Source organism: Neopsephotus bourkii, unplaced genomic scaffold (genome assembly GCF_033783945.1).
Source record: "Neopsephotus bourkii isolate Nb327-2 ecotype Australia unplaced genomic scaffold, CSIRO-AGI_Nbou_v1 NB_998, whole genome shotgun sequence".
In the NCBI taxonomy this organism is placed as follows: Eukaryota; Metazoa; Chordata; class Aves; order Psittaciformes; family Psittacidae; genus Neopsephotus; species Neopsephotus bourkii.
The window spans coordinates 2579387-2644096 of NW_026901490.1; the positions used below are offsets into that span (position 1 = coordinate 2579387).

Sequence of the window (64710 nt, forward strand, 5' to 3'; positions counted from 1 at the left end):
ACCCCAAAAAACAACAAACAAGTCAGACTGCATTTCTCAGCAAAGTTAGGCTTTGGAAGCCAATTCAGATTTTACATGGATGAAAATGTGAAGGGGTACTATTAGAGGTATTCCATTGCTGGACAGCTGAGTTGATATTAGAATCTGGACTAATGGCTTCAGCTCGAAGGTGTCCTTCTAACTAATGACAGCAGCATTTGACTTTTAATTAGGACAATTTAGCTGTAATATGTCAAAACAGCTTGCAATTCTTTTCAATAGTTAAGTACATTTGTTTAATATCTGTTTTTTCTTTACAATATAAAAGGATTCCAAGACGTTTGGTTTTGTTTTCAAATCCAAATATTGCTTAAAATAAGTATTAAAATGTTTTTCTACAGTATTATGAACCTAAATAAAATAACAATTGGCCAGGATAAAGAAAAAGGATATTATATGAATTCCTAATCAAATTAAAACGAAGAGGCTACCTGCATTGTTCCATATGAGACAAATTAAAAACTGTGCAATTGTATTTTAAATTCCCCAGAATTACAGTATTCTTCAAGGCTTTCTAGCTTTGAGAAAACAGTTAGTCCTGATGCATGTACTGTTCTTTTCGGGGGAATTGGATGAGGTCCTTTGTGACCAGTTCTCCTTATTTACACTCTCATACATGGTTTAGCTTTAGTGCACTTCATGGTTAAAGGAGAATCAGAAATTCAGCCCAGGCTTCCTTAAATTCTTGCTAGATTTTATGGTGACTTTATACCTTATTTTTTGTTCAGTTACCTAATACAAAGGATAATTTCACTGTCATTAAAGATCACGTCTTTTCTTCCTGTTTTTATATTGTTCTCACTGTTACTTTTCTTCTCATTGAAGTCTTCTTTCAAGTCGTAATAAACACTCAGAACACTTCATTGAGAAAAATGAGGAGTTAAACATTTTCTATTTCCCTAATCAAGACCCTGTCATTATCATCACCAAAAGGCAGAAAAACAGGTGAAGAATGGCAGAATTACATGAAAAGTAAAAAGGACACTGCTGAATTGATTTTGTGATCAGAGTCACTTATAGCAATACATTGAATGTTGGCATGGCAATCTAATTGCACATTACATAATGCTGATGCTCAATTGCTTCAGTCACAATTGAGCAGAATATGAGCAGAAATTTGGAAAAGTCTCTGTTATTGTGGAATAATTGATACAACTCATCAGTATGGCAGCTTTCAAATTAATTTGGTAATTCTGAAATAGAAAGTCACAACGATCCAATTCTAGAAGCAAAAGTAGCTTAGAAAAAAAAACATGTTTTGCAAATGGAGAAAACAAAAGCAGGCTGAATTTTTATTCTATCACTTTTGACAGTATCCTTTTAAGGGGAAGACTAAATTAAATTATAAAGGCCAATTCTCTTCTCATTCACATCGCAATAGATCCACAATAGTCCCAGGAACTTTCGTATTAATTTCCATTAAATTGGATCTGCAATATCATAGAGAAAGACTGATTCCTCTTTGGGTCTCCGATAAGCTACTTTCAGAAAACAGTTATGACAAGAGTAAGACATACTTAAGAGCTCAGAACAGTATTTGAATTAAGAATGTGTTCAGTAGACACACTTGATTTCTTCCCATATCACAGATTTCTTATTCTGAAATCTGTATTTCACATAAATGGAGGAGAAAATTGATCTGAAGACTAAGTCAAATTTCTCATGCAGTGACCTGCTTGAGGAACAGAAGGAAGGGGAAGAAGGAAGGCTGAGACTGGTGCAATTCAAAGAGCAAAGACATTAAATGACAGGCCCCAAAAAGTGTCAAAGGTCTTCCAACAGAAGGTATGCCCTTCACATCCGTCCCACCCTCTGGTGACACCATCTCCCTAGCTGTTTCTGCGTGGTTCACGTTGTATCTGTACTTGCTGAAATGGTTCCCACTGTCCACTGTTACTACTGTTACTATTTTACCTATCCACACTTGTCTCTGCCAGTCTGTTATTCATAATTGCTAGGGCTCCAACCCCACCAGAGAATCCATTTTGCTTTGAATTAGAGCTCATTTGCCTCGGATACCCATTAGCAGTTTCTGACAGCTGTTTCTGCATGATGGCCAGTGAGACTTTATTGGAGGCCAGGAAGTCTTTCATGGAGATCATCTCGCCTGACAGCCGGCGTCCGTCTGTGTCGCTCTCGTTGACAACATCAGTCTCGATGGAGATGTTTCGCCGGCTGCGCACATTTCCTGGCATTACCACATTCCTCCGTGAACGGAATAATTTTCTTTGGCATTTGTGGCAGCACCTGCAGTCCAACTTCTTTAATATCCAGTTTATGGACTGTTTGATAACAATAGAGATCACATTAAATAAGGAATAGATGCAGCACACCCCCATGAGTATGAAGACAAAATTGCCAAAGCGGTAAAGGCCTTGGCTCTCATACTTGATGTTCTGGCTACTGACCAGATCACCAAAACCAATGGTACTGAAGGCCACGAAGCAGAAGTAAAGTGAGTCAAAGTAACTCCACCCTTCAATCGGTGTGTACATTGCAGAGGCACAGCAGGAAATGATGAGTGATGCTACACATAAAATCAGCATGACGTAGTACACAGAGGGCTTCCAGCCTGCCAGGCTGTCTACCTCAGAGGTCCCTGAGCCCCACCGGCCATTGTGAGGGAGAACCCCTTTCCTCCTCAGCTGTCTTTCATGGCAGGACTTCATGATGTAGGCTATGACGGTGATCAAGCGCTCCAGGAACAGGTTAAAGAACAAAATGGTCCCTGCACATCCTATAAGGCCGTAAAATATCAGAAAAATTTTGCCTCCAACGGTGGCTGGGGTGGTCATGCCAAACCCTGGAAGACAAAACAAACAGTTGAAAAGAACAAACCTGTAGTTACCATGTTGGCAGTTTTGTCACGTGCAAGACTGATGAACTGGCAGCTCAGGTGTGGGAAAAAAACGACGCTCTCCCCAGCTGCTGCCCCTTGTGCTTGGCCATGTCTCAGCAGTAAGGGGAAGGAAACTAATGCCAACATTTCCTCCAGAATCAGAATGAAGCAAAAAGCAGAAGAAAACACACTGGAAAGAAGAGTTTAGTGTAGGTCTGAATTTTGGCCTAGTTGCTAGGCTCACTCCATCCCTCTTTGTGCCTTGGATCTCTTCCAGGCTTCACGGTTATTGCACCCCCTTCCTTCTCTCTGATGCTGCTCTGTCACTGTGGGTCTGACCCAAGGGTGGCTCTTGCCTTGCAGGGGTCTGTTCCCACCAAATCTTTGTAACACTAGGTGAAATATTCCTGAGCCTCATTTAGCTCCCTGCTGTAAGTGCAGGTGGCAGAGCACCCCGCACCCAACATCTGACCCTGGTGTCTGTCACCCATTATTAGCCCTTTTAAAAATCAGCAGTACTGAAGCTGTACTATTTCTCTGTGTCCCACTACACAGCTTAAGTCTGTACTAAACTAAACAGCCTAGGCTAAAGCCTACAACAGTAAATCTGTTTTGGTTAAAACTTTTGGTAAGACAATCTTGCTTTAATAAGATATTACTAAAAAGCATATCCACAGCATCACTGAGCAACTTGGAGCAATACTCATGATAAATAACTTTCCTGCTGTTTTATTAGGATTAATAAGGGATTACATAACTGATCAATTAAGCCAAAACAATATTGCTGGGAGAAAAGAAAAACCATGTTGGACAAGAGACACAGTTATTTGCTTCCCTCTCTTTGTAATTGTGAGATGCAAATTATGAAATAAAGCCATGAAGTGCTAGGAAATAAAGGAAATCTTATTTGGTGTGATAAGCTTGTGCTTGGAAGACAGACAACTCTAGTGTGAAGATACCATGTTTCCAACAGTGCTGAACCGCATTCATCTTCCCTTCACTGGCAACCTGCTATCAGCACAAATTCCTCCCTAACACTGGTGCTGCCTCACATGGTTAAGTGGCAGCCCTTGCCTTCAGCCCTGGGCACAACCCTCTCTGATCAACAGCCCCAGACAGCCTCAGACACGGGCTCTTGAGAACTGCTGCATCTCTGCCTGCATCCGCGGCTAAATCTCAGCGTTCAGAGGACCTGCGTGACGCCAGCCTCCTCATCAAATTTCTGTGCTGGAGAGAGCTGGACTGCAGCTCTGTGCTGTGAGGAACAGCATGGTAACACACAAACCACACAGACAAAATGTTCTTTGTGACAAGAACCTTTTGCCATCGTTCCCCTTGGCACACAAGTATTTCCATTCATTTTCTTTCTACCTTCCCCTTCTGCTCCATGACCTGATCCCAGTTTTGATGCTTATTTTCTGTGCAGGATGGCTTACATGCAAGCCATGACCTCCACCCCGTGGACAGAAACATAAAGACCAGTGGACAAGAGGAACCACTCTGCAGCTGGTGGGATCTGCCCAAAGCAGCTGGCAGGGAGGAGGTGGGGGCTGCCCCATCCCTGGACCACTCTGTTCATTGGAGAAGTGGGTGCTGGGCAGAAATGGACAGTGGGGAGCCTCTGGCATAGGGTGAACAGTTCCAGGGACTGGCATGTATCTCTCACAGCACAGGGAAATGCCCTGGCAAGAGAAATGCAGTTAAGGGTCACACCTCCCATACGACATTACGCCTTGGAGTTGCTTCTTACAGGCCCCTCTGGGGATCCGGCTGCTGATTTAATGGCCAGAGCCTGCGCTCCTCAGATTCATTTGTTTAGCCACTTAGATTCTGTCTCTGAGCTCAGTTGTGTGGGTAAAAACCCACTTTACAAAGGCATCCAAATAGGCATGATGGGAACTATAAACCCAAAAGATGCAGAACACTGACAGAGAGGCAGCGAGCCTCTAAGTGTGACTGTCCCTTGTGAGCTCCTCCTCTTCAGGAGGGTCACTCTTTTTACTTCCTAGAGTAAATGTAATTTTGCATTCATTTTTCTATTTACAAATCTCAGCATGTAGCAATCAATACTAACATTTCCACAGAAGCACTGAAAGAAGTATAAAGATATTAATTCAACAAATATTTTCTTTTAAAGACAATTTGTCAAAATTGAGCTATAAGCTTTTAGTCCCAGAAATAATTTCAGTTCTGAAAGTTCCTCTTATTTCCAGGTACCGGGCCACACTATGCCTGGTTAACTTTAGCCATCACTGTTTTACACCTGGGATTATTCTGAGATACTGTATTATAGACTAAGACTTGTTTGACAGTAAGTACATATTTTTCCAGATGGAATCCTGAGGTGTTTGACATATTCATAAATCCAAATAAATTTGGTGAATTGTTTCAGCCAAGAGATGAAGGAGGGCAAAACTGTAAAAGGCTGAAACAACCGAAATGAAATTAAATCTTTTCTTTTGGCATTTTTATGACAAAACTTCTAATTTCAAAATATCAATCACCTTTTGCTAAAAAAAATCAGTTTGAAATAAAAAGAATGGAAAAAATAATTGAAAACTCAAGAGTTTTAAAAGCTTCATTATCTTGAAGTAGAATGCAATATTTCACTAATAGTCAAATTATTTCTTCAGTTTGAAATAAAAAGAATGGAAAAAATAATTGAAAACTCAGAGTTTTAAAAGCTCCATTATCTTGAAGTAGAATGCAATATTTCACTAATAGTCAAATTATTTCTTTAGAGGCTTTGATGAATAGGTTTGTGAAGAAGCTTTTTGTATGTCCAGGTACACTGCTGGTTTTGTGAGAGTTGACTTCCCTCTGCAAAGGCTGTACCACATTTTTTATGCTCCTCATTAATTATATTCTTGTTTACATACCCCTATGTGCCTCTATGGAAGGCAGACTTACTCGCCTGTGGTTCCCAGGAACATCTTTGCAGCTTTTTCTACAAATTGTTGCCATACTTCCTATCTTTTCTTCTCCCTGCACCAAAACTGTCTTAAGGTTATAAACCACACTTGGTTAAGCAGCAGTTTCATTTTGAGTTCTTTTATAAGTCCTGCGTGAAAAAACTCAGTCCTGACAGTTTGAAAGAGATTACTGAAATATGAGAAATAGAGGTGAAACCAACAGTCAAGTATATAGAAGGCAAATGACAGTGCGCAACTAGAACATCAGTCTGATCCATACAGCGTAACAGTGCAAGAGCAAGAAGTTAAGCTGCAGACTGGGAAGCAAATATAAAATGAAATTATGAAATCATATAAAAGAGGAAATAAAAGTAGAGGCTGACAGGTGGAGATTAATACAAAATTACTTCTTGTGTGAAGAAACAAAACCAGGAAACAATGGCAGGGAAAATGCTACCGAGTTTATTTAGGATATGAGAGAATGCTGATGAAATCTAGTGAACTTTGCAAGTTGGGTGACATTTCTAGAAAAGAATTATTTCAAGTAGAAACTGAGGTTATAGTTAATCAAGTGGGAACAGATCTTTCTGAGTCAGCAAAATTGAATGTTTTTAAGGTACCGAAAAGTGTTTCAGTTGATTTTTTGGATACGTCTGCAGATATGACACTATATTAGCACCATTGATAGATATGCACGACAAATCCTAACTTTACCAGGCCAGAAATGAAGAACACCTTCTTAGTAAAAATTTCAGATTTCTACTCCAAAATCAGTAAGATACTGATTTGCCTGTGCCCCATGATCTACTGACTACTATAAACTGGTCCTGTCTTTCCTAATACTCAGGTGAACTGAGCAACCACATTCCTTGTAACTTCAATTCTCCTTTAACTATCATGGTCTGATTTTTTTCATATACTGCATATGCAAGAATTCATATTTGTTTGCTGAGTATTCCTACTAATTCTGAATTTCTCTGTAGCAGAGCTACATTTCCAGAAGTTGGAAGGAATTTAAACTCTAGAGTCACTGGAAGTTTTCTATAGCACTGCATACCTCCTACACAAAACAATTTTGTAGATTTTGTCTTGGCAGCAAAACTTACATTGTGAAGGTTGTTACTGCAAAGTGCTCTAAAATCCACCTCTGGATCCACATCCCAGGAGCATACAGGTTATTACTTATACAAAAGAGAAATTAAAAAGTGCAAACACATCAATAGGATAACATGATTCCCAAAGCAAGTCCTGGGTATAACCAAAGAAAAGCAAGCAGCTGTAATTCTTATCAATAGTCAGTTTGATAAGAATGACTGAGGTCCAACAGGATGTTCTAAAGCAGAAGGTAAATATTAAACAACATTAAGTGAATAATTTATCTCAATCTAATAGGAACATGGTTATACTGAAATCTAACAAGAGGAAACAGTCATCAATTTTCTATGATTAATCTACTCTACATGAAACCCTAGGTTCTCTGTTTTCTCTCCTCAATACTTTTATTTATCAACCTCTGAAAATCTGGAAAAGCTGAATTAAAACAAGACTTCCAGGACCACAAGGCTGTACAGCAGTCCCGCAGCGACATTCTTGCTCTGCCTGTGTCCTCTAACCCCATCACAACCCGTTCCCCAGACACAACCAAGGAGAACAGCCCGGGGGACTCGGGCCACCCACTCCCTGTCATGTCACACACAACACATGCATTCAGGGAATCCAGGTCAATATTAGGTCATTTCATCTTTTCTTTTGTAAACTATTCCAGTGCTCCCAACTGCAATGTTCCAAATAATATAGATCCATGCTGGATCACTACTCTCACTCATCTCCCTCTGCCTGTTGACACATGGTTTGGCATGTTCTTCTGGATTCTGGATGTCCTGACGGTCACAGGTTACATTAATTAAACCTTCAGTTTTCATTTCCTGGTATGCTTTACACCATGAAAGAGTTGAGAAACAATTCATCAATCCTAATTCCTCACGAATGAAGCCTGGAGCACCAAATATAACGTGTGTAGGAAGACTAGGACAGACATACAGATTTTACAGTTAATTTTTCATCATGATACCGGGTCTTTCTATTGTTCTGCAAAATACATCTGTCTTCTGAGAGGTTTCATTTCCTTTTCAATGTGTGCAGCTCACTGCTCCTGCCCTTCCCACAAAGAGGAAGTGGGCAAAATGAGGGGGGAACACTGTAGCAACAATAATGAATCATATGTTAGAAATACAAATATCATCATGAAAGAGCTCTCCAGTTTAGCCTACGGTCAGAGCTCTTTATCTGTGATGTTGTGTATGTATTCCTAACGCATTTTCTATTTACTTGATTACTCTTTTCCTTGTTTTTCTCTGTCAATCAGCTCTACTTCAGTTATGACTCCCTGGGGAAATGATGAATTTCACTAGTGGAACAGTCACCAGCAAATGATTGAAGATCATGCCAGGTGTGAACCAAGCTACATAAGACCAAGACTTTGAACTACAGTGAAAGATTATCAAGAAAATGCTCATTAGGAAAAAGAAATATAGACAGTTTTAGGTACCTGCAAAGATGCTGACCTGCCTTCCCTGAGACATTCTGCACTGAACTATCAATGTAAGGATATTTTGTGCTTCTAAGGAGAGGCAGAAGAAACAACTCTAAGAGGCTTCAAAGAACTCTGAGTAGTTGAAAGACTTTACTGAGAAAATGTCTTGTACTGCACACTGTTCCTCAGTTTGCAGACACTAATAATTTGTCAAAATCGACTTCTGCCGTAATAGCCTACTCAGGTGCTGTCTGAGCAGAATAAGTAGTCCTAGCAAAACTCTTAGTTCTGCTGGAGTAATTGTCAACCATATGAACTCTTCTAGGAGTAGCTAAAGTGCTCTCACATGATGCTACATCACTCGCCTTATGACACTCCTGTGTCAGCAAGCTTGTAATTGAGTTCTGCTCTGGAAAGGAACGAAGACATTAAGTCCTTTTTCCCAGGAAGAGAAGAAAAAGACATATTTCTGTGGAACTCTGTGTGAGAAGACACATCCATGGAAGCAGGCATGATATTGTCTCAGGTACCTGACAGCAGTAAACTTGGACTTAGGTCTGATTTCTGGTATGAAAAATAGTATCTAGTGGGGTTCATTTTGCTAAGTGTATGCAGAAAATCACACACAAACACACATGCATGTACACATCTCTGAGTTCCCATCAGGGGAAACTGAGCATTTGAGTATTTGCGTGTTTGCCTGGTGAGACACACGTCCATACGTGTTGTCACAACCATTCAACATCTTGACCTTATCTCTGAAAAGGAGGGGAGAATGAGCTAGCCATGTACTGAAACTCTCCTTTACTGCAACAATTATTTGACACAATAATATTTTATTTGAGACAGCCTGATGTGTTGTAGCATTTATTTCATTGGTAACGCTATTTTCTTGTGCAGATGGCTATGTGGTGGAGAAACTTCGTGGAGTACACTCAGCCTGCCCAGGAAGGGAGGGATGAATGGCTGTTACAGAGCTCCCTTGTGCTACATGCTCTTCTGTTCCCAGATGTGCTTGCCTGAATGAGATCTGTATCTCCTGCCCAGGCATCCCAAGCACTCTGGAAAGAAAAAAAAACAAAGCTGGAAATGCCTCCAGGGCTATTAAAGCCGAGTTGTATCAGCAGATACACAGCTATGCTGAGTGACTGGCTGCTTGGTGATCTGGGACCCTGCCGAGTGATGCTGCTACTTGCTTCCTTCTGCGCATATCTGCACCTGCAATGTCATGCTCAGGGTGAGAAAGATGTAACCTCCTGCAGAGCTCCTGGCATGGTTAAGTCCATTCCTAAAGGGCAATACTGATGTTGAAACTAATGAATTAATGATACCAGATGTTTTGATGCACCAATATAGTTACCCAGGTACAACCTACACTTTCTCATGTATATTGAGATTTCTTTTCCCTCTCTAATTTGTCTGGGGAGTCATCAAACCTGGCAGACAGGACTCTTCCTGCTGTTTCAATAAAGCCAAAGGACAAGAGGGACATACTGCTTCAAGGACTACACAAGTCCTGTGCTCATTCTGTGCCATCAGAGAGATGTAAGACTTGTGTAAAAGGTTGTACATAACATTTCTTTGCCTCTGTCAAGAGCCTTCTGTAAACCCAGTCTTGCAATATGGATGTATGCTAGTGTCATGCTGAGCGTGTGAATGGGAATTTGAGAGTGGAAAAAACGAAATCTTAGGCTTTGGTTTGGTTTGGAGAGTGTAAGAAAAGCTGGTTTTGTGTTGGTGTATGTGAGGCTATGTCTGTATTTAACACAGCGAAGTGCAGCTCTCAGTAAATAACTGTTAAAACCTGTCTGGAGAGCTGGGTACCTGTCACTGCCTTTCTCTCATTTCACATATACAAACTGCATGTTCTGCCTTGAACAGAAACCTACCTTTAAAAAAGTTTCCAGTGTTAAGAAATCTAAAAGATTTTAAAAACTTTGGATGAAAAATAGAACAAAAATTCAATTTTAATGGACATCTTTATAGCTTTGTTGATACCTCTGTTACAATGTCTGTGTAGTCCTTAAATAATACATGACCCTTTGGGGGAGAAAATCTCTGTAATTTTCATTACTGTAAGTTTTCACATAGTATAATTTATGGAAACCTTGCTATTCTGCTTTATGTAGTTCAGGTTATATTTTATTTAAGGTTCATTCCAGGTCTTGTGTAAGAAACGCATGCAGCCTTGTTACAGCTCCCGTGCTATCATAAGTCCCATGTATAAATATTTTACACCTACCTTCTGCTTTCCCTTTATAATTTTTTTGTAGTTTTTGAAGCCTGAGGTGCTATGCTCAGTGTCTTTCCACCACCCCTAGATGAATTTGTAAGTCTGTACACCTTTTGTGTTACTATAGGGAAGAACAGGGCTCAAACACTCAGTTTCGAAAAGACATTATTATTTTCAAACCTTTTTGCGACTTGAACAGTCATTTAAAGGCTTGTGGAGGTTTTATTTAGTCTTAAAAGACAGAAACATTTATCTAATGAAATAATTTGAATGTTATTAAAGCATTTGCATTTAATATTAAATATGGATTTTAATATGTCATATGAAGAGGTACTTGAGCCCTATCTATGGGTGCAACACCACATCTGATCCAGCCTGAACACCCATCAAAGACATCCATCAATAGTTTGGCTGGCTCTAAAAGGCAGACTAACATCAGTAGCTCTGCTGGAGCCGCAGGAGTAGTTGAGTGCTCGATTACATCTATACTACCATTTCCCAGCCCCATGGAAGTCAGTAAGGGTTCGGTCCCTGTGGCCATTTGCAAGTGTGCTGCTTTCACCTCTCTCTTCCACAGAAACACTCAGATGGTGACACCAAGCCCAGCTTTGATGGGTGTAAACTTGGCCCAGAGACAATCTGAAACCCTGTGCCAAAGTGTACTTAGCAGCTGATACCTTGGTATGGCTAACAATGACAACGGTTGGTTCTGTGGACAAGTAGCATCAACTACAATTGAACAAGTGAAGATGTCAGTGCTCCTGTTCCCTTGTTTCAGGTCTCTGGCAGAGGCTACAGCCCCAGAGGCCACTGTCTGAGTATATTTGGAACCAGCTTTTTGCTATTTCTTTTGGGACAAATGGAAGCCCTACATTTTACAATAAAATAATAAAGGTCTATTAGATGCCTATGTAAAAGAAGGATGCTAAAGCAGTAGCATTTTTCTTGTTCAAACTAAGTTAAAAATAGTAAGATTGGGAGGGATGCCCAGCCTGTGTCTTGAAGGGAGGGTGTACCTATCCATCCAGCCCAACTGCAGCAAAACCCGAAGACTCATCTGACCCTGCCACTAACCCAACACATCACCCCTTTCCCCAGGGTGGGCACCATATGCTTCCCAGGGCTTGGCAAAACTGCTATAAATAGGTGCGACACAAGTTCAACCACAGCAAAGTGTCAGACCACCCCCTGTGTGTCAGCAGATTGCTAAACACTGGCTGGTTTTCCCTATATTATAATCACTGCAATATCATAAACTCCAAGATATAGGCAAATTTATCACAGGAACAATGGTAGAATGAACTGATCCTTTCCACAGTTAAAAAAAATGCTATGGCTGAGGAGGCATTCTATGCAATACAGTAAAAAAAATGAGTAGCATCACCAGCTCCATTCCTGTTAAAACAACCACCATAAAAATAAATCAAAATTTTAATCACAAAAGAAATCTTTTAAGCTTAAAGCCAAAGGCATATACTGTTAAATTTAAGGTGACTGAGAAGCACAGTAACAGTCTAAGTTGCACTGTATGTTTGGATAATGTTTAGCACCAAAAAAAGAGTCTCTGTAAAGACATATTTATAGGAAAAAAGTGCTTTAAAATACTGGCCTTCTTTTACTGATCCCAGAAAAGTATGTTCAGAAGACAGGTATATACTGCATATACTCTCTATATATGGTATTTGTGATGTGTGAAGAATCAAAACCAGACCTAAAGATCTTGAAGTATCACTGAAACAAGTGATTTAAAAATATTTGTCTCAGTTCCTTACAGCAGAAGGCACTTAAGAGAACATACATGTATTCATATACATGCAAAACTGAAAAATGTATCTAAATTATATCTGTGTCGTATAAGCATGTGTGTATATGATGAATACACACACATACATGTATATAAACTTTTCTTTCTGTTGAATAGTCTACCTTACTAACAATAAGCAGTAACTTCAAGCCACAAATCATCTTGGCAGTATAATACCTTGTCTGAATTGTGAATGTAATTAACACTGTTTAAGGGTTTGCTTTCAGTCAGTCAGTCAGTGTAAACGTAATAACTTCAGCCATTAAGGAACAGGAATATAATGTTGTGTACTGATTAAGCTATAGGCTCATCTACACTAAAATTTTCCTTTTGGGCAGTATAAATCTGCCTCTGTTTTAAGAGTTGTCAAAGGTTGGTTTAGACTTGCTTATTGTGAATTTAATTCTTGGCATATACGGCCTCCCTCTGGAGCAAAACTTTAGGGTTCTTCTCATTAGGGGTAAATCTATGGGAAGCAAGGCAGGTTTTTTCATTCCTCCCAGTGGAAAAAGGTGAGAAAATGTCGTGTCTGTCTGAATCCTCTTGGTATCATGAGCCTGGGGAAATGCTGTTAGTGGCATTTTCGTGAAGGGGTTTCTTTACAATGAAAGCTCCTCCCTGGCTTTAAATACCAACACAATCAGAGCAATTTTATGCAAGTGTCACTTACGGTTCAACTAAAGCAGAAAGATCTCAGCTGTGTTAAGCTCAAGGAAGCCCAGCATTATGGGCTGTAAGGAAGCTAGACACAGATGAGGAAAACTGGGTTTTGGTACCATGATGGAACATATAATGTGTGCATGTGTGTAACACCTGCATGTGTGCAACATGTTCATGTGTGCAATGTGTGGTTACCTTTTCCAAACCAATTTCATGCCTTATCTTGATGGCAGAGAGGAAGGTTGGAAGCCATCACTACCAGAACTACCACGTGGCAAGGGCCTCAGCACTCCTACCTCACTGCTGAGGGAAACCTCACCAGAAAATTAGGTTAGCCTGATGCTTGGGTACATCAAACTGAAGGACAGACCAAAGGAGTACAGCATAAAAGGCAGCACAAACACAGCTTTAGTTCCTTGGAGGCTAACAGACAGCCCTAAAATGCTAAGAATAAAGACAGAAATTTCAAGTTCCCAAGCAGGTGCTGCAGGGACTGCAAATGTAAAGCAAGGGCCATGAGCATACACTGGATTGAGAATGCTGTTGGTATGGTATGTAGCAAGGTTTTTGAAATAGTCTTTATAAAAGCAGAAGCAAATATTAACACTGTGATTAAAATGATAAAACCTGGCAGACAATGTTTACAGCAAACATCAGAGATGTCAGTAAGTATCACTGCAGAAGTGGTGATGGAGAACTGACAGTTCTGTGAGTGCTTGCAGTAATGGACTTGAACACCTGTTTTATCACCTTCAAATTTCCTATCCATTAATCTGTGTCTCAAAAGCTGGGAGTTATGAAGGGGGCAAAGGAGACTTCTCACACTTTTTGACAGTTCGAAAGCAAAAGCTTATGCTGGGAGGGCTGACAGATGGACACTTGGAAATAAAACCTGAATTTGTGAAGTAATCATAGAATCATGGAATAGTTTGGGTTGGAAGGGACCTTTAAAGATCATCTTGTCCAGTCCCCTCGATATGAGCAGGGTCCTATTTCACTAGATCATGTTGCTCAATCTGAATAATGCCAGGCTACTACAAAGAACATGCCACCAACAAAAGTGTTACTGCCATTTGCGTTACAGATGCAAAAATGTCAAGACAAACTTAGGACACCATAGAGAAGAAAGGAAAACAACAACAACAAAATCAAGTAAATTTGACAGAAATAGCACAATGAATTTTGGCTTAGAGAAAAGAGCAAACCGTTGTCAAAACAACATGCTGGCTTCTATCCACATGATGAAAAGGTGTGTAGCTTTGTTTATGAAATGTCTGGCTTTTTAAAAAAGCAAGGACTTGCTAAGTCCCCAGCTCATGGATGTCTTAACTGTAATGCACATGTCTCTTTCTGTGAAGTCAGAGATGCTCTTTTAATGACAGGTCTAGTGGCATACGTCTAAGACAAGCCCATGTTCGGTGACTAAGCCTACTCATGCGATTTCACAAATCCAAACAGTTATGTAAAAAAGGATCAATATGTAAAACAGGACAGGGAGGTTCACACTCCACTACTTCAAATCTTCAAATCCTCCACAGCAACTTTGGCTTGCTGGCAAAGTATTGTGCCATTACAAATGTTAAAAAAATCACAACACAATACCTACTGCAAGGATTTATTCTCTTCTTACCTATCTGGATGATGACCAATCCTGCTCTCTTTTGCATCAGGCATACTCAAAATCTCTGTATCAGCTGCCTTAACCTTACAGAGGAGGTTAGGATTGAACAACATGATAACAAATTGTTACAGAGTGGTCAAAAGCTACAATGCCAGTCATTTTCTAATATAACCAGACAAGTGATGTGCTGAGCACATCCCAAAATCAGACAATGGCTGAGGTGAGACTGGTCAGTTCACCTGCCCTGCTTGGAGCAGGGCCTGCCATGCAGAGCAGATGTCCAGTAGGACAGGAAATCATCTAGAGGATAGATGGGATGACAGTTTTTTCAGGCAGATATTTATTATACTTCCATGATGTCTAGAAAGGAGACGTTTGTACATGCAAAGATAAAAATGAAGTGAATCCTTTCAGAAGATACAGGGTGAAACTGTTTCTGCTGAAACACTTTTGATTAAAAGTTAAATGCCCAAATGCCTTTGAGACCCACAGAAACTCTTTTATTTGCTTTCTCTCTACTTTCTGAGGTTTCTCTCTGCAAGTTCTTTAAATGAATTAACGGCTTCTGTTTGTGAGCAAGTACTGCACTGCTGTTGGAAAAATAAGCCATTTCAGTGGGGCTCTCACCTCTGCCCACAGGTATCTGGCCCAACAAAGGAGATGCCTCCCGGAATTCAGAAATGAGTTCTTCTCCAAGAGATTACTTGAAGAGATGACAATCACTGAGTTGAAATCATATGGCTGAAAAATATAAGAGTAAAAACTTTTGGGAGAAATGCCTGGCTGAACTTTAAAGAGATTGCATGGACTCTGGAGGGCAACGTATGGACTCTAGTGAAGACTGAAAGATCTAACCTTGGGCTATGTCCTGGCCTGTGCCAAGACATAGTCACTGAAGAAAGGCCCATCATTTCAAACATTGGTGTTAAACAAAGGAAAGACATTTTTAAAAGCACAGAAATTTATCACCAGAATACTGCTAGAGATTTCAGATTATTTGGAAGACAGCTTTTCCCAGTCTTCTCGAAGCTGTTAAGCCTGGAAACAGAGGGGTTTGGCTGTTGGCAGCCTGTGTACAACACCCTGCTTTGTAAATACCTTTTTCACAGATGTCTCACTGTTTACTTGATACTGTTACTGCTGATCAGTTAAATAACTACATTTAAAGAAAATTATTTTTCATATTCTGCTTATGAAAATGGTGAAGCTGAGGATGTTTTTACTACATATGTTTACCTCCGGAACTGAAGCATCACCAATTTAAATATATTCATAATGTATTCTGCCAGGGGAAGAAGAAATGCATGGATAACTTCAAAGACAATATACTTGGTTCTTTTTAAAACCCTTGACAAAATGACAAAGTAAAGTCCCAGCTCTTTCTAGAAGTACTGAAGATGTCACCTGTACTGACCACATGTTTAAATGCTTCTAACCTCATCGTTTACAATGCTTATTCCCCACCTGATCAGCACTTTTTACTCTGGAAAAGAAACACATTATTAAATAATAGGATTTCTCAGGACTCCGAGTGACCAGCGCTGTGGCTAACTGCAAAAATAAATCTGAAAGTTTTGAGGCCATTTATCAAGACCTTTCTGCACTAAAAGGTCACCGAGCAGTCTTTCTCTATAATGGCTTCCTGAAAGCTATGTCCAAATCAGCTTGTCATACATGAAAAGAAAATGGTGCTTTGATACTGCATATAATGAACATGCTGAAAAATGGGTCCAAATGCCTGTGTCATAAAGGAATCTCTTTTAAAATAAAAAGCCTGTCAGTGAAGTAGTCATGTAAAGGGAATTTATCAGACTTCCATCGGAGGCTCATTTTCTTCTGCAAACAAGACATGTGAACTACACAGGAATTTTTTTTCACCCCGACAGGAGCTGAAGAAATGAATGGTTTCAAGGTCACAGCAACTTTCTTAACAGATAGAAAGATACGTGACAGTCTCCAAAGGAGCGTTTTAAATGAATGGGAAAATATTAAGCTTTTGTGTTGTTGTGTTTTCAAAAAATTCTCAATATATACATTGCAGAATCATGTAAACAGGGAAAAATTAAACCTGGTCAAGAGAATAGGCAGAATAACTGACAAACTCCCACAAACGCAAAATAGGAGAAAAAAAACCCAAACCAAGACATACCAGGGTGCTTTAGGAGTATAGCATGATTTGAGTATGTGCTAATATTGAAATGATGAATTACCAAATTAGCTGGTCCAGTACAAAAATATTTCATGAAATAACAGAAGGGAGCTGTAGACCAAAACCTGGTTAGTAATTATTCAGTGTACTCAGCTTCACTGAGACTATTAGTGCTCCTGGAGGGCTGACATCTTAATTAAAACTATGTTGACCTACTGTTGCCGTATTTTGCTGTGTGCTGAGTGTTGCTGCCTTCCAGAATATCTAGGATCACCTGAAAATATGTACCACACACATTGGACATGACCAAAAGCCCACACTGCCTCCCCCTCTCTGGCCTCCTAGAAAGCAAAAAGTGGCTAAAATACTTTTGTTCAGTATCTATATATTATTTTATATTTTAAAGATGTGATTTTAAAATTATACTTTGAATAAAACTTTGCTTTAAGAAATGTTACAATGAATGTTTCCTTAGAGGTGCTTAAAGCAAAACTGACAAAAAGTAAAACCAGCCACCAGCTGGTTTGCAGTCCCAAGAGCAATGTTTTACTTTGGAACATAACAATTACATTCTTTACTGGATGCATGTCTGGGCCTGCTAAAACATGTTTTTAGATAACCTTGACATGTTTATGGCTTTATGATTTATCTTTTAAAAAACATGGACTCATAGAATCATAGAATAGTTGGAAGGGACCTTAAGAGTGTTTAGTTCTAACCCCCACGCCATGGGCCGGGACACCTTTCACTAGACCAGGTTGCTTGAAGCCCCACCTAACTTGGATTTGAACACTTCCAAGAACGGAGCATTCACGGTTGGAGCATTCACAACTTCTTTGGGCAAACTGTTCCACAGTGCCTCATCAACTGGAATAACAAGCTTTAAGTATACTCAAATGATAAATCTTTCTGCTTGAGGCTAGGAAAAAAGCATCCAATGCTGTCTATAAGGAAAAGGTGTTTTAAGTATCCTGTGCAAAATATAACATAAAATCCACTCTTACTTGAATATTTAATGATTATTCTGGAACAGTATACACATTCTAGAACAGTCATTAACAGACTATATAATAGGTTTTTCAGGGAAAGAGGAATGAAGTTGTCCTGATGAGTGAACAGCAAGCTCTATCCTATCCATCTCTGTGAATGTACATTGACAGATGAATCCAAGGATATTAAGACACCCTGCCACCCCAAAGAGATTGCCTTTTGCATAAGATCTGTTAATCACTATGCAACAGTGATGGCAAGGTGTCATCAGATGGAAGATCTGAATACATTTGGTAAGTGTTGGCTAGCAATAGCAGCTGTTTCATATGCATGTTACAGTTGATTCATGTTCTCTTCCTTGCATCTTCTGACCTCATATTGTGGTTTTGAGTATCAGAATCTTTTCAACATTGACTTATAAGCTTCACGACTGGCAGCACAATGTTTAAAACTGAAGGTGTTTTAGCAGAATTTCTACTGAAGACATAAGTCTCAAAAAAACTGACACGTAGCTTAGAGAAATACCACAAGAACTGTACCACTGGGAACTGGTCCAGCTGCTTGTACATCTGTATGTCATTACCCTATAATGCATGCAATATTGATGAGTGAGCAAGGCCTAGCAATACCTTCACCTTCCCAAAAGTAGGGTGCAGCCTACTAGACCAACTTTAGTTTACCACATTTGGTTAGAGCTTCACTAAACTGAGCAGTTGAGCTGACTGGAAGTCACATTATGTTTCACTTCTATGACATTAGTAAACTTGTCTTGAAAAAGACTTGGTTGTTGCTCACGTATTTCAGAAGCTATTTTTTCACTGTGGCAGTCAGTTTTAATTATTTCTGAAATCCTGTTTTCTATTGCCCACCTCTGCTGTTCTGTGCCACCACATATATTCATAAAATAAACAGACAGAACACTGTTCAGTGAAGTACTGATGTTGATGTTAAGCATCAGTTTTTGCATGAGCAGTAGAGGCCACAGATAATTTCAGAAAAGCAATGCCAATGTTCCTTTTAAAACCACACAATTTGTGCAATTCCCAGGAATAAAAATAACATCAAACAGGATTCCTGATCAGCCTCTGTGATGTTAGGGAGGAAAATTACCTACTTGCACTTGATGCTAGTCTGACACACAACAAACTGGCGCACAACCTGTTTGGAATTGGCACACATTTTAGAGTCACAGGGCAAAACCACATGGATGCTAAAGGGTTTTCTTTTATCCAGGAAGTTCCTTCTTTTGCCCGGGAATCCTCTTAGACTTTCCTTAATGGCAGTTATGACATCTTAAAGATTCAGAAAAAAATGGGGTGTCACCATCCTGTTAGCTCAGATCCTTCATGTTGGTCAAAAAGGCTTGGGCAAAGTGACACACCACATCCTTGTCTGTTTTGGAGATCCTGTTTTTTACATGGTTGTCACACTCAAAGAGCTATAACATTGAAACGAGGCACTGAATATTCCCAGAAAACACACTGGTTCCAGGCAGTGTGGGGAGAATGTGCCCAGCCTTTACTTTGAAATAGGTCTCCATTGTTAGGATGTGGAGTCTTTGGGTTTTAAAATCATAGTGCACTGCATCAACTTTGCTACAGCAAATGGAGATATTTGTCTGTTCTACTCTTTTCTGAATGATGATCATCTCAGGGCTGTGTTCACTTACAGATGCAAAGCAGTTTGCTGTAAGAGTTTGCATGCAGTCTGGTAATGTATTTATTACTTATTCTTTAGATAGTTAGGCAATGCAGTAGGATACGAAAAAAATCCTCTATAAGTGGTTGTTACTTGATTATGTATAGAAACTGTTAAAATCTGTATTCATTTTCACTGAAGACATTGGATAATCCCAATGAATAAAAATCAACAAATAATACTAAACTATCAGCTAATGACAGACTATGTAAAAAGCATCAAAGGATTAAAATCTAACCTTACAATCTCCTGGGGATTTTTTTCATATATATAATAATGCATAATTGAAAGGTTTTCCGCAACTGTTGTATCTGTTGGATCACCCAAAGTAACTAAGCAGCACATTTTAATCCCTGCACTGATAAAAGCAACTCCCTTCCAAACTATGGTAATATGGTGTTTGAGATGATTTCTGTATGATTTATTTCATGCTCTGAGTGTCCTTGTAATCAACCCTGTCAGGCATGACCAGCAATGGAGAGTGAACAGTATATTAATTTCTGCAGGACTACCAGCATGTAGTTTCTGAGAGGTTACTGAGAATGAAGAGAAGAAACAATACTAAATCACAGCTTCTGCTTTTTCATTTAGTTGATCAGTTGCTGTCTCAGTTGCATGATGACTTTCACTTTTAGCCCCTTTTGCTGTTTGTTATGTATTTGCCAGCAGAAGTTATCAGTTATGCTGACACAAAAAATGTACACTGAAATTTGATAACCCGTTATCCTAGTGGCAATGGCAGCAGAAGCACCTCTTGCCCACTTAACCCTGCTGTTGGCTTTCTTGTCATGCCAGTGCAATTGTCTGTGCCTGTATATTGATTCAGAGAAGAGATTAAAAATAACTCTTTTGTCAGAGTATTTTTAACCAGATGAGTTCCTTGATCCAGCTAATTACATACCCCACAAGAAGCAGGTAGGTGGGAGAGCAGAGGTGGTTCCGGGTGCTTGTTGCGGCTGTAGGGTTTAGGGCTACAGGGTGCAGCACTGACTCTGAAGAAATATATGCAACATTAAGGATGTGGTGTTTCCACCAGACCAGCTTCTAGCAAATGATTCATCAAATGCTTTTAGTTTTGGATATGCTGTCCTCTTATTCCTGGAAACTTGTTTTCTGAAGGTATGTTTCCTTCTGTCCCTGCTCACCAGGGGAGAGCTGAGCTCTTCCAGTGCTGCTGCTGGGCTGGCAGAGCTCCCCTCCAGAGGGCTGGAGAGGGAGCACCAGGGGCCTTCTCAAATGGGTGTTGCTATGGGCAACTGTGTATAGGAGAACGTAGGCAGAGGCAAAGAAAGCCAGGGGGATGCAGTAGAGAGAATAGCCCAGCAGGAACAGCTCTCAGAGTGGGTAAAAAATGCTGATAAAATGGCAATTCAAGCAGACTGCCAGCAACTGGAAAAAATCACAGCCAGTGCACCAACGGGCTAGAAGTTATCACTCTTGGCAACAGATGTGAGTTCCATGCTTCCTAAAATGAGGGTGCAGAAGTGCCTGCTCTTCTGAGGACAGGAAGCAGATGGAGAGCTGCAGAGACTTAGCAAAGCAGTCAGCTCTGCACCTTCGTCTGCTGTCTTCTCTCCTCTCGTGCAAGATGAGGAGGAGCTGACATCTGCGGAGGGAGAGCTGTCAATCATGATTGATTTACTACCTTTCTCACATCTAGGCATATAATTTTTTTTTTTCATTTTATTTTGGAACCATTAGGGAAATCCATGGTTAGCTTCCCTAAAGGCTCTTGCAGTGTGTCTGACTGGCGTTTGTACAAGCCAGACTAATCTGGGCAGTTAAGCTGTCCACGTAACCTTCTCTGCAACTTTCCATTGAAGAAATCTTGTTCCTTCTATTAGCACAGAAAGTAGCAGAAACAGCTATTATACACCTCAGCTTAGAAGCTGACTTTCACCTCCAGTTGCTTTGCAGTTGCATTTAGGATTCGAAGACAGACAACTCCAGGCATTCCACGATGCCTCAGTTTTGGTAACTTTCCCATGACTGTTTTAGCACTGAGCCAGATAGCACTGTGAAAGCAAGATATCAGGCATGTCAATGCTACTGCTGGAAATCCAAAACAGAACTGGTTTTCCTCTGGATCCTCCACTTTGCCTTCCCCTGCTGCCTGTCTCACCCTTGGATACTGGCAGGGAGCCAGGAGCGCAATACTGCAGTGAACAATCACGTAATTGATTTTTCTTAATTCAATATTCCAGCCTGTTGCTGTTGCCTTTCTCTTCCAAGATCCAAGATAAAGTATTACATTGCTTGCCACTTGTACTTTTCCTTAGGCGCTTTGCTGGTAGAGGTCCGGGAGGAGGATGCTGAAACAGGACATTACACAGGTAGGCTCCTTCAGGACACACTTGTCCAGACTGGACTCCATCCATTTTATATGAAGGTCATTTTTTTAAATCAACCTTTTTTTCACAAATATGGCAAATTACTCACCTTTAAACACAGACCCTAATGAGACTGAAGTCTGCTGTGATCTCATTCAGCCAAGTATTATTCACACACAGCTTTGAGTTTCACACATTATGGCATTTGTTTCTAAGCAAGCAATCGAATTGCAAAGATATATAAGAACTTTGCCTGAAAGTTGCAAGCAGCTTTTTAATTTTATCTTAGTCTTCTATTTCCCAAAGAACAGAAGAAAGCTCCGTGGGGAAGTCACAGTGAAATAGCCATTGCCAGTTCATATTTCATTGCCTTTCTTTTTTTCAATGAAGGATGATTTTATCCAAGCCCAACTTTAATAAATTGAACTAAATTGTACCAGGAACTGTCACATCTTCAGGTCTCCAATTATTTTATAGCCTCGTAACACAGGTACAGTAAGAAGTCTGCTAGCACTTCATGGAAAAACCTGCGACATCTTCTAATTAGGTGTGATTCCACCTGAAGACAACCTCCAGCTTTTCTGCTCATTTTTTCTCTTCTCACATTCGATAAAGGCATAGTCTGCTAGAAATGAGCAATCTTGCTTTCTTAAGATACCAAGCTTCTCTTCCCTGCTATTTATGTGCACAGAAACTAACTGTAACATTGCAAGAGATACTTACAGCTTTATATACAAAATGAAGAACAGGGCAAGATTTTGCTTTAAAGCAGATGCACATCCACAGATGAAGCACTGTGTATTAGCAAACTTGGTATGATGTAACTGTTAACACCAACAATTAAGAAGTAATTTCTAACATTTCCCACTGTGGAACAAGTGAAGAATTCCATGAATAGAACCTGGGTCTTGCCAATTTAAAGTAACAAGATGCAGGAAACTGCCATATTCACTCTTGATGGAAAGTTGAGTAGATCTCTATGGGCAATGGATACTTTGGATTGTATTCTCACACCCTAAAACTTCTCTTTTTCTGCCATGATTTTTCCCTGCCTCCCAGGACAAATACCACTGAATATCAATGAGCAATACTGAACTGCTATGAAAAGATGCTTCCTTTTAGCTTGACACATAGCAATTAGAGCCTTGCAATGAAATGTACACAGATGGTGTGGGGCTTATGCCTTGAAAAAAGTGAAGTGGTGACAGGAAACAGGAACTTCAACTCTTGTAAAAAGAAAAGCAGTTGTTGATGGCACGTGCAGATAAGTGAGTGTGCAATGTATACAGTGAGGCCAAGTCTCCGAGCACACAGACTTCCCCTTGAGTTTCTTGAAAACTTTGTTGGCAAGTTTGTTCCTGGAGTTTTCTCTGAATCACACCAAAAGGTGAATGAATGAAAATATTGTCACTGCTTTCAAAAACTTACATGTTTGCTTAGTTTGCTATGGTGGGAAGTTAACGACTCGAAGCCATAACAAATTGAATTGGATGGGTACATCTTTGAAAGACAGAGGAATAAACCAGTGGATGGCTATCCAGTCCCACTGATGATTTCCTACTGCACTTTAACTTACAATGGCTGGTTCTGAAATGTTCTTTTAGTGATACAGAAATCTGATGCTCTGTGCTTTTTTAAAATAAAAATGGTTTAAGTTGATCCTCATAAAATCACAATTGGTTCTCTCAGAGATTAATGTTGTCTCTACAATTCGAATCAAAACCAACTCAAAAGTCAAGCATTTCTGTGCTTTCTACAGTTTTAACAACATGGTCGTAGACTACTGAAAGTGAGAAAACCACCAACAGCAAAGCATTTCAGCACTTGTCATCTGTGGTCCTTCTGAGGGGTTTTCAGTTATTTTGCAGTTAGTGAAAACAGTTGAGTTCTGCTTTTATATCTGGGCAGATTCTCGGGGAGCAATACACAATGCCATAATATTTTGGTTGAAAACACAACAGAAAGATGATGATATAAAAATATTTCCATTAAATAATCATCATGCTGCCACAATAGTGTGTTCATCAGCATATGGAATGGTAAGCAAAGGCTAGAAGAAAACACTAAATTAACTTTCTTTCTATAACTTTGACTCTCCTTGGAGATGTTCCCAGAGCATCTTTTCATCTATTTTGATGCCTAGAATGCTGAGAAATATGGGAGGAGTCACTTTTTTCCCTATGGATTGCATAAAGTTCAGAAAACACGGTAAATAAAAAGAGGAAAAACTGTTCATGTCTGAAAGGGAACATATTATGTAAGAAGGAAGATTATGTTTAAAGCAATATTATTATTTAGCTTAAGAAAAATAATGCATAGCTGTTTACTTTCAGTTACATCAATATTCTTGCTGGCAATTCTTCTTGACCTGGGAAGGTAATGAAGCCTTCAGCAGGCAAAAAGATCCTTCATAAATTCTGAATGAAAGAATCTTTAACTAAATGCTCATAGACAAATTCTGCCTTAACTTCAATAAAATGAAACATTGAAAGCCTGAGCTGGTCAAACCATACAAACTAATCTGCTAGACCGGCTATCCCTAAAGTCAGTTTTCTGTTCCCCATGCAGTCACAAAAGCATCACACCGCCTCCTTTTTCATAAATTAGAAACAAGTCAAGACTTTCCTTAAAAAACAGGTCTTGTGAAATTTTGCTATTCCCATGACTCTTTCCTAAAACTTTACCTTCTCTCCCTATTCTTCGTATGTAGTTTGAAGCAAGAAAGACAAAGCATAGACTTGACCAAGGGACAGAAACTGGAAGAATGGTTTTACTGATACACGTCAGTATTGAAAACACCAAACCTAACAGATAAAGTGAAAAAACGCAAGCAGTGAAGCAGGATATTAAAGAAAGTCTGTCATAACAAAAGCCTATCAGTGCCCTGACATTACCTACTCCCAAACCAGGTGAAGCAATAGGAACAGAATTTACAAAATGTTTATTTGCAATTGTAAAACTGTATGGAGTAAACTAAAGGAACTGTTCCATTGGGTTAAATGTACCAAACCCCCAGCACTTGGAATAAAATCTTTGCTTGGATGAAGTCAATGGCAAAGCATTGCCTTGAAAACTGAAGCAGCTAGTGAAAAAGGTAATTAGCAAGGCTTTAACACTGCTTTTATTTGTACTTTTCATAAACTTAAATATTACATTCCATTATGTATGTGATTAAACTGAATCCCACTGCAGTTGCCTTAGATAATTAACCATTTTTACCTCATTCAGCAGATGCCTAAACTGAGACACAGGGGAGGCAAAGTCTGTCTATCAGTTAGTGGCAAAATCTCACATAGATGCTAAAAGATTTTGACTCCCATTTTGTTAAACAACTTACAGCACTAATTCCTTGACTAAGCAGCTGTCCCACGATTTCAAAATGAATGATTATTGGGAAAACATTTTCAAGTATTAAATGCAACAAATAATCTAACAGATTAACCACACTGGCATAAAGTATCTCATTGTCGTACACAGCTGACCCCTAACTGACTTCCCATGGATAAATTATTTTGTATTCGACACCATGTACGCTTCCACTGCTAAAGCTTCAGTACACTCTTGCTGTGGCAAAAAGAATGAACTGCAAAAGGCCATGAACAGCAACTGCCTTACATTCTTCTGGTCCGTACACTGTGATATGCCCACATTTCCAGCCTCCCTGACAAGGTAGCATGTTAACCCTACAGCACAGTTAAGATTTTCACCTATCCAGGATTGGAGATCAGTTTCAGTGACTGCCCTCACCCTTGTGTGCCTCTCTATGTCAGCATCACTTAATTACATCTGAGGTTTTAATAAACCCAGGCACTGATATTCAAATATTCCGCCTGTTACACAGTATGAGGCAATATGCTTAGTGTGAGCCCTGACCTGGGTCACAAGCTAGAAAAGATGGTAAATGGTATTAAATAAAGGCGAGAGCATGTTTTTAAAGTTGCATTTGCTTCACCACTCTTGTGCTGCTGTTTGGTTTCCTGAGGAATACAGACACAGCATTATGGTGTCTCAGTGTCCAAAATAGCATATTCTACCTCTAAAAATAGCCAGATCACTAGTCTTCAGAAAGAGAAGAAGACAAATTGTTCATGGAAAGTTTCCTCCTGTCTATGTCAGTTAGAGAGCACTTTAGACCCAAAAGCATAACCATTGACATAGCTTGCTAAAAAATAACAGCTGAAAAATTATCTCTATCTCTGTATATTGTCATTAACCATGCACAGATATTCACAGAGGAAAATGTTACACTAGCCAGTTTGGTCTAGTGCTACGTTACTCCTTTCTTATGCTTTTGTAACTCCATTACAAAAGATCTGTTTACACTGGAGAAATACAATGATGAGCCAGACACCAAGATAGCAAATTCAGTGACATATAACTGTACTGTAAACAACAGATGTAAAACTTTGCACAAATGAGTCAGTACCTAGCAAAAAAAAGGGAGCATCAAAACCCCTAAATAATTTTAATAGCTTCACTGAGTAATAAGGTGCATTAGTATTTCAGCTGCATTACTTTTATGGTTTGTCTGGTTTTAAGCAAATATCTGAAAAATAGAGTCTTCTGACAGATGCTTGTTGGGTGCATCTTTTCTATTAAAATTAACTTATCTGGTATTCCCAATTTTAAAGCAGAATTCTTATTAAATCAAGACTTCTAACCCACCAAAGTTATTAAATTGGCTAAATATATCATTTAGTAGGATCTGCATAAGTTCTAACGAAATATTCCTCATTGACTCAAAAATACTAGAAAACCTTCTCCTGGGGAAGAACCACATCTTCTAGAAGAGGTGTTTTATACATGCCTCTTCTACTTGTGACTGAGCACATCATTTCCCTCAGCATTTGCAATCATAGTTTATGCCCTTGCTCACCTTGGCACAGTTGCAAACTTGGAAGGAAATAGTAAGAAAAGATTTACAAGACTTTTATTTGCCTTTAACACAGCAGATCCAAGTAGTTAGAACACTTAACAGCAAGCATCTTCTAGACCACTGCTGATTCAAAACCACAATTTGTCAGCTAATGGTTAATAAAATTTCCTGATTTTCCCCTGATACTAATCTTAAACTTTTTGCTTAATTTTATCCCATTACTATTAATCATACTCTTTCTTATGCTAAGTAAATACACTCCTCCCATATGTTTACATTTTCAAATATTTAGAGATTGTCACCAGTTTATCCTGTACTATCAAATATTAACAGGCTGTATGTAAGTGTCTCTTACCATGCAATTAATATTTGCCCTTTTTAATCCTCTCACATCCGTCCTCACCTCCTGGAAATTTGTGTGGCTCTCCCTTAAACTCCCTAACTTTGCTCAAATTAGGAAAAAAAAGAATTGAGTAAAAAAATTTCCAAAAAGCTCTGTGTGTTTACCCAGATGAAGTTGTGAGTAAGTACTCTGTGGCCCTAGAAGCCTTCTCTGCTTTGGTCATGTGTGTTGGGCAACTGGTTCCAGGGAGGAGCTGCCCCAGAGCAGTGCCCACCCTATGGCACTGTTTGCCTCTCCTCTGCCTTGCCATGGACAAGGACGGTGGCAGATGGACCTGTTTGCTCTGCTGCCAACCCCTGTGCAGTCCACTGATACCTGCAAGAGTTTCTACGAGGCTTCAAGAGGCACTGACTTGAGGGTTTTCTAGACAGGCTCAGTGCTAGAGGCAACGTGAGAGCTGGCACAACCCTGCTACTGAAATAATGGAGGGTAAGAGATGCTCTAGGCAGAGGCCCTGATTGCAGACATCTGCAGAGTAAGGAGGATCTATTTCACAGAATCATAGAATGGTTTGGGTTGGAAAGGACCTTAAATGTCATCTAGATCTAACCCCCTGACATGGGCAGGGACACCTTTCACTAGACCACATTGCTCAAAGACCCATCCAGCCTGACCTTGAACACTGCCAGGGAAGGAGCATTTACCACTTCTTCAGGCAATCTGTGCCAGAGCTTCACCACCCTCATAGTGAAGAATTTCTTCCCTTCCTCTAGTTCCTCACCACCTCCACAAAACACAATGAATTGGCTAAGCAATAACTCAATTTTCTGATTTCTAGAGGAACGACAGAAATACATAACCTGACTTGCAAAAAACAACTGTATTTTCCTTGCCACTAAAGCGTTTATCATGAGGACATGCTATTACTGCCTTTAATGTTTGTGACTTTGAAAGGAAACTGTTGGGCTGTTTTTAAGGAAAATACTTGCTGGAACATTTTCTCAGAAAAGGGAGGGTTTCTTTTTTAAAAGTCCATAAAAGTCACTTTTATTGTTCACAGTTCTGTAAAAAATACTGAAATCTGTGATATATTCATACCTACAACAATTGCATGAATATATTTATTAGGAAACTCATGATGTCTGCAGCCTAATATCATCATTTGCTCTACAACTCAATTTCCACTGAAGTTCCATGTTCTCAACAATGATCTATTAGCAGAGTCAAGTCAGGGCTGCTCTAACAAGCACTTATGAGAAAAGTCTGCATGTAGGTGCATGCTGCTAAAGCTTTTAGTAACTCTCCAAAATCCTCAGTGGTAAAATGTACAGTTAGAAGTAAATTTATCTCTCAAGGTGTCCTGTGTTTCAGATTAAATGGCCTTTTTTCAGTTTTCCTCTGATGGAAACAGGCTCTAAATTAAAACTTTATTTCCAAGCCTTGATTTTAAACAACCATTCACACGTATGCACTACAACCACTATCAACGGCTGCTTTAATAGACTGTAGCCTTTTTGATTTCATTATATACTCTGGTTGTAGGCAGTTAAAAGGCATACCAAGTGCTAAAATGGCCATAATACAAAACATACACAGGCTATGTTAACTTTACCACTAGCAATTCTGCTGTTACTATGGCAAGTGTGAAATCATTCCCGTTATTTAAGGCAGGATTTGTGCAGTGCTGTAAGTCCTCATGCAGTTATCCTCTCAGTTCTGTAACAAACCATACCAGAGCTACTTAAACCCTTTTTCATATACAAATAATTTCTACATCCACCTCTGGCTTTTCCCCTGTGCAAGAACACTTCCAGCCCATGTCCTCACACACTGGTCACAGCTCTGAGGCTTTCATGACAGCTTCAACAGAGCATGTGAATCTGATTCCTGTCTAAAACTGCATGCATATACTGGATCTCCTCCTGATTTCATCCTCAACCAAGGAGACCACAACTGGGCCTTATATTTTGCCAAGGAATTAATTCAGCAAAGCATGCCACTGAAGAAACAGAAAACACCATCAGACTGTGGAAACAAAATAGGAACATATATATATGGAAGAAGAGCCATAAACTAAACTAACTAAACAAATAAAATGGTTAATGAACTAAATTAGTCTAACATGAACCTGTCTAATACTATTCAAATATATGCCTCTGGAAGGAATGACAAAGGAGGACACAGCTTTGCACAATAAAAAGAGATGCTGATTTGCCACACTAAATTATTTTATGATTGAAAAGACACACAGTTGAGGAACAATCAGAATAGCTAACAAATGTTAGAACACAGAGGAGATCAGATTAACTTAAAATATAGTATAGGCTATGGTACTGTATATATAACTAAAGTTAAGTGCCTATGTAAATTGCTGGAGTTGAAGGTCAGAGCGTTCAGCACTGCAAAGCTCTGGTCCACATCTCTGGTGTGATCTCATCATGATTATTAGTTTGTGGCCTGTGCACTTCTCTCAGTGTAGGAGAAAGAGGATTCAGGGCAATAACAATAATGTTGAAAACACAGGAAAACTCTGAACGAAGAGAGATTGAAAAGGCTCTGTCTGTTAAATATGAAGAGAAGATACACTATGACAAAAATGCAGAAAGATGGTGTAAAGAAAGTAAAGCATTCTTGCTTATGTTTTCTAACCCAAGAACAAGAGGGTATTTCTTTAAATACAAATCCTGTTGATTTTCACATTATATAAATCACCAGAGACGGGGGTTGCACTGTACCACACACTTGCACAAAGTGGGTATGAGAACTCTATGCACTACTGCAATTTAAATATGAATAAATGCCAGAAGTCACCTCATCTATTACTCCACCCACAGCAAGGCTAATTAAGGTTGTCTAATTGCTTAGGAAGATCCAAAAGGCACTGAAATACATTTCTGCTAACATCTATCCTGAATCTTAGTCCCTCTACCATCTTTCCCTGCTCACCGCAGAATGCTCCCTCTGCCTTTTCAGGTTCCCTTCATGGAAGGTTCTTATCCTTTTTCCTTCCACTTTCTTCAGCACAATTTAAATATTCAGGTTTTGCTAAAAGACAATTATTTTAAGGATCTGATCATTCTCGACATCTCCTTTGGACTCCCTCCAACTTGGTTTCAGTTCCTTCTCAGGGTACAGTGCCCAGAACTGAGGAGTACTCCAGTAATTTCAAACAGGTTCTGAATAGATCGCAGCGCTTGCTCTGCACGTATTACAAGCAATACTTGCTGATATGCTACAGAGGGAGACTTTCCTCCTTTTTCCAGCAAGATACCCTCTCATGTTCAGGTTGTGATTCTCTATAACACCTGGGTGTTCCTAAAGAATTCCTACATGACGTTGTCTGCTTGCATACTTGGCCATTCTCAAGTGCAGGCTTTAGTATCTCCGTGTATTCATTTTCACCCCATTCTTTGCAGACCTTTCCTCCAACTGGAGTTTCCACCCTGCCATTTGAAAGGCTTGCCCCCCTCCCACCATTATGACAGCTGAGACAGGTAAGTAAATTATCTCCCTTTTCACAGAAATAATCCCAGCAAAAATATTGCATAATTACACTGGAACCAGATTTCCCTGCCATAGGAGCACCACCTGACTGATATATCTAAACACACGCACAGTGGTGCCTTCTGTCTGAACAGAGCTTTTCAATCAGTTTATACTCACTTTACAGTAATTTAATCTAGACCATGTTTATGCAGGATGTGTGTAACAGTCATGTGAGACAGTATCATAATTTATGCTAAAATGATGATGTCTGGTTTTCCACTGAAAAGAACCATTACCTTGCCATGGAAAGAAATTAATTCACCCAGACCATCCCTCATATACTGGCTTTCATGGTTTTGCCCCTTATTTCCTTTCAACTCAAGTTTTCTCAGCTTATAGGAAACACTAATAATTTTCTTTCTATCTACTGTCAGTATATCAGCATGTATGTGTATATATATATAAATATATATAATTAGCCTGAAGTGTATTTCTGCTGTTCTATATTCCACATTACAAAAAGGAAGGAAGGAAGAAAATGTCCAGTTCATAGAGGAAAGATTCTGGCTGTAAATGTAGTCCCTGTAGATGCAGGGATCCAAACTTCAGCCTGTCTTTTTCACTGCCTTTGTAATTACAGTGGACTATAAACTGGCAACACACATCAGTAAACCTATTCTGGAATTAAAAATATTGAAGTGTGACCAGGCACAAATTTCCAGAGGAAAAAAGAAAAAAGTTCAGAGAAGTGAAAGACAATTATTCACAGAAAGCAAATGGAAAAAAAAGAAAAGTGAACTAGAAGAATTGTCACCTAGCATGCCCACCTCATCTGTATGAGTCCCAGACCTGTTCTTTCTTCTTCCTACATGAGATTCATTGTTCATAAAAAAATACAGCTTTCTTTTTTTTAGAAGAAACTTATTTCTATAGAAAAAATACTACATATACAAATCTTACATATCCCTTATATATACATACACATATATCTTAAAAGTTTGTAAGTATTTTTTCTTTGTATTTGCATTATATATATAATGTAATGTAATGTAATATAATATATTATAATATATATTTGCTGATTCATAAAATACCTTCTCTGACAGTCTCCGGCCACTTGGAGTAACACCTCGGGTATGCTCAGATCTTGCCCCATTGTGGAGCCCATGAGCAGGAATCACTGCCCTGTGTGTATTTCAGCCACCGCTGTCCTGTCTCCGTCCAGGAGACTAACACAACTCCCCCAGTTCAGCCAGCCACTACAGTACTGTGGTGATGGTGGGCCACATCAAGACCATAAAGACAGCTACTATTTCCACTTTTAGCAGAACAGAGATACAGGGGACTCACACACATACGCACAAAAAATGCCAAACCACTGTGAGAATGGTTCCTGGTTTTCACTTCTAGCAAAACACCCTGTCATGTCTGCTTAAATTTCTATGGCATCTTCTTTTGCATACTCATCTTTGCCTCCCACTGACAGTGGAATTTTCTTCTCCTTAGTTTAATTAACCCTATGGGGTCCCATGCTAGCCAAATTCTGCATTGAAAGTTTTGGTTTTGGTGGTATTAACCAAAGGATGGAATTATTGAATATTTTGGCTCTGTCATAATTTATAATTGAAGGATTGTTTTCCTAATAAACTCAGATTTATTCAGCTGCATGTTGGACCACAAAATATGAGCTAAATTTAGCCCTTCCTTTGCAATGATATTACTGCATGGAGCAAATTCAATTTTCTTTCCTTTTCCTGCTCACATAGGTGGATACAGATTTTATGATGCAGCATGCAAGATCTCTATGGTTTGTCCAGCTGACATTATATTATAACAAAACCAACAGTTTCTGAGCTGGAACCATATGACATGCTCTCCTTTTTATGTCATACAATTAACAAAAAACTTCCTATTGAAATAACACCAAATACATACACTCCTATTAATGAAGGCATAACCTGGCAAGCATTAAATAAAGTAGCAATGCAAAGTATGGTGTAGTGTGGTATCTGTGACAGCAAGTACAAGTTTTTCTTGCAGAAGTTAACTATGCTGTTCAGCTGACATACGGGAAGAGAAAGACATCAGAAAATCTTCATTCTGAGTGGCACCAGCACAACTCTTCTATGTGATGCAGATATATATGCATGGGCCTTAGTTCTTTGCAAAGAAATTTATTTTTAGGCAAACAAGACATGTTCTGTCAATGAAGTCAGTCTGCCTCTGTTTCTGCTTCTATTTTGAATTATTCCTGCAAGGAAAGATGAGCAGTGCTTATGTAAGACCAGAAGGCAACAAATGCTTCTCTTCATGCTGAGACATTAAACCAGTATTTCTTCTGCTCATGCATGGTTGCTGTGGAGGTGGGATGTAAAGATCCCACAGCATCTAAAAAGCGTGGGGAAGTCCTGCAGTCTTAACCATACTCTCATCTTCCCATCTGCCAAGGCATTGATCACTTCACTCTGAGAAAGGGAAGCCCCAAATATCACCACAGGATGAGATTAAATTCAGAAAGACAGAAAGATCTGCAGGAAAACACCACTTCAGAGTTAACTAAACTTTCAGTGCCTTGCAAATCATCCCTGACTATATATATATATATATATATATATAGTTTTATATATATATATAAACAGGAACTCTGAGGTATCTGAAACTCAGATCATGGCATAGTCCACTTCAATTTTAGTGTTCAAAACCATCTGTAACAAACTGACAGCAACATCTTGGCTGCTACATCTGTTCAACTGTGAAAACTAATTTCAGGGTCTAATCTCTTGCACTGAGATAACCAAGTCCATAAAGCCCGAAAGGACAATTTTATTCTAATTTTCCACTTAAAATACCTTGTCAAGGGAGGCACCTTTTCAAGATGACACTGTTTGCAGTATCGTAAAGATTTCAGTTAAGTCATGCCTTTGAGCACTACCTGGCAGGCTCAGCTTGCTGATTTCTTGGCGCATTTCCCATTCCAAAGCACTGAGCCAATCTTATGATATTCCAGGATTAAATACAAATCACTACAACTAAAACAACTGATGCATCACCAAGAAAACCTGAAATTATCCATTCCTTAAAAATATTCATTCCAGATCACACATTTAGTTTGAAGAACAAAGCACCACTTCTCAAGGAATATATCCAGTTTGGAATATAGTGTTTGGAATGAAGAAAAAATATGTAAACCAAGCTTGCGTAGGTGCAAATCTGTGATACTATTTCTGTTTCCTTTCTTCCTTCCCTATTATGAGCTGACTACCAAGAAGGAGAAGTGTTGCTGAATTTCCAAATTCAGGACTTCCTGGACTTCAGATAATTACTGTCAGGCTGTAATCTAAGGCAGTAGACTTGTGGCTCAATGTACATTCAGTTCCCAGCAATAGTCAGTGGCATTGCCTCTGTCAGTGAGGAACTGAATCACCATTAACAGTGAGTTTCATATCCAAGTGTGCTAAGCAAGAACACTGCATTGTGAAATACGCAATCACTATTGTTTTCCTAACAGCAGAGCTACTAATTTCACTGCTATATGGATCCTGAAGTGAGAACAGAAGTCTTAGGGTCATTTACATTTCAATATAGAAAACAGAAGAATGTGTGAGCTGCAAACTCAACTTCATAAACTCTTATTGCCATGGGTACAGGAATGCATTAGCAGTGATATTTTCCTAGCAACTAACAAACATTTTAAGGACAGAAGGCTTTCTTGCCTATGCCTGCAATTCTATTCTCTCTAGCTAGCACTATACGTTGGTCTCAAAGATAGTTCCATCATTTTAAAGTTGCAAATACCTAGGTGGATCAGTGAATGGTTTCCCTTCTTTACGTTCAAGACTGATTATTTGTCCAGGACTTCACCTATTGGGTATTGAGAGTGCTGATAATTTACAAGCCCCAGGATTATACTGGAGGATGGAAGAGTGAAAATCTCCCCCCCCCCCAGTTTCCCTCAGCTGACTCAAAGGCTGCTTTCTCCACTAACTCTTTTCTTATGGCTGCTGAGGAAGATCCATCGTGCTCTTGATTTTCATTAAATATGATCATGAGCAATGTGTAAGAATCAAAGATGATTCACTGGATTTGATGGGGGAAAAACACACAGCTGTGCCATTTTTACCCAGCAAGTTTTTTCATAGTCCCATATCACAGTGGAATTTTTCAGCAGAAAAAAAAGGTGGAGGTGACAATAATGATGCCAGATGATAGCGTCTGAAAGTAAAGTTTTGCCTTACTCATTTTTCTAAAAGATTTTAGTTTTATCTTAACCATTTTCATTTGCTGCTCGGAAGTTGCTCAAGTTTTAATGCAAGTGTGTGTCCGGCCTGTATCCTTCCTGCTCATCCTTTACATACTAGTTTATTTAGAGATTCTTTACAAAGCAAAAGATTTTTAGGCAAAGATTATGTTATTTTGTAAAGATCTAGAACTCCTGGTTTCCCTGCCTAATTCTGCTATGAAAAGCCCCCTATACATCTGCGAACCTATGTATGTACACATAAAACTTGTAAATGCAAAAACATTCTTACTACGCCTACCCAGGAATTAATGACAAAGCAATTAAACCTACTCATGTTTTCAAGCAAAAAGCTTTTAGAAATCTAAAGAAAAGCTTGGCATAGAAAAGTCCAGTAGTGATGGCAACTAAAACCAAATAAGCGTATGTACAGTTTTAGTTGGGCTCTGCCATAAAATGGAGCTGATGTGCCCACCTGCCCTTCTCTCTGATTATCTGTCAGTCATACTATGCTTAAGTAATTTTGGAGCTATTGTCAAATCTGAAACAGGGCTAGAATCCTCCAAGAAAATTGTGATCCTACAGATTTTCTGACAATAAGAGTCTGGGTAAAGGAAGAGATGCTAATTCATGTTGCTCTAAAACAAGAGCAGTCTGAAAGAACTACTACATTTTTTCTTTTTTTTTAAAGCAATCACATATACACATTACTCAATATTTAGCAATGTAGCTCTTACTAAGAAATAGCACATGCTGATGAAATTAAGGGGATCAGAAGACACTTTGCAGTTACTGTAGAGGGGGTTGGCTGGTGGAATAAAAGAAGAAATTAAAGGAAACTAAGATCAAGTAAAACGTTAAACTAAAACCAAAACAGAAAGAATTGATACAATCTTAATGAAGTTTCAATACATCCTCACAAACACCTAGACCAGTTAAGATGTTACATATTCACAGTTCAGGTGAAAGCAAGTTTCCAGAAACCTCAGCTTTGTTTTCTGAGGTTATTACGAGATGTGTGAGTACACCCAGTACAGCTAGAACAATCTCCAAAATCTAAACTCAGTTCTTCTATGTGGACTTCGTATTCATCACTGGCCTCCTTATGACTGGATAAACATGTTTTGGTGTTCAATACAGAGCATTATCCTGCATTTGAACTGCCTATTAAATACAGAAGTCAGCTACATGGTATAAACAGTTTCTACATGAAAATATGCTTCCTGAAAACAGGAAAATCCCATACAAAACATTGATAATTTTGAGAAAAACCTTGTGAGTTTGGTTCATTTCTATATTTCTATTATTACTTCACTTGTTTGTGTGTAGGTGAGTAAATGAATGCAGGTTTCCTGTGCCATGATGTGCCAAACACAGATTTACACAGAGGTGTTCCAATAGCCTGGGCAGCCTTCTCTGCAACTTCTGCATGGAAACATTCTGTAAGATTAGAAATCTTCCTTTCTAAAGATGATATACTGAAAAAAGTAGTTTCTACCCAAGTCTAAGCTAATATTACAGCCCTGCACTTGCAGATTAGCACAGTTCATAGGCATGATGGCCCGGGCACTGAGGCTCCTGGCAGCATGTCAAGGCAGCCCTTGGCAGTGCAGCATCTTGTGCAGAGACCTTGTGATTTAAAGGCAGAAGGCCACACAGTTTAGGCTTCACACTTCCTGCATACAGTTGACTAATGACCGTCAAACTGTTATTGCCATGGTTCATTATGTTATGTCAAAAGGGGCAATGACTGTTTTTCCAACAAAGTGCTCTTCATTTAGTGAAACTGAACTGGTACCAACTACAATCCAGAAAGTTTCAAAGGAGATAATAATCTCTAAAATGCTGAAGGGTTGTTGTTTTTTATAGCTAATTTGTGCATATTTTGACAGTAATCACTGAACCTTTTGATGTTTCCAGAGGTTCCCATGGTGCTGCCATGAGAAGTTTTGGCAGATTCTGTAGTCCTCAGCTCAACAGCAGGAGCAATATTCAATAGCAAGTATTTGGTTTATTCTTTTACTTCACAAATCAGAGAATCAAGCCTATGTATAGTTGTCATAATAATTTAAAAAGATAATTTTAAAAGGGAACGTATACTAAAACCTTGAAATCAAATCAACCTAAAAAATAGCTGCATTTTTGTCCTTCTGAGATCGTGATTTCACAAGAAGACCACTTGTTCTTCCATTTCACCTTGATAAGAAATGCCAGTATGAAGAAAATTAGCTGCACTTCACTGTCCTGTGAAGAAATAGATGGAGACAAAGAAAAAAAAAAAGAAAAAAAACAATTTCTACTACACTAGTTATATGTTCCATGTATAACTGCAGAAGGAACATTTAAAACTCATTTCTGCAGAGACCTGTTTATAGATACTACTTGCACAGAATAAGAAAGTAGTTTTGTTACTTCAGGGTGATTACTGAGGATGTGTACGATTAAGCATCTGCATAAATCTGTTTTGTATTTCAGACACTGTCTACAGCATCATCTATTTTAGGCACATTTTCAACACAGAAATTCAAACGTGCTATTCAGACTTTCCCTTTTCCAGATATCTTACAAAATTCCTACAGCCTCACTGTTCCTCCACAAACTATTCAAAGTACCTGAGTTGCCATGAATACTCTACAGCAACTCAGCCTGACTATCCAAACCTTGCATTCCAGGGCTTATGAAAAGAGATGTCCAAACTCTTTCTATCTCTTGACTTACATTCGTCACAGGAAGGTTTCAAGCATTGCTCTCATTCCCTGGAGTAGTGTTTAAACCACCAATTTAAACACGAGGCTGGAACAGAACCTTTTCTGTGCCTTCTTAGGGAACATGGGTCATGGTGACAGCTGTAACAGCAGAACAAATGGAGCATGGACATAGATCTGCCAGAGAAGAATGACAGTGTCACCTCTACTTTTTTAATGTTATCAGTACAGCAAAGCCCTGACACTGATTGATTGTCACCACTTATGAATGCTGTTACGGGGTCATCTTTCATGTGTGCCTGTAGCCCAGAAAGCCAACCGTATCCTGGGCTGCATCAAAAGGAGCGTGACCAGCAGGTTGAAGGAGGTGATCCTGCCCCTCTACTCTGCTCTTGTGAGAACTCACTTGGAGTATTGTGTGCAGTTCAGGTGTCCTCAACATAAAAAGGACATGGATCGGTTGGAACAACTCCAGAGGAGGGCCACGAGGATGATCAGGGGACTGAAGCACTTCCTGTATGAAGATGGGCTGAGAAAGTTGGGGCTGTTCAGCCTGGAGAGGAGAAGGCTGCATGGAGATCTCAGCAGCCTCCCAGTATCTGAAGGGGGCCTATAGGGATGATGGGGATGGACTCTTCCCTAGGGCCTCTAGTGATAGGACAAGGGGTAACGGGTTCAAACTTAAACAGGGGAAGTTCAGATTGGATATAAGGAAGAAGTTCTTTCGTGTTAGGGTGGTGAGGCACTGGAATAGCTTGCCCAGGGAGGTTGTGAATGCTCCATCCCTGGCGGTGCTCAAGGCCAGGTTGGACAGAGCCTTGGGTGGCATGGTTTAGTGTGAGCTGTCCCTGCCCACGGCAAGGGGCTTGGAACTTGATGATCTTAAGGTCCTTTCCAACCCTAACTATTCTATGATTCATCCCTGCCCTATAACAAGATTCTTCAGAGGACTTTGCTCCTGTAAAAACTGTTCCTGTCAGCCCCTTAGTTTATCACACCAGACAGCTGGCTCAGGTAAAGGTCCCCATGGGCTTCTCCAGAGCTCTGTCCTGGAACAGCACTCCTCAGAAAAACAAAGATCCAGGCCAACACAGCCTCTAAGCCTCAGTCATGCCTATGTTGTCATCACGGGCAAGGTAATGGTCAGGAACAAATGAGAAAGCAGACAGGAAGGAAAGTGCGGGTGAGGATCAGGTGCAGAGTCTGTGATTGACTAAAGAGATTTTATATAAAATGGAAAAAGTGTCCGTTCATAGCAGTGTCTGTTGGACTCCTGTTGTCATCAGACCCCACAGCTTTACCAAGCCTTGAAACGAAAGACAAGACCCAGAGAGGCTCTGAGACAGATATACTCCTCTGAACACACTACTTGTAAACACTGCATTCTCCTTTTAAGAAATTAACTTGTGAAATCAAAACCCCCACTTCTACTGCTTCTATTTGACGAAAACTGAATTCATGATTTTAGAAAACAAAACCTAACCAGTTCATGGTATTTCAGGGTCTTATCCATCTTATTGTGCTGTGCTGAATTATGCGTTTACTCTGCTGAGTATGTTTTGCTTTCACTTTGCTTAGTTTTCTGTGATCTTGCATAGATTTACTTTCATGGATCTCCTCTGAAAGGGCAAGTGCTAAAGACAGCACATTGCTAGATAGTCAGTAGCCGTATGTTACAAAAGTCTTTGCCCATTCTTTTGAAATGGCTGTTATTCTAAGTACTTAAAAATTGTACCTGATGTTGTTAAGGTTTTTGCTTCTATCTGTAGGTCTTTTGATTTTAATTAATGAGAAGATGACAACCAATTACATTTGCATCTAACACAAAGCATATTGTTAAACTTTGTCATACCCATTTGAGTTCCCTTTCTTGTATGTTAATACAACAATGTAACCTTAACATTTTCTGCCTTACTGCTGCTGGGAGTACTAATCAGTAAAGTTATTCCATTTTAACGTTTGAATTAAGTGGCAGTTAAGTATGAAGAGCTGAAATGTCTGCATAACTCATGTATCTTGGGATACTTGTTCCAAGCAAAGTCTACAAAAGACTTAAAATACATTAGGATTCTGATGTTTTGCTATGGGCAAAGCCTCATCAAAGGCATGAAACAGAGCTACACACCTCTTTGCAGGCCTAAATCTGTGTTTTATCACTGATTTATCCATTTCTGAGTCAGAGACCTACAAGAGCAAAAGCCTCAGAAAAGATAGGGAAGGCCAACTTTATTTTCTTATGTTCACATCCACCAGCACTGTCAGGGTTTTTTGCCCAGGAGAATTTGAATTTGGCCCTGTGGTTAAGGCAGAGGTTTCTGACATCCTCTATGGAACAAAAAAGTTCATTTGTTTTCCCTGGATTCAAGAAAAATTCTGTTGGCCACCAGAGATGAGCTTCCCTGGGCAGAACAAACTGAGTTCTTACCAAGTCCCATAATAGTTACTTGACGGGAAGAAAAGTCCATGCTGCCAGATGCTTGATTCATTTCTCATTTTAAAAATAGAATATCTTTTTAAAAATGAAAAACAATACGGGAACAAAGAAAGAAAATTACTTACATTCTAATTGTTTCTGCATAGTGGAATTAACTAGGAATTTTCTAACAAAACATTTTTCAGGGGAAGTAACAAAGCATCAAACACAAGTGGTTCACAGAAACATTTTGGTTTTGACTATTTTTCCCAAAACAGAAACAGGATGCTGACAATGAGAAGCTATCTTCCTTAGTGGTCTACTAAACAGCCCTGGTCTCCTTGCATGAGGCTGAGAGACAGCCCCACTCTGTGGGTTGCCCTGCGACAAGTATCTTGTAACCCCAGATCAACCTGCTGCAGAGCCAGAGGTTTATGACAGCCCAGCTGTACTGGTGGCTCCTCCGGCTCCCTTCTGCATGGGAATAAGCTACACTTATTCTGGGAAAAGGTCTCCAACTGTCCCAATACCAGAAACTTTCCAGAAACCACTCTTCTTTTTAGGTTCAGTGAGTGGAGTCCTTGGCAGGGTCCAGAATTCCTGACATTGAGTATCTGGCTTCTCCATGTTGCTTTGAAAAATGGGGGGAGAAGACGAGGAAGCATTCCTGCAGACAGCTTTTTGCGTTTGATCTGTACAAACGTTTGCATTGTCTGTGCAAATGGTATCTTGACCCTGAACTAGCTCTAACAGGTCACTGCTTCCCCTAACTCCTTCCAACACACTACTATTGCAAACTGTTCTCTCACACTCTGACTGAGCACTAAAACTGTGTCCTGGGACAGTTCCACAGCTCGAGGGCTTAGCGGGCAATTACCAATGACTAACTAGGTCCTTTCTTAATAAAGCTGAGCATCTGTTTTGTAAATATTTCTGCTAATCACATTTTCATTTTATAACTTGGTCTGTAATTCAGGATTATGCAGCCTAATTTACCGTTAAAGGGTAGATTAAATGATGACCAAATGTTTGTATTTAAAAGAGCTCAGATAACAAGGAATACTTATTATTCCAGATTAGAAGAAATTCAGACGGAGTCAGGAGATTGTCCATCTAACACCTGTCTCTTCATAGCTGGTTGGTTATCTGTACTGCATGATTTTGGCACTACAGTACAATATAAGGCCCACTTGGCATTACATGGAAAATAAAACCTGCAGAACACAATGGAAGAATGAAGAAGAAAATAATTGTACTGAAAACAAGTCCTCCATCAGCTACAAGAGGCATAACCCCCTGGCAGTGGAGGAATAGTGGGCTGGATACTGTGGGCCAGTAAGACAGATCCCGCATCCCTACTTACAGGAGACTCTTACAGCAGCTGGGATTAGATAAACACTTCTACATAGTGTGCTTTGCTGAGAACATCTTCCTTCTTGCAAATCACAGGCATCAATCAAGGCATGAGTTTAGTTTTTCCAGTTATATAATTCGGGCACAGCTCCAGTGAACAGCTAAAATAACAGTTAAAAGCATGGGGAAAGAAAAGGGAACTGCATTTGCAATCAAGATGGTGTTTTAAGATGAAAGGTAAACAAATTATGTGATTTTAGTGTTTCAGATGAGTCTCCCATGACATTGGATACTTACTGTTTTCCTATAAATTCATGTTCCTTTACATTTATTTCTTTCTTCCACTGCTATTTTAATTCAGTTTAGTCACCTACCTTGGATAACTGGCCTGCACCAGGAGCAAGTGCTGGGAAGTGCTTATGGATGTCAGAGCAGCGCATCTTCTCACCCATACTTCTTGCTTTGACTTTTCTCCATGCTGATCAGGTGCTGATTCCCTGTCAGCTCTGAGATATCTCAAGCTAATGCTTAAGTGTGTTTCACACATTTTATTTTATGGTTTTTTAATTACTGATTGTGTCAGCAGTTGAGGTGATTTTGTTGGGATTGCAAACACTTGCCAATGCTCCCCCTTTAATCTGCTGGGGAGGCAGTTCTAGGTATGAGACTGTTGTTATCTCCAAGCTCTAGCAGCAAAGAAACACATAAGAAACTGAACTGGTATTTCTGCGTGCTTCTGAGCTGCCCATTTTCCTGCTAGATTTGGGCTACTCGCTATTACTTCCTTCTTGTGCAACATGTTCCATCATGGAAAAATGATCTGTGTGTAATTGAAAGTGCTGCTGATATAATGCACTGCTCTAAGGAAAAAAACTAAACCCAAGCCAACAATAAACAAACCCAAACCAACAATAAAAAACCAAACCAACAAAAAAAAAAAAACAAACCCCAACCCAAACAAATGCCAACAAAAAAAAAAAAAACCAAACAAAAAAATCCACACCCTGCACCTCTCCCCCAGCAAAACAAAAAGAAAGCCAACAAAAAGCATAGCTGAACTACACTACTTCAAGAAATGAAGTGTTGTAGGAACAAGCACCTCTGTGATACCATAATTATCATGCGTAAGGGACAAAATCTATCTTAGCACTCGTTAAAGCAGTCCCAGAACATGCAAGCCAAAAGTTTCTGAGCATAGCTTCATTGTTGAAAGGCAAGTGCCTACACTCAACACCTTCTTTAGCCAGACCTACATCTTCAAAATGTCTGGAATATCTGTGGCTTTTACCCTGGATAATACTCAGTGGCACTAAAAGACAGCTGGATCACTTCAGTTTGAGGAAAGGGTAATGAGTATGGCTGCTGAAGCTCAGCAGGGTCCCTAAGCCTGTGATCCTCAGCCTAAACACCTGCCTGCCCACTGGCCCTTTACAGGGAGCTGCTTTTTCTCTGCAGCTGCCTTGATCACTTCTACTGGTCACCTCCTCCTCATTTCTGCCAGCTTGCTGCCCAGGTGCCTGCTTTAAAAAGAACAGGGATACCCAGCTGATGGTCAGAAGAGTAAAAGTAGGATTTACATCTTCTTTTCCTACAGGGTATTTAGTTTAGTGAGCCTCAGAGGCAATGGGAAAGAACTTTAAGAAAAACAAATACATAAACTAGCAGTAATGGATCATATCCCACAATTATTCAGGGGAAGCAAAATTTGATTTTTAAAGTGCAAGTCTGCTCTGAAACATGACTGTAAATCACCTGGTAAACAGCAGATCTGTTCTGGGTGTGTTTTGAGTCATGTCAATGTTTTCTTTAGGGTTAGAAGGCTCTGCAGACAGGTTGTATAAAACATTTGATTTAATCCCTTAGATGATAGTAAAATAAAAATTTAATCTTAAAATTATATGCCCTTCAGCGCATGAGCCTCTCCAAGATATGACACAGACTTATAGACCAAATATGTAATTTCAAAAATCAGTATTTTGTCCTTGATTTGAGTAGCAAACCGCTTAGCAATTTCTATCTGTACACTACCAAAAAACGGCTTTTAAAATGATTGCAAACTCCCCCACCTTGTTATTCACATGCTCAACTTTAAACACATCAGGAAAACAGTTCCAAACTTTCTGCAATAAAACCTCATGCAGTTAATTTCTTTTCCCAATACCCTCCTGAATCAGCTCTTGAAGAAGGAGATAATTCACTCTGGAGGAGCGACAAAGAACAAACATTGCTAACAAGAGCATTTCTCCTTATAAAAGGATAATTTGCAGAGCAGTAACCCAGTTCTTGCTGCCTAAATTACAAAATATTTAGTATCTGTCTAGTTATGACAAGCCTGTTACATGCTACCTCCTATTCCTCTGCTCTTTCAGATTCCAGACAAAGAAACTGGAAGGAATAAATGTGGGGAACCTTGAAGTTCTCACTAATGGTCCCCAGGAGTAAATGAGAGTGCTCAAAAGCGATGTTTTATTTCTTTGCAACACTTCAACACTAATAACTTCTGGAACACATTTCCTTCCAAAATGATTTCTTTTTTTAAGATTATACGGGGATGTCTTGTCACCATCACTGAACGATAGCAGCCCTGCCATGAAAAAATGCTGTAACAGAATAGCAAACAAAAGCACATGAGGCATCAGAGAACAGTCAGAGTACAGTGTCCAGCTGAAAACGTGGGGAGAATGCCTTTTATCTACCTTTACCAGGCACATCCAAATTAAAACATGGGCAAGGTTAAAGTCTTACTCTTACAGAGGATGCCAGGACAGTTCTAATGATAAGCTTTGGCTAACAGCTTATCTGTAAGGCAGTGTCTCTTTCAGCACATGGATATTTGAATTTATGGTGAAGTAGCACTTCCGAGGAAGGCCAGTACTGCTCCCTGGAGCACATAGGACAGACAGTCATAGAATCATAGAATGGTTTGGGTTGGAAAGGACCTTAAAATCACCTAGTTCCACCCCCCTGACATGGGCAGGGACACCTCACTAAACCATCTCACTCAAGTCTTAAGAACTTTCTCATAAAGCCACAAACCAAGCTTGTATCTGCTTACTTGATGAACTAGGAATACTGCAGCCTGAGATGGCCCATGAAGACTCTTAATTCTTTGGGCAGACAAAAAAAAAATCTTATTTAAAGCATTATATACAAAAGACCAAAACAAGAAGGGCAGCCTATACAACAAAATTAACTCCTTCTTAGAAAAAAGAGAGAAACTGGCCACTACAAAGTATTTTTCTTATAGTAAACAGCACCACAGTGCCAGTGTACAGCACAAAGGGAATGGAAAAGAGATGTGATGCAGGTAGAATACAAAAGGAAGGAATAAAAAGAAAGAACAAATCTGCAATATGAAAGAAAGGCTGCATTTAAAGAGCAGGTTCCATCCTAACAGCACTATCCTATTTATATTTTTATGGAAATAATTTCAGGAGAAAAACCCCCAAACTCCTTCTAATTGGACTGTAACATTTCTTTATTTTCACAGCAATTCATGGAACATGCTGTTTTTTCTCTAACTACCTTTAAGATTTTTGAACTTGACTATATAAGTAACTTTAAGTGGGTGCATAGGAACATGGAACTCAGTTTCACGTCTTTTTAGCAAGCACTATCCTCTACCAGACAGGATCAGCAAAGCCCAGCTGTCTGTACAGGCTACACTGCTGTCATGAATAAGAGAATCACAAGCACAGATGTACACAAGGAACAGTCTATTTTAGTGAGAAGGCTGGACAGCTGTTGCTGTGAAGTTAGGACTAACTACTACAAAAGTGTTACAGAAAAGTACAAAATGGATATACGTACATGCTTAAAATAGAAAACTTTTTAGTCTGCATCTTTGATATATTTAATTTCAATGTTTTGCTACTTGTTTTGCCTTTCTACAATGTTAGTTTTACACTGAAGCAATATATACTTTCCACTTTTTTAGCTTTCTAATAACTGAAGACTACCCAATTTTTCAGCAGAACTGATTTCTATTAAAAAGTGTCACACTTGAAATAGTCATTTCTTCTGTATGAATAAAATAACATTTAGGATCTTATTAACGTTCATACTCCGAGAACAAAACCACCTGAAATTCAAAATTGGTTTGAGGTTTGCAAAAAGTCTAGGCTACATTTGCAATCAACACCACCTTCTGATATATTGAATCTTCTCAAGTCACAAAGAGCGAAACACTTCCACAGGCTGTATTCTTCCTTCAGGGGTGGCAATGTGAGCTCAGTGGAAAACTTAAGCCACATGAATGCTACAAAAATCCCAATATTATAATCCTAAACAGTTTTCCTGGCAATAGAAATTCTAAAATAATATTTCAAATAATATTATTCATGTATAAAGGCATTATTTGTCATTTTTGATATTGAAACAAGCTGTTTTGAAGTATTTTTTACTGCATTGAAAAACTTTGACATAATGATTGTTGGTGCATCTATCACCTGAACAATGCTTCACTTCAGCAGCTGAAAAAATTCCACCACAGAAACGCTACTATCCATACCAGTACATGTAAAGAGTAATCACAACCTTTCTTTTTGGTGCTTTATATCTTGAATAAACTGTCTAAAACTCAGTTAAGACAGTCAGCTAATACTGAGATTAAGTTTGCAACCCTTCCCCCCCCCCAGCATGTATAATTTTTTTACCACAATTTCCCCATTATTTTTTTATATGTGGGCTAATCCAAGTCAAACTAATTATCTTCTATTAACAGCTATAATATAAATAATTGTTTTAACTGACTAATTTTAAATCATGTAAGTCAATATAGTCTCTTGAAAAAAAAACAAACCAAAACCAACAAACAAAACCCCAAACAAAAATCTCACTATTCAGTATACTTAGACCCTCTTTATTCCTAGAATTCACCCACTGGCTAAAGTAAGACTGCTCTCATAACCAGCAAGTAATTTGTTTAAATTGGTGGTTTTCTTTCCTCCAGCTTCTCCCACTTTACGGCATACCTGGTGTCCTCAGCCCTGATTAGGCTTTTGCTTTCAATTAAAAAATGTAATTTTCCCTCCAGGAAATAGGAAAGCTAAGTACTTTATGTGTCACCATTCCAGTCAAAACACCTGCATTTGCATTATGCTCCAATATACAGAATTAGTCTCCAGCTCAGCCTCAGGAAACTTCCAGCCTGGACAATTATAGATGCCTTAGGAAAATTATAGATGCCTCAGAAGTAAGAAATAGTCAGAAGTAGTAGAATTTTAGCAGGCAGACCTTTTCACAGGGTTAGCAGGCTGGAGAGTCACCATCAGGAGAATGGACCCACCTAGAGCTTTCCCAGTATCTATGAGAGCTTTCCTTGGCCTGGAATTCACATACTCGGTCTTTGACAGGGAGGATGGTGTGTTTCCTGATCTGCTTCCTTATCTGCAGATGGTTGCAGTGTCAAGAGCTTGAAACAAAGGCTGGGCAGTCCTTCCAATGTTCCTTCCAGTGCTCACCTATGGAACTCACAACATTTCGTTTGAACACACAGATGTCCTACAACGGTCCTTGCTGCACGCCTCCTCAAGGACTGTGTTCCATTTTTATCAGCGTTTTGTGCAAAAAATGCCTTGGCTTGGGAGTATATGGACTTAGAAAAATTTAGAAAATTTAACTGTGTTAAGCCACTTCTGAATATAGGATTTGGCCATTCAAATCATTTAGGCTTTCCAACAGCTTCAGATACTATCTGTCTGTGCTCGTGAAGTGGGATCCCACAGCAGTGCTCCCAGCCATGTCCCACCTGCATATGAAGCTTTCCTTCACTTCCCCCCTATCCCTTGGTTCCTTCAGGAAAACAATGCAAGTGTAAAGCCCCAAAGGGAGCAATGGTTTATTTTGTCAGGTCTCCCCCCTTCAACACCGAGATGACAAGAGCACTAGATAATATCCACTGCTCAGTTTAACGGAATGTAATTGCCCTAAATCTTAATCTGTTGAATATGGGAAACAGTACTTTCTTCATGCTCTTTGTCTCCAAGTCACACCGGTATATCTAACACTAGCAGGAGGAGGTACAGTTAATTACAGCTGCCAAAATAGAGACTTGTAGCAAAGTACTTAGCTCCTTATAGGACCAAGTTCATCAAAGTAAAGAACTGGATTTTGATGAATCTTCTCCCATTCAGGTTTTTCTTTTTCATTTCAACTGCAGTAAAGATATTGTTATCTCTGATTTCACTTTAATTAAGTGCTTCTCAGTCCATGATCAGTTCTATTTTAGCCTGTTTTAAAGTTTATTTAAATTTAGATGTATACTAAGCAGGGTAACATAATTGCACATGTTAAAGCCTGCTTCATCCTAATATCAAAGTGTTCCTTTGATTTCCTGAAGGTTTAAAAAAAAATGAACCTATGAAGTTCCATGTAAATTTTTCACAACACTTTTTTTATCTGCACCCTAAAAATACATGTTTAAAATTGCCAAAGGACAAGATTCTATATGTAGTGTGCTGAACACCATTGAGCTTTTTGGTTTGGGGTTTTTTTGGGGGGGAATAACAAGGCATAATTGTCATAGAATCATGAAACAGTTTGTGTTGGAAGGAACTTTAAAGATCACCTAGATCCAAACCCCTGCCATGGGCAGGGACACCTTCCACTGGACCAAGTTGCTCAAAGCCCTGTCCAGCCTGGCCTTGAACAGTGCCAGGGATGGGGCAGCCACAGCTTCTCTGGGAAATCTGTGCTAGGGCCTCAGCACCCTCACACAGTGAAGAATTTTTTCCCTAATCTTTAACCTCAAGCTACCCTCTTTAAATGTAAAGCCATTAATGAATACCTATTATCATAGAACCTGGGGGGAAAAGCTCTGGTAGAGGCATAAAAAGGTCATCTCATCCATTCACTGCCCATTGATGGAATTACAGCATCATTCATGTGGGGTGTCTGGTTATTCTGGGTGTCAGGGGCTCGGGTGATGAAGTCTCTATGGCATTCCTAAGGAGGCTGTACAACTGATTCACTGTACTTAGTGTTAGGAAACTAACACTATGTGTAACTTGAATCTACTTTTTCACAATTTAAGCCTGTTAACAGATGTCCTAGCTACCATGCACTTAGACAGCAGTGTTCAGTCTTTCCTGATTCAGTGCTCTCCCTCACTAGTTCCCTTCTCTCAGCTGTGCAAGTTCCTTGATTTCTTCCAATTTTTACGTAAGTTCTGCTTTCTAGATGTCTGATCATACCAACCATTTCCTTCTAGTCCCTATTTCTACAAATAAAGCAGCCTAAATCTGAAAACTGCATTCCAGACAATGCTTCCCAGTACAGTATATAGAAATATTATGCTGCTATGCTCCTCATACATCTCAATGTGATTTAAAAAATAGGTCAAGATATCTGATATCAATTGCTTATTTCTTATACGCAGGGCTAGTTATCCTGCCATACAAGATACACTAAATTTGACAAGATCTACTTTCGATAATTTTATGTTATGATTACTTGACTCCTCATTTCCACTTGGATGTTTACAAGTAGTTGATCTGATTACCCACTCAAGTGATTTTCAGTGAATCAAGGCTGTTTGGGCCATAATTTTCTTTTTTAATTCCTTCCTGTAATCATCCCTTTTTAAGAGATTGCCAAAATACTTGCCATCATAAATGCTTGGAATTTCAGCCCCTTCCATGAGTTGCCAAAGAGTTCCTTATTGATACAGTAATTCTTTGAATATCCTAGAAAGCAGTTGAGTTGGATTACATGACTTGAAAAGATCTGACAGACTAGGGATTCTAACCCATTCTTTATCACAGGTGTTAATTGTACCACACATCAGTTCAGCATTGACCTTTTCAGGAGGCTGATGCAGAAAAAGGCGTTAAAACATTTCAGCCTTCTTGGAGTCATTTGTTGAGAGCTCTTCCTCTTTTCTATAGAGTAGACTGATATTTTTCTTACGTCTTTCTCATCATTTTTTGTTGATGAATGAGTTCACATCACCATTGATATCCCTTGCTAATAGCACCATGTTTTGAGAGGCTGGACTTTTTATTCAGTTCCTGTATTTCCATAATACTCCTTTTGTCTTCACTGATTTCGTTTTCTATATATTTCCTTCTTGTGACTGAAATTAATAAATCTAAAAATGTAGACATGTTTATCTTCCATTACAGTTCCTGTCCTCCTTCTACATTTGGATCACTTGAGCCAGCATTATTTGTGCATTTTGTCTGAGAAACTGCTAGCCTGCCATTTTAACTCTTTTTTTCCTTCGTTTTGGTTCCTCTGAGATTACGCACTGCAGATCTCTACGTTCTGCTCTTGAAATCCTCTGGTTTTCTGTTCTTCCTGTACAGGATTAATTAACTCTCCCACTCTGTGGTCATGAAAGTTGCCTTCTACCCTTCCGGTGAAATAAGGCTAGAGCCAAATCCAGACAGGTTTCCTCTTAAGTGGTTTTTAAGTTTCAAAAACTTGCTAGAGAACTTGTGCTCATCTCTCAGCACATGCAACTGTACACAAATAAATCCCCTATTATAATCAAGTCATGAATCTTGACAGCTCCTCACAAAAAAACCCACCCTAATCCAAATCTTCCTGAGAGGGTGCAACTGACAAAATTATTTCCTCTACAGACTTTAAAGTGTGTTTAACTACTTATTGATCTCACTGAAGACACAGAGAATCTGTGGCAGAGAAGTTATAGTCAGCATTGCAAACGGTGGTGTGCTGGTTTGGTTGTGCTACTGTCTGGGTGCTCATCTTCAGATTGCTATGGTGGGATTTATTTCACTTCAATTTCAAGACCATACCTACCTTTGCACTTGGCACCTCAGTGTTTTTTTCCTCTCAGGGAAGAGGGACAGACACACTAGGACATACTAATTCTTCTGACCCATTTTAGATATTTTCTGTACAATTGGAGGACTTGAAGATCATTTGAAGACTTCGGCACTAACATGTAAGAAAATTTACACAGGAGAACTGACCTGGCCTTTCCCCTGACATGACAGGTTAGAACCATGTGGTTTAACCTTGTGTTTTAACCAGTGTCCAAGAGAGAACATGCTAGACTACCACACCTGTACATTTTTAGATCTTGCTAGTTAAAGGATTTCCAGGTTGTTTTAATTTTATACTTCCTTTCTGTTACATGGTTTGCTTGGTTTGAACATTTCTACTTTGTTCTGTGTATGGCAGAGACTAGTGGCCATCCTATCATAACCACCATTCTCCTTCTCATATTTTTCCCTACATCTTTCTTTTATATGGATCTGTCATATATTACAGTAAGCTTTCAGTAAAAATGTAGTGAAGCATTCACTGGAGCATTTAAATCTTTCAAAAGGTGGGGAATGTTCTAGTTTATTCACAGCTGCAGAACAGAGCAGGGGAGCAGGAGAAAGGATGGGAATAAAAAGTGAAGAGCCTTTTGCTCTAGAGATGCCTTTCCCGAAGCACTCTCCCCAACACACACACCTTCCAGGCTCTCAGGGCTATCAATGCAGGAGTATTCCAATGCATTTTTTAAGATAACCGGTAACTAATGAACAACTCTTTTATATTACACTAGACAAAACTTTCTTCTCAAAGTATCAAAAGGAGAGAGAAAACATTCTCCCCACCCTTTTTTTTTCCACTGCCAGTTCCCTGCATGTCACATAAACCTCCTTGTTCTTTGCTGCCTCCAGTTTCACTGTTTCTGGCTGCTGTTTCCTCTTGTTTTCTTGGAACAAGCCTTGTTCTTCCTCTTTCTTTCATAGTTCCACTTTCAAAAATCTATTGAGCAAGATATTTTTTATTTTTAATTCAAATCCTCTTTGCAGTGCAAGATTACATTATTTGGAAAAATAACAAATCCTGTTTGTTCTGTTCACACAATGAAGGCCAGCAGGATTGTTTCAATACCTCCCGAAAAAAACCAACCTCCAAAGCAATCAGTATAACATTTTTTTTGTTTGTTTCTTGTGTATCTGTGAAATATTTCAAAGCAAAATCTTCCCTTCTAATTTTCATCTCTTTGTTCAGTGTAACTCAGCCAGGCGCATTTCTCACTTTTAAATTATCACCATACAGTTGTTGACTCATTAACTACTGCAGTGACATTTTTAAAAAGCTGTTTCTTGTGTACTGTTCCTGCTCATCAGAATCCCTAGTTTTCTGCACTGAAACTATGAGAACCCTGAATATTCTGTCATTGTGGAAACTAATTATAACTTCTAAAGTATGCCAAAAGCAAAGGACAGCAGACATGACATTCAGTAACCTCTATTACACCTTCTCAGGGTACAAGGGGAATATGCTTGCTTGTGAAAGCAGAGACTGCAGGACATGACATATTCAAAGGGAGAGCATGGATGCCACACTAACTCAAGCAGTCATGACCTGCGCTGATAGTTTGGATATTCCTATCTTTCTGGTCACTCTACAATAGAAGAAAGGAGGCAAACCATCAGTAAGTTACTTTCAACAGAGCAGGCTGGAACTAAATGTTTTATTTCTAATCATTTCTCTGAAAGAGAATTCAAACAGTCTGGTGCAACTTTTGTGCTTCTGCTGAGCATGACAAGATGACAAAAAGTACTTTATATCCAGGAAAGAGCTCAAGAGGCTTAGTGGCTTTGGGAACGTAATCTAGTCATTCCATGGTCTGGTTCTGTACATCATACCAGGAAGAAGGTAGGCACCTCAGAAGGGTGCCGCCAAGCTGAACAAGATGTTCTTCATAGGAATGTGTCCATCACCAAGAGCAGTCTTAGTGAAAAGTATCTTGGAATCAGTAAAGGAGCCATAAAACTATAAATTAGGTAAACGTCGCTCTCCACTAAATGTAGCCTTCGTCAAGAATAGTCAAAATGGGACAGCTGTGGTCAAAGCAGGGAACCAAAACTCAAAGTCCCCTTCTTGTGGCAGTATTTTAATCATTGCTTTTATTGCACAGCTGCATGCCACTATTTTTAAGGGAAGAAGGGTTCCCTCTGAAATGAAATGTATAGAGGGTTGCATTTGGGACACAATTCAGGGTCTGATGGTGTATTCTGAAGTCCACAGTTAGGCAACTGACATTCAAGGACAAGAAAGACAACACACTTTGTGGGCATAAAAACAAGCTTAGCCACTCCAGGTCGAACAATAGTTCTGTTCTCACTGTTGGGCTGGATAAAGTAAAGCAGAGAGATGAGACACTTCGTTAATGAACATGGGATACAACTAGAAACATAAAACACTGACTTGTATTGCTTCCTTCTAAATGGTAAGATGCACTTGCCGCACACATACAGCTTTCTTGAAGTGTTGGCTCACCAAAAAAGAAAAAAGAGAGGAATAAAATCTATGATTAGAAAAACCCAGAAATGGAATGAATCCATGAAAAAGAAAATACTAGCTCTGATGATCTTATCTAATCGTCTCACCTGGGACTATGGAGCCCTGGTTATGACTCAGTGGCTAAAACAGGTCATTTTGAATCATTAGGGCTGCTTGCAGCATAAACAATATTTGAGGTATAAAAATGTTAGCTGGGAGATCAACTCACCTTGTGCTGTACAGGTTTAAACAGCCCAGGCACAGTACCCTAGGTGGGGCTCTCATTGCAGTTGCCACCCTTTATTCACTCTACGTATGGTAGAGACAAGGCTACAAGCAGTAGTCCAGCTCTCCACTTTTAATGATTAGGTGGGTTCCTGGGCATTATCCCACACACATGCCTGGGTATTCTGCACAGCTGTAACTCCTCTCAGTAGTAGGTACTGCACTTACACAGGTGAAAATGACAAAGTGGGCACTTTCTCTAACACTGATCAGCAAGCACTCCCTCCTTCAGTCCACCACAGACTGCTGTACATGGACACTATGGCTCATGATCTGCACCCCATGCACATCTCCCCATTAGGAAATGACACTCCCATCAATCAACCCTCTCTAAGCTGCTTAAAGAAGATGCTGTGACTCCTTCTACACCTTGTGTACAAGGGATACTATGCTGTGTAGGTACTTGTCACTCTGCCATAAAGATCTCACCCTTTGCTCCAGGAAATTTTACTTCTTGGTCTTCAGGTAATGCACTGGTGGACAAATTTGTTTTTTTCACCTTGCATCAACACTTTATACCTCCAGCCCAACATCCTGCAGCTTCTTGCAGAAAGGAAGGATGCAAATTTGGACAATTTCTCAAGAAAATGTACCTCTTTTTGTGAGGGTGATGTTTCCTCCTTCACCTCACTGCTTATAAACAGTTTACACAGAAAAGGCAGCAGGTAACAGGCACAAACTGAAATACAGGAAACTCCATTAGAACAGGAGGAAAAAATAAATCCTCTTTTACTGTGAAGACGATCAAACACAAGCACAGGTTGCCCTGTGAGTGCTATGGAGTCTCCATCCATGGAGATATCCAAACCCTGACAGGACGTGGCTTTAGCTGACCCTGCCTGGAGCGTGGGGGTCAGACAAGACAATATCAAGAGTCCTCATTCAACTTCCTGCCTCTGAAAAGGGCAGCCACATCATACATCAGGTGAGGAGCTGCTTCAGGCTATGCCTATATGATGAGATACATTTTATTCAATTTACAGTTAAAATAAACAGGTTTTAATCAGGAACATAATATGGGCTGGGGTGCGCACAGGTGGTTTTGGTTTGTTTGGTTTTTTTTGGTGAAGAAAAAGGGAATAGAGATCTTTCAATTTTCTTAAGTTATTTAAAGTAAAACAACTGTACGTGAGATAAGAGTATCTTAACACATTGATAAAATCCTCATTTGGTGCAACTTAAGTCAGTAACAGTTTTTTCCAATGGTTTCAAAGAGCAGAGGAGGATCTAGATGCTGCAAATATCCCAGTATGCAAAGCCTCTGTATGGCTCAAGGGTAATAGTGTTCAGTTATTTCCAGTGGAACTGAGGGTGCCCAGATGTCTGTCAGGAAAGATGAGCAGTGATCCAATGTGTAGATTTTCAAACTCCTGGGCAGCAGCTCCGTACCTGTTGGAGACACTGCTGTCCCAAGGCACCAGAGACGTTCTTAGATATCAGAGCACCTGCTGCTGACTGGGACCTTACAGTCTAATGCTGAACACCCAGAGCCTACCAAATGCTGTAAACCCCTGGACAGACCACACAAGCATTCACTGAAGTGCAGATTAGGAGCTTGATTTTGGTTTCTGGTCTGCAGAATATTTTATTAGTTTATGCAAAGTGGGTGAGTTTCAACACTGAGTCCCATCTAAATATTATTCCCCAGACCAGTGGTCAGGGCACTATGCTGAGATATGGGGCTTCAAGTCCTTGCTGAGAAAGAAGTTGCTTTGATCTTCTGCATCCTGAGACAGTACTACATACTACTACACTACACACCTGTGGGCTCCTCCCTCCAGATCAGAGTTGGACACCTGTCTTCATAGGATGGAGAGGCTTCAACCCCATCTTCTTCCTTGGGATCACCTCCTCGCTAGTCTAGGTAGTCTCCCAGTTGGGCTGGTATCTGAGGTAACCTTACATTTCTAATGCTTCCACTTACTGTATAGGTAACCTTAGTGCTGTATAACACTACATAACTCCTGATTTTTGTGTGCCTTTTATAGCTGAGCACTGACAGGAATAGAGCCTTTATGGAATAAATTCTAAACTGCTGAACTGAGAAAAAACAAATTAATTTTTATTCCTTCAGCTCTGTTTACCTTTGTATTTTCTTGACAAGAAAATAGGCTGGTTACATTTAGTTTTGACCTTCTGACCCAATGCACTAGTATCATGCTCCCAGTAACTATGTGAAACATTTTATGTGAGTCTTTAATGAAAAAGGCAATATTATTCCCTTAGACACTGCAAAACTCCCTTCTTTCCTCTGAAAGTCAAAAATATGACAGTATTTCTTTTACTCTGGTGGAGCAGCAAAATTATTTCCACTACACAAAAGAGGAAAAAAAAAAAGTTCACAAATGAAAAAAAAGGTGACTGCTTTCACAATTTACCTGCTAAATAACCTTCTATACCAGCACATAGTACTGCATGTAGAAGATTAGCTGATATTAGGAACATGCCATAAAAGCACCTATTCCTGAAAAAGTGCCTTTAACTGAAGGCACCACATTTTATTTAGGTGTAGAAATGTATATAGCCACCTACCTGCATGGGTATATAGGTAGCAGAAGTGCCAACTGAAAAACACAAGACACAATCCCTTGAGGTCATAACTGGGGTAATACATTATTTTTAAGGCACTGTACAGGGAAACGAAAGATGTGGACCGTTTGGAAAGGGCTGAGAGCAGAAATACTGATTTGAGATGCATAAACAAAACCTATTGTTAGGACCCCAATATGGTGTGTGGCAGCAGAGCCTGCAGGAGAATGCTGCTGCGGGGCACAGCCGAGGGCATCTGGCCAGAGAACAGTCTTGTGCATGTCTGTAGAGCCCAGTACACAGCCCAAGCTAAAATAAAGGGCTGAAACGCACAATCGGCCTCACAAAGCAGCAATGACACCGAAAAGAGTAAGAAAGAGGGATGCTGTTGATAAAACCGAAGAAGTACAATGCCACTGACAGGAGTAAGAAAGAATGATGCAATTGATAAAACACACTGAGAAAATGACAACGTTGATAAGCCAGAGAAAACAGGTCAACACTAGGTCAGAAGAAGGGACTAGATGTAAACCACCAGAGTCTACAGACCATAGACAACCTGAGGGAAAAAGGCGTCTTGAGAACATTTTCAGCACAAACGCCAATGGACCTCTAAATTGTGGGCAACAGAAATTGGCAAGACAGGAACAGCTGAGTTAATAAGACCACAGATACCCTTCTCTGCTTAACTATCTCACACAAGGTAAACATCAGTGATAAGAACTACTGGCACCAGTTGATCATGCAAGAAGTAACTGCATCACAACAAGGCAGGGTACAACAGTTTGGCTTTCTGAATTTAGAATAGACTGAAGGGACACATGACAATGATCTCTGAGTACCTAAGAAACCATTCTCTAGGTATGAAGTATGATAAAACAAAAATAATACAAGTCACTGAACTGTAGTAAAGAAGAAATCAGGAAAGCCTTTTTTTCTGGTGAGGATACTAACACATAAGGCTGCATTCCTTGTGGAAGCTGTGGAATCTCCAGCAGTGCAGGTTCAAAATACCAGTTTGGACAAACATCTATCAGGAAAAGTCACATGTAAGTGACCTCCCCTAGAAACAGAGGTGACCAGATGGACTTCAGAGAAGTCTTTACTACTATTTCATGGCTGTAGCAACGGTTAGCATCAACACTGTGTTTTGATCATACAAGAAAAGCACACCTTAAGGGAAATTTTACAATGCAAACAAAGTACAGGAGTTCACAAAAACGGGCTTAATGGTGTTATGTTACTGTAAATTACCAGTTCAGCAGAACATTTAAGCATAGCCCTTGCGTCTTACAGACTTGAGGTCTGAGGACACAAAACACCCAAACCTTGATGCCCCGAGGAAATACAAAACTAGCCCAGTGACATCTTTCACCACAAAATTAACTCCAGACCTAAGAAACTCAGTAGCAGGAAGAGGTTGAGCAGAACCACTGGGAAGTGTCAGGTACTGCAGAAACTGCAGAACAACACAAACTCTCACATGTGTCACATTAAGCAAGACATCTCAAAGCTCGTCTTCAGGGACAAGAAGTTAACAAGTGTTCACAGAGGTTTCCTGAAGTAACTGGCAATTAAACAATCATTCCTCAGCGTGCATTTCACATTTCACAGACTGATGAGAACAGGCAATACCATTACTAAGATTTAGTGACCCCATTTGTCACACTGGCAAATGCACATAAGGCTGCCTGTATTTAACTAAAGCAAGCTCCACTTCTCAGGGGTTTTCAGCCACCCGCAGCTGCCCAAACCAAGCCTTTCTGTTGACTCCCACGGGCTCCCTGACTTGTGCCAGTTCCTGGTGCTGTCTCTTTCCACCTTCCAGTACTCTCATTACCCCCTTGGAGTTTCTGTTCCTCCGAAGGTTCCTTCAACCTGAATACATGTGGGTTTGTTCACAAAGTAAGCAGTGCCCACCTACTTGATGATTCTGCCTCAGAAAGCCAGAAGAGCAGAAAGCAGAGTGGTTTGACATCCAGCCTTTCTAAGTTGGACCCTTTGCTTCTGGACACAGCAAAACGTATTTTATGGTTCTTGTTAAACCAGATTAGAGCTTTAGAAAGATCTCTTCTAGGCCTACAGCCTACGAAGCCACCTACCTCAGGATCTAAGAATTGCCATAATAAGACTTTAGATTCCTATCATGAGAAATTAAAAACATACAGTGTTTGTTTAAAGCTTTCGACTTTAGGTGCAACTGTTCTTGTACAAAGTCCGCCACTGCTTGCGCAGGCCAAGTTCCCCGGTGCGGAAGAGTGGAACTCCTGGGGGCAGCCCGTCCAGCGCCCGCAGGCGAGCAGCGAGCCGGGCTCCTGCACGGATCAGGGCATCCCAGGGGAGAGCGCTTCCCCCACGCGTGGGGCTTCCCGCCGCCGTGTGTCTTTGACAGGAGCAGAGAAAATACGAGCAGCTACAGGACAGGACGGTACTCGGCACCAGCGCGAAGCCCACTGCGCGCCCGGGGAGCTGGGGAGGAGGAGGCGGGGATGCGCATCCCCGGCCCTCTCGCGGCCGCCGGCAAGTCCCGCCACTCACCGATAGTGGAGACGACGGTGCCCACGAAGTAGAAGGCTCCGGTGAAATCCCACCGGGGCCGGATGTCATCGACGCGGATGCCGGCCACACTGGCTTCCTCGTACTCCCGAAGGAAGTGCCGGAGCTCGGCGCGGCTCAGGTTGTGGCGCCGGGTGAAGTTCTCCAGCCGCTCCTCCCAGCGCTCCTTGGCCTCCCGCTCCGTGGGCAGCTCGATGGCCGAAAAGACGGCGGCACCGCACAGCATGTACAGCACGATCAGCACCGCCAGCAGGAGGAACCGCGCGTTGTCCGCGTTCAGGCGACCCGCGCTGGAGCAGCAGCCGCCGCGACACGCCATCCTCCGCCCCGCGGGACCAGGCTGCCGCGCCGACACGCTACGTCGGGGCCCTCCTGCCGCCACCGCCGCCGGGCATCACGGCACCGCCCGCCAGGCGTGCGCGGGGCCGCGGAACTCAGGGTGCTGCGAAGCCCGGCGGCGGCGAGCGGCTCTCCTGTGAGCCGGCCGGCACCTCCGCCCCGGGGGCAGAGCGCTGCCCCGCCGCGCCCGGCACGGCCCCGCGGTTTACGGGCTTCGGGCTGCGGCGCATCCTGCGGGCTGAGGGAACCGCCCGGCCCGGCCGGTCCCGTCCTGCGGGGCCCCTCAATCCCGCCGCACGCCCCGCAGGGCTCCCGTCTCCTCCAGTTTCATACTCCCTTGTTCCCCCGCCCCGAGCACGTCGGAGCGCGGCTCAGGGACAGGCACCGCCAGACGCCTCCTGCCTGACGAGGGGTGGGGGCGAAGGCGGGACCGGCGGCAGCTCGCCCCCCGCCCTGGAGCACCTCAACCCCGGTCCTGGGCTGCCCGCGCCATGGCACCGGGGACCCACGGGGGGCTCACCTCAGCTGAGCGCGGCCACCGCCCATGAGGGTCTCCCCGGTGCTGCGGGCGGGGCGGGGCGGCACCTGGCAGGGCGGGCAGAGGGAGCGCGGCTGCCCCGCGGCCTCCACCCCTCAGCGGGGCTCCCACCCTCCCTCAGCGGCCGCGACCTTCCTGCTGGCTGGGGCTGCAGGGCTATCTGATCGCTGTGCGCCCGGGATAACGGGGCGACCGCAGGGACCGTGAGTGAAACCCCTGGAGCTGGTGTGCCCCGGCTAACGGAGTACTACCGAAGCAAGAAAAATTACTCCATTTTGCCAAAAGAGGGCACCGCTTTCTCTACAGGTCTGGTTACTGGCGGCCTTCTCCACAGGTTGTTAGATGTCCATCCAACACCAGGCAGTCCAAGGGAAATTTTGTGTGGAAGAGAGACAACTTTAGGACTGCAGTGTGGTTTAAAAATGAGCTATTTTCAGGGTCAAAGAGTTCTCCAGCCAAACCTCCTGGAAAATGCATTGTTGCTATAAAAAGAAAAAGCTGAACTCGGCACTGTCTGGTGACTACTACTGTGCTGAATTCTACTTTAAAATAATTGTGGACTAGAACTGACCTCTGTAAAACATACTGATATATATACACTTTCTTTCTACTGAAAGGAAATTTTATTTGAGAAAACATGTTCATAAGGTATTCTTACAACATCTACTTTTTTTTAATATATATATTCTATTAATTGTGTTGCAGTTACAATGTAATGGCAATGAACACTGAGGTCTTAGTAATTAGATTTCTCCCTTCACGGCAGATAACCTTGCAAGAGTCATTGATGGTCTCACAACCTGAGGTACCTCTACTGGCCTAAGCCCTGGGAGGGAGCTGTGGACAGGTCTGTGCCCATATTTGAGAGAGGATCATCCACAGTGTGGCAAATATCTACTTGGGCAGCAGGCACACAGAAAAACCAAGTCCTTTTCTCACATTGCACAGTAAAGCTACAGCTGAGGATGAATGGGACTCATGCTTCCTCTTTGCTTTTTCTATTTGTTGTTACTCGTAGGTGATATATAACACATCACGTTGAAAAGTTTTATTCTGTCTTCATTAGCCTCCAGCATAGACTGACATATGGCAATTAAAAATAGTAGCAGTGCTGGAAGACACTGAGAAGCCAAAATAAGAGGAAGAAGAGATGTCAGTCAAAGTAACCAGACTCTGTTCCAACTGCTAAAGGTAACCACATGCTTCAACAAAAAAATGCTGGTGTATCTTTAAAATTATTGACAGTTCCTACTAGAAGGGAAAAAAACCCTTATATTTCCCTGCTTTGCCAGTCAGAAAGATGGATGTAAATTAGTGCTCTCCCAGCCAGCACAGGCAGCAGAACTGACTGAACATCCTCAGTTCACACTAAAGTCTCCATCCATCAAAGCTGTTGTTCTTGGCTGGCTTGGATCAGCACAGTGGCATCAGGAGCCTTTTACTTCTTGCAGCCATGACATCAATGTGGTTGCCCAAAGGAGCATGAAGAACAATCACACTATCCAGAGAATTATCCATGGAATATTCTACGATATTGATTTCCTCCTATTATTTATGTATTGTTTTGTTAGGCAGGAATAATTACTGCAAAACCATATAGGCAAGACCAATATGGTCTTGGGCATAGAGGAAGCATTACTAAGAACATCTGGCATGGTGTTGAAAGGCAATGAACTAAACCACTGTCCTTGGGCATTAAAAATTGCAAGTTCCCTTAATTTGTCAAATCTGATCTTCACCAAACTAAAACACTATAAAGGCACTGCAGTGATTTAATCTCTTGAGAAAGCATCATGCTCCCTATTAAGGGGTAGAGCAAATGTAAGTTGATACTGACTGGAATCCTGAAGAAGAAAATGAGAAGATGGATGACAAATATCAGAGGTGTGTCACCTTTTATTGTTTTAAGCTCCTTTTCTTCCTTTACTTCCTGTTTTAATTAAAGTACTTATATGAAAGGATACTGTACTTGTAAAAAAGATCACTATTCCCACTGCTGTTGGGTGGATAGCTGGAAAAACTTGAATGTGTGGAGAGCACAAACAGTATAATGATACAGTCACCCATCTGGAGCAGTTAAGCACGATGGAATAAAGAAATGGGTGTCTTCACTGGCATAGGGAATAAAACCCCAACTTATCTTTTAGTTTCAATTTAAAAAACCCCAATGGCTAAACATGTTGCTGACATTTAAATTAACCCCAAACAGAATTTAACATCTAGTAAGCTGAAACACTGAATGCATTGCCTCAGCACATGCACTTGTGGCATCGTCAGGAAGCCTGCTATGTTTGCCCTACTCCTTGGCAGCACAAGCACACAGCTCCCTACTGGCTATGTATGCAGGTATTTAGCGACAAAAAGATTGGTGGTGGTGAGGCTTAGCACGATTGTAAATAATAGGAAAAAACCCCAAAACCAAAATCAATATCTAGTTCTGTTGATAATGTTTGATGATAACCCTGTAATTAAGAAAGCTACAGTCACTGAGAACCACAGTAATGATTACCAACAAATATCTAGTCAGAACTGGGCTATTGTTAATGCATCTGCAAATTACTGTGGCAGACTCACACAGAGATCTAGTTACTCTCATTGACAGTGGCAGTATGTTTTAATTAAGCATCTCCTTTGGAAGTGATAAGCTGGTACACTTAACTGCTTATCTTTGGAGAAGCTGTGGGAGAGCTGCAATTTACTCTTGAGCAAGTTTTATACATAATGAAATATCTTGCTAAAGGAGCAAAGAAACCAGCCTTCTGCTACCTTTGATGCTGAAAAAATTCCTTCTGGAACTTAAACTGGATGTTAGCAAACTTATATGGAAAAAATAAAAATAAAATATCCTGGAACTTCATGAACATGTGACACTTGGGACATTGAGAGTAGGCCAACAACGTCCCTGTTGCTTTGCTAAGAGTGTCAAACAGATTGCATCTCTAGCAGAGTCCTACTGAATGTGAAAAAAAAAAAAACAATCAGAGAATCGTAGAATGGTTTAGGTTGGAAAAGACCTCAAAGACAACTGAGTCCAACCGTTAACCTAGCACTGCCAAGTCCACCACTAAACCATGCCCCTAAGCACCACAGCTACATGTCTTTTAAATACCTCCAGGGATGGTAACCCCACCACTTCCTTGGGCAGCCTGTTCCAATGCTTGACAACCTTTTCTGTGAAGAATTTTTTCCTCATCTCCAGTCTAAAGCTGTGGCACAACTTGAGGCTGTTTCCTCTTGTCCTACCACTTGTTATGTGGGAGGAGAGACCAAAACCCCACCTCACTACAACCTCCTTTCAGGTAGTTGTAGAGAGCAATAAGGTCCCCCCCAAGCCTTCTCTTCTCAAGACCAAACAACCCCAGTTCCCTCAGCAATTCCTCCTAAGACTTTTTCTCCAGATACTTCACGAGCTTCATTGACCTTCTCTGGACCCAATCCAGCACCTCAATGTCTCTCCCAGAACTGAACACAGTATTTGATGTGCAGCCTCACCACTGCCAAGTACAGGGGGTCAATCATTTCTCTGGCCGTGCTGACCACAGTATTACTGATACAGGTCAGGATGCTATTGGCCTTCTTGGCTGCCTGGGCACAAGCTGGATCATGTTCAGCTGTAATGTTGCTTCTTGCCTTTATCTAGTGTACTCATTCTTCACAACACAGAAGACACTTAGCAATGAAGACAACGGAACCTGCCTTTAGAGTAGCGATTTTCAGGGATGAGAAATGTGGAAAGTTTTTCCATCTCTTTCACATCAGTTTCTAAAGCATGGCTGATAAACACAATTGTATTCCAGTCTTCCTACAGAAGACAATATTTAATTTATACTTAATACCATATAGGGGTATTTTTATTTGAAGATATTTGCAAATCAAAATTTACAGTCAGGCAAGTGAGGCAGAGATAGACATCGCTTAAAAGTCCCAGAGACTCCTCAAGAACAACTTCCACTTCTAGATGCCCCTTTGCATTTGCATGCTATCTTCCAGCATTTCAACAGGTAAGAAAATCACCATTGGGTTGGTATCTTAATTTTCCAAACTGTTCAACAACCAGGTACAGTTCAGAGTGAAGTTTTTTGTTTATTCATGCTTATTGGCAATAGACCCGTGTAGGGCAGTGATCTGCTTGCTAAGGGAGTAAGAGACACATGAATCAGTGTGCGTAAAGTCAGAATAGAGTCAGAAAAAGAATCCAGGAGCCCCCTCACAGTCCTCCATTTTAAGCACTGGAAAACACTTTCAACTAAAGGATTAACTTTTTAGCTACTTAATACAACGACATCACAGCTTGAAAGCACTCCAGCAACATACAGAAAGCAGTAAGTGGGAATCCATCTGAGTAGAGATAACTTTTTGATAAATGGATAAGCAGAAAAGCCAGTGTATTACAAAAAAAGGAAAAAAGTCAAGGCCATGAAGACTGTAGATCAGCATACGAACTCACTTCTCTGAACTTACACAGCTCCTTTCAGCATCCAGTACTTTTTGCCGTTTCTTTCTTTTGCCCTTCAGAATGACAGTTACAGTTGCTCAGATTAAAAGAAACAGAGAGGTAAGAGAGAAGGAATAGTGTGACTACTGTCAGCGTTCAGCTAAAATTCTAACATCCTAGGCCAAAGTGATTAATTCCACAGCTGTAAAATGTCACCAATTTTATCGATGTCAGTGAAAATATCTGTGGGATTAGGTAGCATCTAGCATTATAATGAACATTACATCTCTATTCTACCTTTTTCAAATACATACACCAAATAGGCAATATATGTTACAGTGCACATCTATGTATTACATTAATTTAGTGATTTCAATATTCAGTTCTTGGTATCCCAGCTCTCTTTATTAATTTTAATTTACTTTCCTTTCTTTTTGTGCTGTTATTTCTGTTACTGTGTTCATATTTGTTTATGGAAGACAGGCTGAAATATTAAAACCACAGAAAGCCTACACAGAAGAAAGCACAAGGAATTAACATACTGCTAATTGCTGAAAAAAAGCACACAGATTTATTTAGGAAAGCTGCCAAACGAGAATGATACAGTTGCATGTTTGCACACCTAGCACAGAAAAAAGCACATGCTACTTCTTACGCCTTCTTACCTTCTGTGATGTTGGATTTAGTCTCAAGTATGGTGAAAAAACTCCAGATACATCACCATATCACAGTCTTGAACAAACCAAAATCAGATTGTTGCTTTACTATGTGACTCTAGTAAGAAACTGCACAATGTTATGCTGCCCTGGCAGGAGATTTAACCTTTTCAGAATCACATGCACTTCCATGCTCAAACCACAGTCCCAGCTGCTGTGGGTCACAGGTCTGCACTGGAAACGTTTCCTGAATTTTCTTAGCATAACCAATTATCTGGTTTATTTGTTCCCACCAACAGGCTTTGGAAGGATGTTCTGACACTGCATTAACCTGAGCCCTTGAGAGCAAAAGTTAAATCATGCCAGGTGCCTGGAAACAAAAACAAAAAATCCATCTGGAATTTAACCAGGAAGGCCTCAGAGCTGGTTAAACCACTCTATGACAAAAATAGGAATACTCATATATGTAACATTAATCAATTGCAGTCTTCACAAATTAAGGATAAATGTCCATTAATTCTTAGCCCACCTTCTAGAACTCTTAAAGCTTTCCTCATATGAAGACAGCTTCCTACTTAGAACTTCTGTAATTCTCAAAAAAATAATTACATTAACACTTTTTTTGCGAAGAAAGTATGACAATAACTATTGTTCTTTCAGTTTTTAGAGCACATCGCTCCATTTTCATATTACCTTCCCTGACCCCTCTTTTCCCAGGCTTATCAGGGACAGGACCAACCAGTTTCTGGATGTAGCATGAACAGTAAAGACTGCATACAGAACTGAGGGTGAAAGAGGAAAGCAATTTTCCTATCTGTTCCATGGGCATCCCAGTCGCACTCTGACCTGTATTTGGCTCGTATTCTTTGCCAAGTTCTCAAAAACAGATAAAGCA

The 64710-nt window shown here is 40.4% G+C and overlaps 1 protein-coding gene across 1 annotated transcript; it reads right to left on the reverse strand.

The window, feature by feature from the left end:
• Positions 1 to 1308: 1308 nt before the first annotated feature.
• Positions 1309 to 58724, reverse strand: KCNK13 (potassium two pore domain channel subfamily K member 13). The gene is made up of 2 exons (XM_061359978.1): positions 57830 to 58724; positions 1309 to 2842 (listed from the first exon to the last, which is right to left on the reverse strand). Exons 1-2 carry the CDS (start codon positions 58164 to 58166, stop codon positions 1950 to 1952), a joined length of 1230 nt encoding a protein of 409 aa, XP_061215962.1. The 5' UTR covers positions 58167 to 58724; the 3' UTR covers positions 1309 to 1949.
• Between the last annotated feature and the right edge of the window lie 5986 nt (positions 58725 to 64710).

Coding starts and splice junctions, on each gene's coding strand:
- KCNK13 (XM_061359978.1), bottom strand. CDS start 58,166: ATGGCGTGTCGCGGCGGCTGCTGCTCCAGCGCGGGTCGCCTGAACGCG. Junction 2,843..57,829: donor CACCGTCGTCTCCACTATCG/GTGAGTGGCGGG, acceptor TTTGTCTTCCAG/GGTTTGGCATGACCACCCCA.